Genomic DNA, 71,661 nt, shown 5'->3' with positions numbered 1-71,661 from the left:
ACTATTCACATCAGGATAAGTCTTATTCTATATCTCTAAACTCTGAGTGAATTCAGTTTAATGTTTAAGAATTGTTCATCAAAAATCTTAGTTTTGTCATCATCAAAAAGGGGGAGATTGTAAGATCAAGTTTTGATCAAGTAGTACAACTCTATGTTTTGATGATTACAAGTTAACCTTTTGATATGAACAATTGTGGTACTCTAACGTGTTTTTCTGAGTGTGCTATTTACAGGCTCTGACCTCAACTCAATCTCACACAAATCAGAAGCACTGTGTATAAAGAGCGACCCAAAGCAACGCTTTCGCATTCACCATGTTCTGTATGAACAGTGGAAAAGCTTCAGAAGTTCTGAAGTTATACAAACTCTGATGTGGACTCAGTCACTAGAAGTTCTGAAGATCCAGAAAGTCTGATAACCAAGAAACACTGAAGGCTCAGATATTCTGATGGTGTAGAAGACTCTGAAGATCCAGAAGCTAATTAGTGAAATTCTGATGTCCAGAAGCAAGATACTCTGAAGACCATGTACTTCCCTCTGAGTTCAGAATCAGAAGAAACAATGGTCAGAGGATCTGGGCTTTCCCTCTGACTCTGATCAACCGGCTTCACAAGTTCCAATATGAAGCATTCCCCTGATCAGAAGTCTCCTAGGTTTAAAGGTCAAGTCACTATCCAAGTACAAAAGCAACTGTACCTTCCTGACGACCTACCTAACAGTCTCAGACACAGCAGAAGCTGGATTTTCCATAACTGCCCTCCAACGGTAGCATTTCCTATGCAACGCTCAACCCTAATCCTTGGAGTATATAAAGAGGCTGAAGACTGAAAGAAGCGGCTAGAAGCATTCACATACGCGCAAGACAAATTCAAATTCTTCTAAGCTTTCTTTCATCTGAAATTCATTGAGTTTACTATTAGCTTTTTAGAAGCAAATCTCTTGTAAACAATTCTTTGATAAACAGTTTGTTTAGTTCCTTTAGGAGATCAAGGTTGATCGGATCCTAGAGAAGACTAAGAGAGTGAATCTTAGTATGAGCTAAGTCAGTGTAATTGTTAGTCACTTGTAGGTTTCAAGTGCAGTTGTAACTCTTACCTGATTAGTGGATTGCCTTCATTCTAAGAAGGAAGAAATCACCTTAACAGGTGGACTGGAGTAGCTTGAGTGATTTATCAAGTGAACCAGGATAAAATCCTTGTGTGCTTTTCTATCTCTTATCTTTAGCACTTAAGTTCTCGAAAGATTTGTCAAAATCTTTAAGGTGGAAGCTTTATCTTGAAAACGTTATTCAAACCCCCCCTTTCTACCGTTTTTCATACCTTCAACGTATAGTGGAAAGACCGATCCGAAGGATCATCTGCTTTATTTCAACACGAAGATGGTCATAAGCTAAGCTTCCGACGCGGTGAAGTGCAGGATGTTCCCGTCAATGTTTAAGGGCACAACAATGGCTTGGTTCACGACTCTGCCTCGGGGATCCATCAAAAAAATTTGCGACTTCTCGTCGAAGTTCCTTGTTCAATTCTCTGCGAGCAAGATCAAGCAGGTAACGATCTGTACAACATTCGCTAATCAGAGGGTGAAAGTTTGAAACAATACGTGAGGCGGTTCAGTGCAGCGTCTGTTAAGATTGAAGAGGCGGAACTGCATGCCTGTGAGCTTTCAAGAACGAACTACAGCCGGGGAAGTTGAACAATAACCTGAATTGTAAGCTCGCTCGGTCGATGGCAGAAATGCATGCTCGGGCGAACACCTACATCTTGGATGAGGAGGATGACGCTTTCAAAAAGAAGCGCGCAAAAATGGAGAGGGATGACGATCAGAGGGATGTCTCGCCGACGCGCAAACAAAGTCGGGAAAAAGGGGAAAGCAGTAAGCGGAAGGATAAGAAGGCAAAGTTAGTGGAAAAGTTTGCAAAGGAGCAACTCTACCCAACGAAGGAAAGTTTCGAGCGTCGACGCCCGTCGCATCAAGCCGATTCTCGCCGGCGAGAGGAATCGGGCAAAAGTCTGAGCGCACATCTGACCGAATTGCTCCGAGTAGTCAAGGTGACGCATGCAGTCGAAGAGGGCGAGAGGGAAGCTAACCCGCCTCGGGCGACAGTGGATAAAACCAAGTGGTGCGAATACCATCGCTCGACGGGTCATGATACCGGAAATTGCTTCACGCTAAAAAACGAGATTGAAAGATTAATCAAGGCGGGACGCTCACAGTTGAATGATCGAGGTGATCGCTGGAAAAGGCGATCGACAGCAGGGAAATCGATATAAGGGGAGCCGTCAGCAGGATGATCACAGGCGGGACGGTCGTAATCAAACGCCAACGGCTGACAAGAAGGAGATGTTGGCGACAAGAAAGAAGGGAGCTGAAGAAACCTTCAACAAAGATCTTGAACCACCGGTTGGGACGATAAATACAATCGCAGGAGGTTTCGGTGGAGGCGGTGACACACCTTCGGCGAGACGGCGGCATGTTAGGGCGGTAACATCAGTGCAAGAGTATAAGACCCCATTCGGTTTTCATCACCCAGACATAGTAATATCATCAGCAGACTTCGAGGGGATCAAGACACACAAGGACGATCCTGTGGTGGTGATGGTAAGGATCAATAACTTCAATGTGAGAAGAGTACTTTTGGACCCTGGAAGTTATGCGGATATTATTTACGGTGATGCGTTCGAGCAGTTGGGATTAACAGATAAGGACCTGATGCTGTATACTAGGACTCTGGTAGGCTTCTCGGGAGAACAAGTCTGGGTGCGTGGCTACTTGGATTTAGACACGGTTTTTGGAATTGATGAGAACCCCAAGCTTTTGCGTGTAAGTTTTTTGGTATTGCAGGTTGTGGCATCGTACAATGTCATCATCGGGCGGAACACGCTAAATCGTCTATGTGCAGTAATTTCAACGGCTCACCTAGCGGTGAAGTACCCACTAATCTGTGATAAGGTGGGGAAAATCGTGGTCGATCAACGGAGGGCGAGATAATGCTATATTAATTGCCTTAGTTTGTATGGGAAGAAGGGAGCCAGTGATGGACACAGATGTCAAGAGATCGAGATCTTGGAAAGAGGTCAAGGCCAGCAGGGTTTTCAGAGCCGGGGGCGAAGCAGCGCAAGGAGATTGGAGCAGATGGTTGCTCGAAAGAATGAGAAACTAAGGAGCGGCCAAGGTCAGGGAAGGTTAGATGGTAGGACGGGAAGAGATGGTAAGTTCACTGACGCCCAGGCGGAGGAACCCTGGGCGAACATAGTCGAGGACTTGGAAATGTACAAATTTAGCAGGAGAGTGCTGGCAATTGAGCCCAGACTCACGGCTGGCCAAGAGCGGCGCCTAGAGTAACTGGTGGAGGACAATTTTGACCTCTTTAATTGGAGTCAGAAAGATGCGGCGCTCTGAGAATTGCCCAGATTTAGGAAGCCGACTCTTTTAAGCACGAGCCAAGAGAAGAACAGAGAAAAGGGGGTGGTGACGCAAGATGTGGTTCGAATGAATCTAAAACAGGGTGGCGTTGAGCGAAGCGGATGGAGAACGTTTGAGCAACCCCGGGGCAAACCGGAGAAGGTGGGAAAACGGGGTCGAGCGAACCGCCGCGAGAACAAGGAAAAGGGAAAGGCGGGATATTGGAGGCCAGTAGGATCGGCGATTTTAAAACCTTCAGGGCCAGCTAAGCGCAACAAGCAAAGGGGCGAGTTAAATGAAGATCCTCTTTACCGGCGAGGCGGTCTGGCGAGGTAACTGGCCTCGCAAGGGCCAAGAGGGGGAAGCGACCACATCAGGTCTAAAGGATGGGGTGTTTGGCGTGGTGCTCTGATCAAGGGTCAATGGCGGGAGCAAGGGCGCGGTGAGGAAAAGCAGGGATTAGGACAAAAATAAAGATGCACTCTTTTTCTCCACCACAGAAGTTTTTTAATGAGGCATCCCTCAAAATGTAAAAAATTTTTTACAAATCAAATACAAAAGGATATTCTCAGCAATACTCCTAACTCACAAACTAAATTATCACGGTCGCCCGGTGGGAAAAATTCCCTGAATGTGGCGATCCCAACACGACCTTAATGTCTGGGGATCGCTCCGGAAAGTCCAGCGCGAACCGCTGATCACTCGTTGGCGACGTGTGCGGGTAAGCTTCTTATCCCAAAAGCCTCCCCGAAATATGGGCGAGCATTCAAAACTAGTCTAAGTCTCGGGCAACCCACATGGCCATTGGGACCCCAGCCACTGTAAGTCCTCGCCAGGACAAAACTGGCAAGGCCATACCTGATCTTACGGGAAATATGGTGTGAACCAAACCTCAGTTCAGAGCTGAGTGAAAGTTCTAGTTTTCTTTGGCACACATTTAAAATCGCTACATGAAACTCAAACTTAAATCGTAAAACAGATGCCAAAGAATGAAACGCGGCAGGGCGATGAATAGAAGAAGGCAGAATAAAACTGCAACAAACTTTCATTAATAGCTAGCCCGAAGGGAAATATTATTTACAAAAGTGGTAAGGGGAAGATAATTACAAGTAGTCAGACTCCATTAATATTTTCTTCTCTCCTTGCGTTTTCAGCAGCCAAAAAGTACTTCGCATTGAAGCCGGGAGGATCATCAGGGCCGACCAAAACCTCGGGAGTAACCCTCTTGAAGGCCCCCATCCCACTGAGGTCCAGCCCTTCATAAAGGTACAGGACCTGGGCTTTAGCAAGGAAGAAACCGCGACCACGCTCTTCCACGGCCTCAGCAGCAGCTTCAATCTCCAACTTCATTCTAAGGGTCGTGGCCTCAGAAGACGCCCGGGTTTCCGCCTCCGCGATAGCTCTCTCTTTTACTTCTAGCTGGGTTCTCACCATGGCGAGGGCCTCGTTCGATGCCGCCAAGTCACTACGCAAGGACGCAAGTTCGTCATCTTTGGCGTCACAAGCTGCCTTGCTTGCAGCAATCGTCTTGACTCTCGCCTCTAATTCCTTCTGCATATCGTCCATCTCATCCTCTAGTTCATCCACCTTCCCTTCGTAGGCGAGTAAATCATCCTTGCGACCACTCATCTCGATACCCAGGTTGTTCAGTTTGATTACCTGGGTTAGAAGCCTGTCACGCTCGCCGTACGCCTCGAGCGTGGCAAGACGATAACTCTCCGCTTTCTGACAGAGCTCCTCAACTTCAGCAGCAGAGGCCGAATCTTGGGATAACTTGGCAAAAAGGCATCCCACACGGAGGAGGCTCAAAATGGCTTCTTGTGCCCCCATGCCATCGAGATCGGGATTTCCAGCTTCCTTCAAACTACTGAAGAAAGGATCGGACAACATGAAGTTGACAGGAGTGGGTTGTTGGTTCAAGGGGGAGCTTTTTTTTTCCTCGGTGGTCAGGCGGCTAGGAGCAGGGGCAGAGTGGTGGGGAGATGGCAAGAAGACAAGAGCTTGATCCTCATCATCACGACTCATTTGATGAACGGGTGAAGCCCGGCGTGAGCCCATTTCGGCTTGTAGAGTGGAATGGTCTTGTTGAAGGGTGACGGAAGCAGAATCTTCGGGCGCATCATGGCTGTCAAAAGTCTCCTTAGGAGAGAGCGGAGTCCCTGCCCCGCCTTCAGGATTTGCCTCGCCCTCGCCAACCGGTCCCCGGCGAGGAATGGCTGTCTCGCCGATTTTATTTCTCTTGATCTTCTTCTTCTTCTTCTCCTTTTTTAACTAAGAAGTCGCGGCTCCACCCCCTCCGTCCTCGCCGGTCTCAGTTTCTTTGGATTTAGGGGATTTCTTTGTTGGGGGGGAGGAGCAGCATCATCGATGACACCCAACGCTGCCCTACCAGACTCAGGACGACGAAGGATGAAAACCTCAGGGTATGTGGGATGCACGACTATGCGGAAGTACCGGCGCCCGGGCCCCATCTTGACGTTGCTCTTGTAATGGTGAAGGCGTTGTCGGCCCGTGCGGGATTTCAGGGAAACCCACCCTTGGGTTTTCAAGGACTTCGGCTCCACGACGTAGAAGTAGAAGAAGTGTGTGACCTTTGGCTCAAGACCGACGACGCTACACAGGATCTCAAAACATCGGGCGAAGGCCTGTGCGTTTTGGTGAAGTTGGCATAGAGCCACATTGATCTCCCCCATAACTTGTCGAAGAAAAGGAGAAAAGGGTAACTTGATTCCCAGAACGAGGAACAAGTATTCGTAGACATAAAAGAAATGGGGTCTCTTCACCCCGTGATCGACTGTACGGTGCTGCCAGGGCCGGCGATCGCCTGGGCATTTCCCGGTGTTCTATCCAAGAACATAGAGAAGAGGTACGATACCCATAGTGAGAGGATCGTGATGTGAGAATCTAGAGAGAATAAGCGCGTAACCGCTTAGAGAGAGAAAATAACTGAATTTCAAGTCTTTTATTTCTCAAATGAGCTAAGAGTCCCTTACAATTTGTAACCGCTCCCTATTTATAGATTCGGGAGTTGGGTTTGGCGCCCCTAACTTCTCCTAATGGGCCAGTTGGGCCTCTCGGGAGAAGGCCCAACTCCCTGGCTTGGATATCGCCCCAGGCTGGCGTGCCTGGGCGAGGGACCCCAGGGTCTCGCCCAGTCCACAAGTCCACAAGACACCGAGCTCGAAGCATGAGAGCTGAGTGTGTCTTTTAAGGAAAAACACAAGGCGACAATCATGAATAAACTACCTAAAGCCAGAGTCTAATGACTTAAACAATTGCCAACATGGCTTTATAACTAGAGCCTAAGACTAATTCTTTGATTTTCCCAGCGGATTCCCTCGCTCCCATGAGTCCACAAGTTGGCTTGTGGCGACAACGCTTGGATCCCTCGCCCCGTTCCAGCAATGATCGTCGTGGACCACGACGAATTGACGCGTGTAAGCCACATGTAATGCATTAGGATAGCACAAAGTCCAACGAATCCACAAAATCTTAACCGCTATCTCCGAAATGTCCCTTCAAATAACAATAAAGCTTGTCAATTTGAATTTAAACCAATGAACTTCAACGGTTGCAACTTTTCACTTATTGTGCCGTTCCCATTCCCCCAAAAACCGCGTCACGTTCTCCCCATGTAATCATTTCTACTTACCACGATGAGACACGATTCCCCAACCGCAACTCATTTTAACTTTTAAATCCCCCTTGTTCCATCATTCACCACTTCTGTAATCCTCACATCTTGCCAAAAACTTTTACCCTAGCACCCTATCCCGTCTTCACTCCACGCGTGTAAGCCACATGTAATGCATTAGGATAGCACAAAGTCCAACGAATCCACAAAATCTTAACCGCTATCTCCGAAATGTCCCTTCAAATAACAATAAAGCTTGTCAATTTGAATTTAAACCAATGAACTTCAACGGTTGCAACTTTTCACTTATTGTGCCGTTCCCATTCCCCCAAAAACCGCGTCACGTTCTCCCCGTGTAATCATTTCTACTTACCACGATGAGACACGATTCCCCAACCGCAACTCATTTTAACTTTTAAATCCCCTTGTTCCATCATTCACCACTTCTGTAATCCTCACATCTTGCCAAAAACTTTTACCCTAGCACCCTATCCCGTCTTCACTCCACTCTTCTCCTTCAGCAAGAATGACTTCCCCACACCGTACTAAAAAATCTTCTCGATCCCGAAGCATGGCTCCTGTGCCTCCGCCTCCAGTTGACCTTCCTCCCTCCGGAGGACTTACCCTGGACGAGGGGGAGATCACCGCCTTCTGGCGCCGGGTGTTTGCTACCCTTCCAGAGTCCGCGGATAAAACCCCTGTTCAAAAGGCCATTTGCCAAACCTCTGAATTGTCCTCTAATGAGTCTGTTACTAAGATGGCCCGCCAGGCTGGTGGGTTTTGCTACGAGAAATCTCTCGAAGACATTCTTATCACCGGGAGATGCCTATCGATTCTCCGGCCCTGGGAGCACCGTGCGGTTGACCATGGTGTGGAGAGACCCCACTTCTTTTATGTTTACGAATATCTATTCCTAGACCTGAGAATCAAACTGCCCTTCTCCCCTTTCCTTCGCCAAGTTATGAGGGAGATCAATGTGGCCCCCTGCCAACTTCATCAGAACGCCTGGGCCTTCGTTCGTTGTTTTGAGATTCTTTGCGATGTCGTTGGCCTCGAACCAAAAACCGCCCACTTCTTTTACTTCTACGTCGTGGAGCCGAAGTCTTTGAAAACAAAACCCCCGGGTGGGTTTCCCTGAAATCACGCACAGGCGCCGGTACTTCCGTATAACCGTGCATCCTACTTATCCTGAAGCATTTACCCTTCGGGACGGAACTGCCTTGTTCCCCTTCTACTGGACCAAGAGCCCCGCGATGTTCCGCCGCCATCAGATGCGTCGCTGAGTGATGGAGATAAAATCGTCCTTAACTTTCTCGCTGGGCTTCCGGTCCTTGAGTGTACCCAATTGCTTGAGGCCACTCGCAAGAACACCCTTGGTTCATTCCTGAGAGGAATGAATTTTATTAAAACCGAACTGGAGCGTGCAGTGGCCGCCAAAACTTTCGAATTTCCTCCCGTCTTCAATACCAGCGGAAGTAAGAGGAAAAGCTCTGCTGTGGATGCCAACATCGAGACAACCGCCCCCTCCCCAAAGAAACGGGTACGCAGGTCCGCATCGGTTGAGCCCGCGCCAGGATCCACAGTCAACATTGCCTCTCCTGAGGCCGGCGGGGCAACGCCACACATTGCAGCTCCCGAGCTTAGCGAGCCAACGCCTGATGCCGTCGTTTCTCCTGAGACTGACGAGCCGGCGCCGGGCTCAACTGACAACACCACTCTTCCCTCCTTCGCGGAAGACTCCCACAAATCCAAAGAAGCTGATCTTGGCACAGACGGAGGAACTATAGCCGCTATCCCTCTGCCAAAGAAGAAAAAGAAGAAAGCCAAGGGGGTCAAAACCGACAAGTCATCTATTCCTCGCCAGGGCGTGGCGGGCGAGGACAAACCGAATCCCAAGGGCGGCGAGGTGGAAACCTCGCCCCTCCTTCAGGAGACTCCTATTGGTCAAGGCGTCTCCGAGAACACTGCTTCTGATCCTCCTCAAACAACATCCCCTTCTGACCATGCATCCCAACAAGCTGAGGTAAGCTCTCCCAGGGCTTCCTCAACCCATGAAACGGTTCGTAAGGATCAAGCTCCTGCTGTCTCGCCTTCTCCTCGCCCCTGTTCTCCTGCTGTCAGTCATATGAACGTTGTCGAGGATGAGAACCCTCCTCCACACCAGCAACCTACTCCTGTCGACTTTATGTTATCTGACCCCTTCTTTGACAACATGAGAGGAGCCGAGAATTCTGACCTTGATGGCATGGCAGAAGAAGCCAGCTCGAGTCTCCTGCGCGCGGGGTGCCTCTTCGCCCAGCTATCCCAGGATTCGGCCTCTGCAGTTGAAGTTGAAGAGCTCCGCCGGAAGGCTGAGAGTTATCGCCTTGCTACACTCGAGGTGTACGGAGAGCGTGACAGGTTGTTCACTCAGGTGACGGCCCAAATAACTAAGTTGACCAACCTGGGAATCGAGATGAGCGGTCGCGAGGCCGACTTATCCGCTTGTGTAGAGAGAATGGAGGATTTAAGGGACGAGCGGGACGACTTGCAGAAGGAGTTGGAGGCGAAGACCGAGGCAATCGCCTTGAGCAGGGCTGCATGTATTGCCAAAGATGAGGAGATAGCGGCCCTGCGCAGCGAGTTGGCGTCGTCGAATGAGACTCTTGCCGAAGTGAGGAATCAACTTGTGGCGAAAACTACAGCTATTGCGGAGATGGAAGCCCGGGCGGTCTCTGAAGCCAAAACCCTTCGAGCGAGGTTGGAGGTTGAAGCTGCTGCTGAGGCTGTGGACGGGCGCGGCCACAGTTTCTTCCTTGCCAAAGCCCAGGTCCAGTACCTATATAAGGGAATAGATCTCAGTGGAATGAGAGCCTTCAAGAAGATTACCCCCGAGGGTTTGGTCGTCCCTGATGATCCTCCAGGCTTCGACGTTGCATACTTTGCGGCTGCTGAAAACGCAGGGAAAGCAGAGAACGTCAATAAAATTTAAAGATTGTATATTGATTTTCCCTTACCCCTTTGTAACTAATATAGCTTTGTGTTAATGAACAAAATTTCGCTAGAGTTTCGCTTGTCTTATTTTATTAATCGCCCAGCTATATTTCCTCCATTTGTTCGTTTTACGCCTTTGGGTTTAGTTGTCGTGTAGCGATTTTGAGTGTGTGCTAAAGAAAGCTAGGACTTTTGCTCAGTTTTGAACCGAGGCTTTATTCACACCGTATTTCCCGTAAGATCAGGTGTGGCCTTGCCAGTTTTGTCCTGGCAAGGACTTATGACTGCTTGAGACCCAATGGCCATATGGGTTGCCCAAGACTTAGCCTAGCTTTGGGTTCTCGCCCATATTTCGGGGAGGTTTTGCTCGCCTATATTTCGGGGAGGCTTTTGGGATAAGTAACTTATCTGCACACATCGCCAACGAGTAATTCGCGGCTCGCACTGGACTTTCCGGAGCGATCCCCAGACATCAAGGTCGTGTTGGGATCACCACCTTCAGGGAATTTTTCCCACCAGTCGATAGTGACATTTTGGTTTAGTTGCTAATCGTGTAGCAGCGGTTCGCGCCGGACTTTCCGGAGCGATCCCCAGACATCAAGGTCGTGTTGGGATCGCCACCTTCAGGGAATTTTTCCCACTGGGCGACCGTGATAATTTAGTCAAGCTAGGAGTATTGCTGGGAATATCCTTTTTGTATTTGATTTGTAAAAAGTTTTTACATTCGAGGGATGCCTCGTTAATAAACTCACGTGGTGGAGATAAAGAGTGCATCTTTATTTTTTATCCCAGTTCTTCAATCCTCTTGCCGCGTCCTTGCCCCTGTCTTTGGCCTTCCCCCAGGTCAGAGGACCAATCCGAGCACCTCTTCCTTCGTCCCTGATGTGCTTGCCTCCCATTCGTTATCCCTCCATTCGTTGTCCGTTTATTTTGGTTTTCCCTCCACTTGTTAGTTTTCTTGTCTGTTTCTTAGTCTCACATGCTCCGTTTATTTTGGTTTTCCCTCCACTTGTTAGTTTTCTTGTCTTTAGCTAGGTAACTTAATCTTTGTGGGCTCCTACATGGTGCTTTGTCTTGTTTCTAGCTTCGGCTTCCTTTCTGGGCTTGGCCCTTATCAATATAATCAGTAACCATTGACCAAAAAAAAAAGGTGTTGGGGCAAAAAGGTCCTTTCAACCAAGGAGGGGCAAGTTGGTGGTTTCAACGAAGTTGCATGGGTAAATTTGTCTTTTCAAAAAAACCTAACTACTCTAGCCGGCCCTCACCTTAACAGAGAATTTTTCTCTTCTCCTAAAAAACCCAATCACCACCTTCCCTTCCTCTCTCCCATGGCAATTCCACCACCACATCCTTCACCTTCATAGACCCACGCCTCTCTCACCGGCCCACCACCACGTTCCTTGGCTTCGGGCTCCACGAGTTAAGCGCACCACCCCCAACTCATTTCTCCTCCCCGTCGTGCACCACCACCTTCCAGTATTCCTTCAATTTTAGTTCCTGAGAATGAAAAATAGTAAAATCAGTTTAAACCCTTTACTAAATAATAAGGCAGAACATGTTTTATGCGTTTAACAGTTTTTCCCATTGTGCAGTCAGATGCATGTCCAAGTTACAAAACATGACATGAAAAGGCACTCTAATTTATCAACTAAGCAATTTTCTCCAATTCAATGAGCTTTAAAAATTGAAAACCAGCGTTGTTATTTAAAGGTTAAGAAGTCCAATTACTGTAATTGAAATCAAATGCTATTTGGAAAGGGCAAAAATTGAAGGGGGAATTTACATTTTAACGCAATCAAAAGAATATAGTTATAAAAAAAACCAAAAAATAAAAAAATCGATGCAACATGCTCTCCAGCTAAAAGCCATAGGAGAAAAGGCATGGGTTCACTAGGCCTACTAGCCAACTAGTTCTGAACAAAAGGAAATAAAACTTTATAAGTAACTACTAATTTGAAGCATGGGATGAATGGATGATAATAAATAAAATCAAATGCAAATGCACTAAGTTATTTATCTCTGAAACCACGACCATTGTGTTTCTGCTCCTCTAAATAGTAATTCTGGAAGCTTTTGTGAAATTCTGGGTCGATTTGGACAGTTTATGGGCTAAATCTTCAACCTGTTCATCGTGTTCATGACAACCACCGCGAGCTTCAGTTTTCCGGCGAGAATCACGGCTTTAAAACGTGTTTTTCTCCCTCGTTTGACCTTCGATTGCGATGATTCCACCACCTTTGTTCCTCTAGAAGAAATTCGCATCACCCTACATGCTTCGTTCATCTCCGGCGAGAAACTCCGCCGCGGCCGCCGCCCCACCTTCATCTTTTCCGACGAGCCAAATCTGGAAATTTTCCAGATTTTTCTAGAATTTATTTTTCGGGCTCAATTTCCTTCTGATTTCGTTTATGAGCTTCTTTCAAGGATTTTTCAATACGAGAAACATACTTTTGGGACTTTAATTCACAGTTTTCGAAATTAATCAAAATCACACTTTGAAAATTAATCTGAGTTAAGATGAATGGTTAACTAATTGTTGGTTGTTATTATAAATTCTCTTAATCATGTGGATAATCATAATAAGGAGCTGAGATGAAAAAATGAACTAAAGAAGGTGGAGGGGAATCCTATCCTTCTCAGCCACTTTCTAGGCATTAACTTCATGATGATTAAACTCTTTGATTTGGACCTCGAGAGTAACACACACTTTGAATCAGGGTGAACCTGATGGATGATCAAGATGAACCTGATGGATGATCATGATTATCATGATGGATGATTAGGATCATAATGATGGGTGGTTAATATAAACTTGAAGGATGATTATGATGAACTCGATGGTGATCAAGATGAACATGATGGGTAATCGTGATTATCATGATGGTTGATTAGGATCATAATGATGAATAGTCGATATAATCCTGATGGATGATTATGATGTACATGATGGGTGATCATGATTATCAAGATGGATGATTAGGATCATAATGATGGATGATCATGATGGCTGGTCAATATGATCTTGATAGATGATTAGGATGAACTTGATGGATGACCAAGATTCTTGGAGGATCAAAATTGTCATGATTAATGGTCAAAACGAAATTGTTGTTAGACTTTATTTATATAAAAAGGTCAAGAGTGTCTTGTTAGAAATTCGACCATGTTGAACCAACACATCGTTAGCTAATCTCGATCTTAAGTGCCTAATAGTCGCTAGTTCAAGCAAGATTGATATGTCAAAACAACATTGAAGGTATGAAAAACGGTAGAAAGGGGGGGTTTGAATAACGTTTTCAGTATAAAACTTCCACCTTAAAGATTTTGACAAATCTTTCGAGAACTTAAGTGCTAAAGATAAGAGATAGAAAAGCACACAAGGATTTTATCCTGGTTCACTTGATAAATCACTCAAGCTACTCCAGTCCACCCGTTAAGGTGATTTCTTCCTTCTTAGAATGAAGGCAATCCACTAATCAGGTAAGAGTTACAGCTGCACTTGAAACCTACAAGTGACTAACAATTACACTGACTTAGCTCACACTAAGATTCACTCTCTTAGTCTTCTCTAGGATCCGATCAACCTTGATCTCCTAAAGGAACTAAACAAACTGTTTATCAAAGAATTGTTTACAAGAGATTTGCTTCTAAAAAGCTAATAGTAAACTCAATGAATTTCAGATGAAAGAAAACTTAGAAGATTTTGAATATGTCTTGCGCGTATGTGAATGCTTCTAGCCGTTTCTTTCAGTCTTCAGCCTCTTTATATACTCCAAGGATTAGGGTTGAGCGATGCATGGGAAATGCTACCGTTGGAGGGCAGTTCTGGAAAATCCAGCTTCTGCTGTGGCTGAGAACGTTAGGTAGGTCGTCAGGAAGGTACAGTTGCTTTTGTACTTGGATAGCGACGCGACCTTTAAACCTAGGAGACTTCTGATCAGGGGAATGCTTCATATTGGAACTTGTGAAGCCGGTTGATCAGAGTCAGAGGGAAAACACAGATCCTCTGACCATTGTATCTTCTGATTCTGAACTCAGAGGGTAGAACATGGCCTTCAGAGTTTCTTGCTTCTGGACTTCAGAGTTTCCACTATTCAGCTTCTGTATCTTCAGAGCCTTCTACACCATCAGAACATCTGAGCCTTCAGTGTTTCTTGGTTATCAGACTTTCTGGATCTTCAGAGCTTCTAGTGACTGAGTCCACCTCAGAGTTTGTATAACTTCAGAACTTCTGAAGCTTTTCCACTGTTCATACTGAACATGGTGAATGCGAAAGCGTTGCTTGGGTCACTCTTTATACACAGTGCTTCTGATTTGTGTGAGATTGAGTTGAGGTCAGAGCCTGTAAATAGCACACTCAGAAAAACACGTTAGAGTACCACAATTGTTCATATCAAAAGGTTAACTTGTAATCATCAAAACATAGAGTTGTACTACTAGATCAAAACTTGATCTTACAATCTCCCCCTTTTTGATGATGACAAAACTAAGATTTTTGATGAACAATTCTTAAACATTAAACTGAATTCACTCAGAGTTTAGAGATATAGAATAAGACTTATCCTGATGTGAATAGTTTATCTTGCTCATTCTGAATTCAAGTCACTGCTTGATTCTGAGCTTAGCTCCCCCTGAATCTAATACTTGATGAAAACGTTAGTAAAGTCTAGATTCTGAGCTAAATGATATAAGAGTTCATAGTGAAAAACTTATGACATAGATGAAAATCGAGTAGTCAGAGCGCATAAGTAATCAGAGTCACGGACAAGGTATCAGAGTCTTGGGTATCAGAGTCAACTTAGAATCACTTCAGAAGAAGTGAAATGTATTCCTTGTATTTGCCCAGTGACACATCTATGGTCATGAAGGTGGAACTCTTAAATTCTCCAAAAGAAAAATAAATCACACTAACACATCTTACACATCAAAAACTGGGTTTACTCCCCCTTTTTGTCATAAGCAAAAAGCTTGGGGTGTGAAAAACTTAGCTTGAAGTACAAGGTACTCCCCCTTAGAGAAGGTCTAAGTTTAAAGAAAATGAAAACGATGCAAGAATCAGAGTTAGGCGAAATAAATAGAAGAGTTAATGCAAGAGAAGAACGTTTACCACCGGTCAAGTGAGTAAAGAGAAGGGTCAGTTACCAAGAACTTAACCTCGAGAAACTGTAGGAGCATTAACTTTCAGAGAGAAAGTGAAGCCTATATAAAGCGTTGGAGAGAAAGGTAAGCTTCACACCTCGAACAATTTTCAGTAAAGAAAAAAATGGCATCATACATCGTAGCACTAGAAGAGCTGAGGAAGAAGGCCTGCGAGGAGGACTTGTTCCTTAACATCAGGCATCCAGAGGGTACAACGACCATCGCGGAGCTAACACGGACACTGCTGGAGGAGGACCTGCGTCCAGAGTTGGAGAGAGACCTGAGGGAATTTCTTGCCTTCGTTGAGGAGGTGCAAGAACTCAGCCGGCTTGAACTCAAGCTGCTGGAAGAAAAAGAGAGTTTGGAAGAGAAGCTCAAGACTTCAGAAGAAATTCTGGAGAGGGATGAGCTAAAGAACAGGCTCAACAACATCCAGCATGTACTAGAGCGTCTGGAGAAGGATAGGTCAGAGCAGCGCCAAGAGTGCAGAAGAATGAGGAGGGATCCACCATTCTAGACTTTAGGGAAAGAAAGTATGATGTAAACATAAAAATATGATGAATAAAAAGATTTTGGCAAACATATGTGACACAAATATATATAGATATGCATATATAATCACAAACGAACAAAGTAGAATAAATAAATAAAAAGAAACAGAGTTTAACAAAAATAAAACAAAGTTAAAGAAAAGGAAAAACGAAGAGATCCTAAAAACTAAGGTTTATCAGTGCGTCGCAGAAGTTCCATCATCATGTGCTTCATCTCAATCAGCATGGATTCATGAATGTCAAGACGCTGTTCCATGATGTCGAGTCTGGATGAGCTTGACTGAGTAGAACCGGAAGGAACATTCTGAGCAGCTTGAGGATCTGGAATGGAAGCAGAAGCATCAGGAGTAAACACTACTGGTGCAAGTGCTTGGCATCTAAGAGCTTCAGCCTCAGCTTCAAGTCGTTCTGCCTCTAGTCTGGCTTGTTCAGCTTGAACTGCTGCTAGACGTGCAGCTTCTTCTGCTTGAGCTTTCTGTCTCTTGGCTTCTTCAATAGCTTCAAGAAGCTTATTTCTCTGTTCTTGTTCATGAAGAGCCACCCTTCGAGCAAACCTTTGCTTGGCAGCCTCAATCCTCTGACTTCCCTCTGCATGCAGGAGCTGCATCATAATTGGAACTTGAGCCACTAGCCAAGTGCCCAGATTGTTCCACTCATCAGCCACACGTTCAGCATTCACACTGAGGTCAGTCTGACCGTGCACATTGCGGAGCCTCAAAGAGGCTTCATGATAGAAAATATTGATGCACTCAGAGAGAGATGTGGGTTGGAGGTGAGTATAGGGAATTATGGAGAGGTTGGTTTCAGGAGAGGCTGGGTGATTGCTGCTGTGGGCTTCAGAGGCACCTTGTGGAGAACCAATGTTAATCATTTGAGCATTGGGTTCAGAGGTTCCAAGGTGAGGGTCTGAAGTTTCAATCAGAGGATGGTGTGATCTAACCGAGGATTGGTTAGACACTGATTGTTCGGGTTCAGGTTCTGGTTGAATAGGCTCTTGTTGGTCAGGGACAGGGTGAGCTTGTTGAGCCAAAGGGTCTGCCTCTTGTAAAGGATTGGCCAAGATAGGTTCATCTGGGTCTACTAGACGTTCAGGTCTAGGGCCAGGATATCTCCTAGGGCTTGGACAAGTGAGATAATACTCTTCTAGGGTAGACACCTTTTCTTTTCTGACCTCCATGAATTTTCGAATGGATTCAGAGTTATTGGAGGGAGAAGAATCAGCAACATTGGTTGGGAAGGATACAGGTGTATAGGCTGTGGAAGAGTCTGTATCAGTAGTTCTGGGAGCCAGACGTTCTGATGCTCTTGGGACAGAGTGATCAGAGGTTCTGGGTCCAGGTTGTGTGTGGGTAGGCTCTGGTTGTTCAAGTGGGTTGTATGGAATGGTGATGGGAGAGGTAGGTTCTTCTGATCTAGAGGGTTGGTTCTGAAGCAAATTCCAGAGAGGTGCTTCAGTAGGAGAAGGTTGAAAAAATGAAGACCTTGGGGAATGTGGTGGAGAGGTGGGTTGTGCAGCTGGTTGGGATTCAGGAATAGGAGTGAGGGGATTTGAGGAGTCTTTGAGCAAGGCAGAAATGGGGAGTGCATCAAATAAATTCAAATCATCATCAGAAGCAAGTGCAGACTTACTTGAAAGTGCTGATGATCTTGTCACTCTGGCAGGAGGTTCAGTCCTTCTGACCACTTCAGCAGCTGGTTCCACCCGAGTAGGCTTCACCACGATTCTGACTTGCTTCTTCTTCTTCTTAGGAGGACCATCCTCATTATCACTATCATCACCATCATCAGGCTTTCTCTTCTTCTTTTTGACCAGAGGGACATCTGATTCCTCAAAGGATTCTTCCAGGACCATCTTCCTCTGAACTTTCTTCTTGGGAGGAGAAGGAAACTCTAGAGCTGGCGGCAGTCTGCTGAAGAAGTCGTCAAGATCAATTTCGAATCCTTGAGCCCTTAGGTCTTCAACATAGCACCTAATGGCGTCAGGATTGTCTGCCTGAGTCCACAGAGGGTAGTCATTCAGAGGCATCCTTCTGCTTCTGATCTCAGAAGATGTGTCTTCATGAGCAGGAGCAATCTTCTTCTTGATTAGGCCCATCTTCTTTAGAGAGTTTGCCGTGAAAACATCACTGACAATGGTGGTCAGATCCTCTGTGCATCCAGCATTTATCAGATCTTGAACGAGGCCACTCTCAATGAAGAGATCAGACAAAAGTCTCCCGAAGGGAATATACTTGATCGCTGACTTGATGGAGGCAGTGGTACGAGACTTCCGGATGCATTCCTTCAAGTAGGAGAACAGGAAGTAGGGAAGGCAGATCTTCTTCTGGTCTTGGATGAAGAACAACATCACCTTCTGGTTGAAGTTGATGTAGTCTGGAGAACTGCCCTTTGGTCTCTGGTTTATGCAGTGGAGCAGGATTTTGTGCCAGATCCTGAGCTTGGGATGAAAGTCCATCACCTTGCAATTCGTCTTGCCCGGTTTGTAATTTGTGTACAGGGCCTGGTTGATTGTATCCTTGGTGCTGGGTTTCAGCTTCGATTCCGTGAGTTGGAAACGATACCCAAAAGCAGTATCTGCACCTAGCAAGTTCACGAATGACTTCTCTGTGATGATGATCTTCCTTCCGAGAATGTGAGATACCACCTGAGTATCATCGCAGTCGGCGTGCTTCCAGAATTCCTTTACCAGTTTCTCATACACCGGTCCTCGAAGTCTGTTGAAGTAATTTCCCCAACCTTGAACTTGGACTTCAGGACGAAGATCATACCCATTTGTAGCCAGGTTGTCGAGGTCGAATCTCCATTCTGCCAGGACTTGAAGTTCCTCAGGAGCAAATACGCAGTGAACGGCACAGCCCCGTTCTGCAATTGGAAGAATCTGCTCTTGAGCTTGACCTTGATCTGGTGTCGGATTCTCAGGGCCCCTTTGACCCGTTGCTAGACCAACTACCATGTGAGGGAACTGGGGTGCATCTGCAGTAGATCTTCTGGTTTGACTCACCATTGTTGAAGCGGTTGAAGGTTTAAGGTAGAAGATGAAGGTTGAAAGATGAAGAGAGATCGAGAGAGAAATCGAGAATAAGCGGTTTTGAAAAGCAGAGAGAGCGAGAGTAAAAACCGGAAGTGAACGAGATCGTGTGTGTATAGTGGGTTTTAACAAATAACCGTTGTTGATTCGAAAAGCACTTTAAGATCAACGGTTGAAAATTAAAGATAGATAGTAACAGTAAATACACAAATTACACACAGGAGAGAAGCACATCTACACGCAATCATAACAGACTGTCACACGGGCACAAGGAACTATGCATCAGAAATACTGACACACGTGTTGCTGTCTCAGCTTCAGAGTCAGTACCAGTGGGTACACACACTCTGATTGAGTTACCTTCTGGACTAGACATCTTCTGATCAAGAAGTATCATAGTCAGAGGTTCTGATCCATCTTCACTCTGGACAAAAGTCCATGTCCAGATTTTTCAGAATAAAATTAAATCTATCCTCTGCTAAGGGCTTTGTAAAGATATCTGTCCATTGATGGTCAGTATCAACAAACTTCAGAAGAAGTACGCCCTTCTGTACATAATCTCTAATAAAGTGATACTTTACCTCAATGTGCTTTGCCCTTGAATGCAGGATAGGATTCTTACTCAATGAGATTGCAGCAGTGTTATCACAATAGATTGGGATATTGCTCTCAAGGATCTGATAATCCTCCAGCTGATGTTTCATCCAGAGCATCTGAGTGCTGCATATTGCTGCTGAGATATATTCTGCCTCTGCAGTTGATAGTGCAATGGTTGATTGCCTCTTGCTTGCCCATGAGACTAGATTGCTTCCCAGAAATTGACAATTTCCAGAAGTACTTTTTCTCTCTGTTCTATCTCCAGCATAATCAGCATCACAGTAACCTGAAAGCTTATACTCTGATGTTTTCTTATACATCAAGCCAAGGTTAGTGGTGCCTTTCAGATACCTTAGGATCCTCTTAACAGCAGTTAAGTGGGTTTCCCTTGGATCTGATTGGAATCGAGCACATAAATGAACACTAAATAATATGTCTGGCCTAGATGCAGTTAAGTATAGAAGTGAACCTATCATGCCACGATAGAGCTTCTGACATACTTTACCACTTTTATCTTCTTTCTCCAGAATGCATGTAGGATGCATTGGAGTCTTGGCCACTGTAGATTCCAGCATATTGAACTTCTTCAGAAGTTCTTTAGTGTACTTGCTCTGATGGATATATGTTCCTTCTGGTGTTTGATCAACTTGTATTCCCAAAAAGTACTTTAATTCTCCCATCATACTCATCTCAAATTCAGCCTGCATCATCTCAGAAAATTCCCTTACAAACTCATTCTCCAGAAGGAATGAGCTAAGTCTCTCATACCATGCTCTGGGAGCTTGCTTCAGACCGTAGAGTGATTTCTTCAATTTGAACACATGGTCTGGCTTCTTCTCATCTTCAAAACCTGGGGGTTGATGAACATAGACTTCCTCTGAAATATAACCATTTAGGAAGGCACTCTTCACGTCCATCTGATGTAGAACTATGTTGTGATTCACTGAGAAAGAGATCAACAGTCTGATTGCCTCCAGTCTTGCTACTGGAGCAAATGTTTCAGTGTAGTCTATTCCTTCCTGCTGGCTGTAGCCTTGAGCAACTAGCCTTGCCTTGTTTCTGACTACATCTCCTTTCTCATTCAGCTTGTTTCTGAATACCCATTTCGTTCCAATAACATGGACACTCTCAGGCTTCTTCACTAAGCTCCAAACATCGTTCTTGGAGAATTGATTCAATACTTCTTCCATGGCCAGAATCCAATCCTTGTCCTGAAGAGCTTCATCTATGGACTTGGGTTCAATTAAGGACACCAATCCTTTCAGACTGAGCAAGGTCTCTTCAGAGGGTCTGAAGGCAGATCTGGTTCTGACTGGTTCGTCTTTGTTGCCCAGAATCAATTCCTTAGGGTGAGTTGCAGTGATTCTGCTCTTCTTCAGAGTTTGTGAGTTAGAGGGACCAGCTTCTTCCTCTGGTTCATCTTCCTCTAGCTCATCTTCCTCTGGAGCTTTGCCTTTGTCAGAAACATTAATGCTTAAATCTGCAAACTTTTCAACTAGCTTTGACTGGTCAGAGTCAAGCTTATCATCAAATCTAACATGAATAGATTCTTCAATAGTCTTAGCATCAGTATTATAAAATCTAAAACCTTTAGATCTCTCAGAGTAACCGAGTAATAGACATTTAGAAGACTTAGCATCAAATTTATGCAATCTATCCTTAGTATTGAGAACATAACAAACACAGCCAAAAGGATGAAAATAAGAAATGTTGGGTTTTATGTTCTTCCACAATTCATAAGGAGTCTTATTCAGAATTGGTCTCACAGAGATTCTGTTCTGAATGTAACATGCTGTATTTACTGCCTCTGCCCAAAAGTGCTTAGCCATGCCAGTTTCTTGGAGCATGGTTCTAGCCATCTCCTGAAGAGTTCTGTTCTTCCTCTCAACAACACCATTTTGTTGAGGAGTTCTCGGACAAGAGAAATCATGTGCAATTCCATAGGAATCAAACAGACTCTCAAACTTGTCATTCTCAAACTCTCCACCATGGTCACTTCTGACACGCACAATCCTACAAGCCTTCTCGTTTTGCACTTGAGCAATGAAGGTAGAGAACACAGCATGAGACTCATCCTTGCGGGTTAGAAACTTTACCCATGTCCAGCGGCTATAGTCATCAACGATAACCATCCCATATCTCTTGCCACCTATAGACTCAGTTTTCACTGGTCCAAAAAGGTCGATATGCAGAAGTTCCAACGGCCTTGAGGTTGAGACAACATTCTTTGCCTTGAAAGGGACTTTTGTGAATTTGCCTTTCTGACATGCTTCACAAAGAGCGTCTGAAGCGAACTTCAGATTGGGTAAGCCCCTGACAAGGTTTAGCTTGCTCAGCTGAGAAATCTTTCTCATACTGGCATGCCCTAACCGTCTATGCCATACCCACTGCTCTTCATTAACAGACAGAAGGCACTTCACATTCTGAGCCTCCAACTCAGATAATCTGATCTTATAAATGTTGTTCTTCCTCTTGCTGTTAAACAGAACAGAGCCATCGATCTGACTTACAGCCCGGCAGGACTTTTGATTGAATATAACATCATAACCCTTGTCAGCTAATTGACTTATAGACAATAAGTTATGTGTTAAGCCGTCTACCAATAACACATTATCAATGCATGGACTACTATCTACACAAATAGTACCAGTACCAACAATTTTACCCTTTTCATTTCCTCCAAAGCCAACTTCGCCTCCAGGCTTAAGTTTCAGCTCTCGGAACATACGCCTTTCTCCCGTCATGTGACGCGAGCATCCACTGTCCAGATACCATGATTGGTGTTTCAGTGGAGCTATCAAGGATATCTGCAACATAGATAATCTTGTCCTTAGGTACCCACTTTCTGGGTCCTCTCTTGTTAGTTACTCCAGAGGTTCTGATCACCTTGGGTGTCTCAACATGATATTTTAAAGGAATATTTGCATGATATTTAGTCATAGAGAAGGATCCCTTTTTAAGAGGGTTTTTAGCAACTTTAGCAGGTACAGGATCAGACAATATGGTACCAGAGGGAACAAAGCATTCATACAAGGATTTAGCTTTAGACACAGAGGGCTCATTTCTAATTGGTTTAGAATAGCCAATGCCATGCATTCCATTTCTGCTTACGCCATAGATCATTGAAGCCATTAAGCTTCTATCCACGCTTTTAGCTAGGAATCTTTGAAAAGACTTTTCATACTTAGATTCATTTCTACAATCAGAGGCATCACAGGCAACAATTTCTTCTAACTTAGCAATCTGGTTCTTAAGCACAGAGTTAGAATTGATCAAAGCATGATTATCATTTTTCAAATCAGAAATAATTTTCTCATGTTCAGAAGGAGTCTTGGAAACAGCGGATAAGTTCTTTTTCAGCTTCTTATGCTTAGACAATAAGGAGTTATACTTATCCATAATATCAGACAATGCATGTTTCAGTTCAGAGGTAGAGAAAGAAGCGAATACCTCATTTTCATCGTCTGAGTTAGGATCTCCTTCTGATTCTGAGTCAGAGTCAACAACTCCCTTTGACTCTGCTTCCTTGTCTTTGACAATAGCCATGAGTCCTTGGACTTCACCATCAGAGTCAACATCCTCTGACTCTGATTCATCAAATGTCACCATCAGACTCTTCTTCGTCTTGAAGTGCTTCTTTGGCTTCTTGTCCTTCTTCAATCTTGGACAGTCACTTTTGTAGTGCCCTGATTCTTTGCACTCAAAGCATGTGACTTCCTTAAGTGAGGACTTCTTCTGACCTGAGGATTCAGACTTTCCTCTTGCCTTTCCAGAGCCTTTGTATTTGCTCTGCCTGTGCTTCCAGATGCGATTGAGTCTCTTGGAGATCAGAGTCAGCTCATCTTCATCAGAATCTTCTGACGCTTCTTCAGATTCCTCTTCTTCAGCTTGAAGAGCTTTTGACTTCTCAACCTTAGCCTTTTCAGATTTGGATTTCAAGGCTATGGACTTTTTCCTCAGATCTTGCATCTCTGAGCGCTTCAGCTCATGGCATTTCAAAATGCTGATGAGTTCTTCTAAACTCATATTCTCAACGTCTCTCGTGAGCTCTATTGAAGTCACCAAAGGCATCCAACTTTCAGGAAGACACCTGATGACCCTTATGACATGATCTTTTGTTGTGTAGCTCTTGTTGAGAGGTCGTATGCCAGCTACAAGCAACTGAAATCTGGAGAACATTTCTTCAATGGACTCATTTGGCTCCATGATGAAGGATTCATATTTTTGGATCAAAGACAATGCCTTTGATTCTTTGACTTTCTTGTTTCCTTCATGAGACATCTTCAGAGATTCGAAAATGCCTTTCGCAAACTCACGATCTGTAATCTTCTGGTACTCTTCATAGGAAATAGCACTTAGAAGAATTGCTCTTGCTTTGTGATGTTGTGAGTACAGCTTCTTTTGATCTGCAGTCATCTCTGACCTTGGGATCTTCTTGCCATCTGCATCAACTGGACGCTCGTAGCCATCCACAATAATATCCCAGAGATCTGCATCGAAACCCAGAAAGAAACTTTCCAGTCTATCTTTCCAATATTCGAACCTTTGACCGTCGAACATAGGAGGCTTTGCATTGTAACCATCTCTTTGAGTTTCACTGGTGGTGGCAGCCATTGTTTTTCACACCGGCCCGGATCACTGAACACTGTTAGGTGTGGTAATCAGAACTTGCGCTCTGATACCAATTGAAGGTATGAAAAACGGTAGAAAGGGGGGGTTTGAATAACGTTTTCAGTATAAAACTTCCACCTTAAAGATTTTGACAAATCTTTCGAGAACTTAAGTGCTAAAGATAAGAGATAGAAAAGCACACAAGGATTTTATCCTGGTTCACTTGATAAATCACTCAAGCTACTCCAGTCCACCCGTTAAGGTGATTTCTTCCTTCTTAGAATGAAGGCAATCCACTAATCAGGTAAGAGTTACAGCTGCACTTGAAACCTACAAGTGACTAACAATTACACTGACTTAGCTCACACTAAGATTCACTCTCTTAGTCTTCTCTAGGATCCGATCAACCTTGATCTCCTAAAGGAACTAAACAAACTGTTTATCAAAGAATTGTTTACAAGAGATTTGCTTCTAAAAAGCTAATAGTAAACTCAATGAATTTCAGATGAAAGAAAACTTAGAAGATTTTGAATATGTCTTGCGCGTATGTGAATGCTTCTAGCCGTTTCTTTCAGTCTTCAGCCTCTTTATATACTCCAAGGATTAGGGTTGAGCGATGCATGGGAAATGCTACCGTTGGAGGGCAGTTCTGGAAAATCCAGCTTCTGCTGTGGCTGAGAACGTTAGGTAGGTCGTCAGGAAGGTACAATTGCTTTTGTACTTGGATAGCGACGCGACCTTTAAACCTAGGAGACTTCTGATCAGGGGAATGCTTCATATTGGAACTTGTGAAGCCGGTTGATCAGAGTCAGAGGGAAAGCACAGATCCTCTGACCATTGTATCTTCTGATTCTGAACTCAGAGGGAAGAACATGGCCTTAAGAGTTTCTTGCTTCTGGACTTCAGAGTTTCCACTATTCAGCTTCTGTATCTTCAGAGCCTTCTACACCATCAGAACATCTGAGCCTTCAGTGTTTCTTGGTTATCAGACTTTCTGGATCTTCAGAGCTTCTAGTGACTGAGTCCACCTCAGAGTTTGTATAACTTCAGAACTTCTGAAGCTTTTCCACTGTTCATACTGAACATGGTGAATGCGAAAGCGTTGCTTGGGTCACTCTTTATACACAGTGCTTCTGATTTGTGTGAGATTGAGTTGAGGTCAGAGCCTGTAAATAGCACACTCAGAAAAACACGTTAGAGTACCACAATTGTTCATATCAAAAGGTTAACTTGTAATCATCAAAACATAGAGTTGTACTACTAGATCAAAACTTGATCTTACAAACATAACTAGGCATATCAGGCTTTTAACTTCTTAAGATTAGATATTTCGGTTAAGATCAACTTGTTAAAACAACCTAATAAAGCTTTCAAGGTTGATAAGTTACAAAGATAGCTAACTCGACGTGTTCATACAATCTAAAGTTTAATTGAATGTATGTGTAATGTGTAAACAAAGTTTACACATACACACCGTCAGTGCATATATGTTTAATCATTCAACTAAATAAATAATTTTATTCCACTAATAATTAAATAGAGATTAATTTAGATGCACTAACAGTGTAAATAAGTTTTACACAATGATTTAATCATATCTCATTTTGCTAGCTCAAAATTAATTTTAAATTTAATAGTATTTAAAATTGAAAATAGAAGATTGTGATTAAATGATTGTGTAAAACTTTTTACACTGTCAGTACATAGAAATTAATATCAATGAAATAACCTGATTTTAATTTTAGGGGCTCAAATTTTTAATTTCCCGCTCATTTTTTGATTTTTTTGAGATTGAGACACTGATTTTAGTCAAAATGATTACGTGCCAGGTCCTCTTTTTTTTGGCTTATTTCAATCTTTCTCTGTCTTTAGAGTTCCCGCTCTTTCTTCTTTTAGTTTCCCTCTTTAATTTTTTTGACTTATTCATCTACCAGGACTCAATTGGAGAGAGAAACATTAAAAAATTATAGAAATCTTATCTCTATTGTACTTCAGATTTCATGTCTGGCTAATCCGTCCTCTTCATCTTACTCTCTCACTAACCTCCTTATCACTCTACACTCATTCAATTAGTTAGTTCGGTTAGTTCAATCTCCTTCCTTCAACTGTTGCGCTCAAGTTTAAGTTTTTACTACCCTCATCTCTTTCTCATTTGGCTTACCCTCCTCCAACAACGACGGAGACCTCGTTCCTATCTACGCCAACAAAGTTGGTCCATTTCTCAACCCCAGATTCGTCCCTTTCTTCGATCTCCTCTTCATTCGATCTCATCCACCCCAATGGCTTTGCCTTGCACAGATCCACATGCATTCATTTCATTTGGAGGGTTAAATTCTTGAGCTGCATTTTCTTCTCATTTCACAATTTTTTGATTTTACCTTTGAATTTTGCTATCTGCAGGCTGGTGATTCAGTTTGAGGGGTGTTTTAGCTTTTCTTTCCCTTCTTCACGTTAAAATTGGATTTTTTTCTCATTGGTGTTGAAGGGAAAGAGAGCGAAATTTCAAGCCAAACTTTGGTTAAACTCCGTCAAGTTCAGCCTGCTTGTGGCAGTCTTTGTTTCTTCTGCCCTACCATGAGAGCCAGGTCCAGACAACCTGTCAAGAGGTACAAGAAGCTCATTGCTGAGATTTTCCCTCGTAATCAGGTTTGCTTTTTTTCTTCTTCTTATTTTGTTCCATGAAACTCTAATCATGTCACATCTCATTGCAAAAGCAGTTGTCTGTTGAGTCCTTATAGCGAGAAGCTTCTGTGAGTAGCTTCTCAGTGTCAGAATTGGTTCTGAGAAAAGAGAAATTTACTCGAAGATGTTATTACCTACTTTGGTGTTAATGTGATGTTTCACTGTGGTATTTAAGTAGGTTATTGAAGTTGGAGGAAGGCAACATTCCTATTTAAGTTATTCAAATGTTTGTTCCACTGTTACATGATAGTGGCCTTCAGCTTTATGTAACATAAAATTAAAACATGATATTCATATGTCTCTTCAATTGGCTTACTTGTTCTTTTTACTTGTATTTGTCTCACAAAATGCCTTCTGTACTGATTTCGTCTTTATTGTATTTTTGAGTTTTCAGGAGGAAGGGGCGAATGATAGGAAAATAGGAAAACTATGTGATTATGCTGCCAAAAATCTTTTACCCATCCCAAAGGTATGGGGTCCTTTAACAGTAGCACACAGAATGTACGATATCATTTTTCAGTGACTATATTATAAAATTGTTTTCATTGTTTTATTAAGAAAAGCTTAAGTTTCTAAATGCTTAAAAGTTGTTGCTATGCTGACTAAAGTTATATAATTGGTGACCAGATTGTGAATGCCCTTGAGCAAAGGTGTTACAAGGAGCTACGAAATGAGAATTTACATTCAACAAAAATAGTCATGTGTATTTACAAGAAATTTCTGTTTTCTTGTAAAGAACAAATGTAAGTTTCATATCCATCTTATTTTTATGCTTCTATGACATGGCCTTTTACGTTTATGTTAGAATATCTTTTATATTTATGGTAGTGTATCATGTATATATGATAGGATCTATGAGGAGCAATCTTAGGAACTAACTTAGGGGTATATATCTGTATTATTAGTCTTGAATCATTCTAATTAATAGTCCCTCGAAGTGCTTGCGGTGTCTCTGCATTCCTTTTCCGTTGAGTGTTCTTCTTTGTTCTTTTACAAACTCCCCATATTTTTTGGTCTTGACCAAGGACCACAGCCTACAGCCATGAGACTAATCCCTTGCCCCACGGTTAGCGCACTAAGCGGTAGGGGGCTGCCAAGGAGTTTTTCTATTCGCAAGAGTTGGGATTCGAACCCCCAACCACTTGCTTAAAGGATGAAGTGCTGAACCTCTACACCAATTCACTTGGTTTACAAACTCCCCATATGTATTGATATTTTTTATTTTATTTTTTGAAATTATGTATTGATATTTTGTTGATATCAGCAGAGTAGAACGATTTTAGCTGCTTTCCTTTAATAAAAATGTGCTCTGTTTTTCGGGTTCCTATCTGTTTGTTTACAACCAAATACTGCAGAACAGGACATTCATGATTCAATCTCCTTAAAATTATATTATTATCTTCATCAGTTTGTAGTATTATCAAGATATTATAAGATTTTGTTTTTTAATCAAACTTATAATATGTATATATGTCATTTTGAATTAATTGAACTGCTTTGCTCTGTAGGTTCAGTTTATGGGCGAACACTCTCTCATATATCAGTTGAGTTTGATAATGTAAGTTATCTTATGCTTTTTGTCTTCAACTAAGTTATGCACATCATTGTCATAAAACTTTCATCTTGAAAAGGAGTTGGTTCCATGCTACAATTGCTTAGTAATTTCCATCTACTATACTGTTTTCATCCTTTTATTTGCTCTACATGACTATTACAGATTACTATTTTGATTTGAACTGTGTATCTGAATTGTATTTGCCTTTTTGTAGCTTACATTTTTTGAAAGGGTTTGAAATATGATATATTTACTAAAAACTGAATGCTTATTCAAACTGTTTTCTTGGTTTGACACATGATTCTGAAATGGAATGGAGGGTTTAATTTAAAGCTATAGTGCAGCATGGTTTATAAGCCTGCATGCTTTAGTGGTTTAATGGTTTTCCAAATGCTTTGTACACGTTACTTTAGGCCTGGTTATTGTGTTAACTGACATCTCAACCGACATCTCATGCTTGCGTTAACATTATTTCAGTCCTTTTATTTTGTGTTCTCTTTTATTTACTTTACTTTCTTTACACTTGCAGGAAGCAGCCCCATTGATCCTGGGACTTGTCATTGTGATTTTCACATCTAGCTAAAGCTTCTGTTCCTAATAGTGTATAGACCTGTCACAAAGTGTGATTACTCAGAAATTGTAAATGAGTAATTGATGAGAATGAGTGATATTTCGTATAAAGCGTGACATAAAACCTCCTCATCTCATCTCACCTTTTGTTTTTCCCAAAAGTGGTAGAACTATTCATAAGAATGACAAATGACATGATAGATAGTTGTCGCATCAACTAGACTACTCACATCAAGTTTCCCATCCTGCCTCGACTTTGTGTCAATAAACACTTAAACTTTAAGTTACTGTTCACTTCAGCTTTATATTGACGTACTTAACAATGCACCACAATTTGATGTCAAAGTGTTCTTGAACTTTATATCTACGCGCTTGATGATGCACTTTAAGTCAACTCGCTTCATGATGCATATTATCTTACGGGTTATGGTTCTACCAGACTACGGTTTCCGCGGGTTTATACTTTTCACAACAATGATATTTTCACATCTTATTTTTAATACACTTCACTTTCACCTATTTTTATTTCTATCTCTCTCTTATCATTTATCACATCTCATACTTTTTCTCATACTTTTTCTTTTCTTTTTATCTCTCTCCTGCTTCCACCTCTCTCCACCTCCTTCACCTCAAAGGGACGTGTGAAGAGAACATTATTCCAATTATCTTCACGCTTCAGCTTTGTTCTACACGCATCTTGTTTTGCAATTGTCATTAATCAGTGTGTGGATATGAAGTGATTGTGCATAATGACATAAAGTTGATGGCGTCGTGTAGCGTGTTGATTTAAAGTTAAAGTACATCGTGAAACGCGTGAACATAAAGTTGAAATGCATTGTAAAGCGCGTGAATATAATCAGAACCTATATCTTCATTGGACGGTGGTGGATCTGCTTGGATGATGACAACTTCAACCATTCAAAACCGATATTTTTAGCTCGAACCCATTTGTACCTGACCGATGGACAACCCTAGTAAAATCTGTAATTTTAATGCCAAAAAGTAAAATAGTTTTCATTTTTTTTCCATTACTCAAATAATCAATGCAACAACGGCAAATCACGCAGTAAAATAAACTGTATCAAACAAGATGGAGGATGAAGACTAGAAATTAGAGGGAGCAGAGAAGAGAATTGAAGCAAGAAGATGAAGAAAAGAAAGCATTGTTCTCAAGTAATAAAATGAATTATTGTACTGGATCCACAAGAATTAGTGTGTGTTTGGATCAGCATTAGCAGAATTGGATTTAGCCAGAATTGGATCTGGTCAGAATTGGATCTGATAAACGTGAGTTTGAGTGACGTGATTTATGTTTGGATTCATTTATCAAGAATTGATTCTCATAACAGAATTTCGTTTGGATAACTTTGGTTAGAATTGATTTTGATTATGTAATGACCAAAATGGGTATGAATATTTTAATCATTATACAAGACTTGCGTCATTTTTTAACTTTATATTAATATGAATTAATTTATTATTTAATTTCACTAAATTAATTAATTATATATATTAATGGTATTTAAATTGATTTCATTATTCACAAAAAATGATGTTATTAAGTTAATAATAATATATCAATGTATGCTATTAAAAAGTTTATTAATTTAGTTTCATTGAATTAATTACAATATATGAATGATATTTAAATAAACATAATACAACAATTATACAACAATTAAACATATATTAATTTATTTTTTAATCTTATACTAATTAACTACATGGTGAATAGAAAACAGAATATAAAATACATAACATGAGTTATAAGTAAACTCTCAAGTTCTAATTTCTATTTTCCAATTGGTTTAATATCCTATGCAACCACCGTACAAATTGAGTGGTAAAAAAAGAGTACACGAGATGCTCAAAGTATCACCATAGTCATTAAGTGCGGGACCCACCATCTCACCATAGCCCCCCACCGCCATAACCATGGAAAGAAAGAAAAAAGTTGCAGAAAAATTTGTGCAGAGAATGGGCAATGAGGGAAAACTTTATTTATGTTTATAATTGAGTCTTTGAATCGATTAGAGGAGACGCAGAAGCAACAAGGCCGAGCATCAAGGGGACGTGAGTCTATAAGGTTAAACGTGAGTTTGATATTTTCACCCAAACATGAAAAAATATCACAGATCCACGTTTTGCTAACAGGACGTGATTCTAGCTCTCCCAGACGCAAAACCAAACAGGCTCTTAATGATGGGCAGAAACTGAGGAATGAGAAAAATAATTTAGAATTAAATAAAATTTACGTAATTGGCCCTAACTTAAACCATTTTTTATAAGAGCTAAACGACTGTTCCAGTTATACAAAAGCTGCTGAAATTTCAAAAAGGAAACATCAACGTGAAGCTGTTGATGCTATTCTTCACTCATCTTTGATATCTAGTGCTGATATCTACTCCCTAGGCTATAGTGCTGCACTTGTCCTTATAATTCAAAAAGTAATAAAGGTCAAGTCCAATTTATATTTTAACAATAAATTCACATAAAAAAGTGTTCAATGAAACTGACAGAAGTGAAGGAACCGTGCCGCCTGAGCATGTAGATTTGGGTCTGGTTAAAATTGTTTAACCACTGGTTTTTCGTTTTTTCCTGGCTTGCACCGTTGTTGACTGGTTTATGACAAGGACCGAACCGGCAAGTGGGGGAGAGTGTGGAGGCCACTCTCGGGGGTGAGCCTCCACTCTTCTTCCTCCAGGCTCCAGCACGAGTAAAACATGCTGATAGCCCACAGACCCACACCACTCTGTACGAACAGCAAACAAGCAAAACTGCACCTATATCAGACTTTGGACTTGACCTCCCACACATAACAGACAAGCAATCCACTTTGCCAAAGCTTCCTGCACCAGACATTTGAGATTAAAGACCTCTGATATAAGCTAATGCAGGCCATCTGGAAAAAATATCAGAAGCTTGTACAAAAACAAGCTCTATTTGAAAGCAATAAACATGCTCTATATGGGACTCGATGTTGGAGAACATATAGAGATCGAAGGCCGCCGAACGAATCTCCATTGAATGCAATTGTTTTGTCCTGCATCCTACAATTCACATTAGCATTAGACAGCTCACAAGCTCTCAAAATTGATATTCGTACAGTTCTGAATTCCTTTTTAAAATAAACCAAAAAGAAAACTTGAGAGAATGAAGATGAAAAGATTATTTCATAGACCTTTTCCCTGAGCAATTTCACCCCGATATTTCCTGGTCATTGATTTCCGAATGATTGCTTCAATTTTCAGGCCCTGAGCCAACAAATAACAGCGAATTGCATAAATAAATAATACCAAAAGCTCAAATGAACAATTTTTCAGCCAATCAACAGAAAAGTGAAGCACAAACTCCTAATGGAGTTAACTAGTTCAGAATTCTCCACCATCAGATGAATTAGGAGAAATTAGGAGAAAATCAATGAAGAGAAGAGATAGATGAGCTACATAACTAAAACCCAGAGCCAGAAGGAGATCTAGAAGAAACACCAAGTGAATGACATACTTATAAAGTCTGGCAAATAACAACCATTTGAATTTGTAAACAATACCAAACAACTCAATGGTTCAAGTACAACCTGGTGGTAGTGGTACCCTTCAAATGCTACATGTTCATATTACATATTAGATTCACATATCCTTTAGGCAATGCATCAATCAAAACTTTAGGCAATATCTATAATGTAGAATGAAAAGTGAGCTTTTAGTACCAATCACAAAGTTGATGTGATAGAAACTCAAATATTCAAGGGAACTTGGGCCTTGGTAAGCCCACAATATGGAAAGTCTACATGAGAAAGAAAGGGAAAGCTGCTGAGCTGTCCAGAGGCCAGGAGAGAAGAATGAGTTAGTTAGGGAGTGAGTATAAGGAATGATGAGGTGTGGTTGATAGGGGCATTCAGAATTGCATTTCTGTTATAGAGAGAGAGAGGAATCTCTTTAGAGAGAGAAAGCCATTCGAGCTTCTCTTTGGGTTGTTAGAGTTTTCTAGCAATACACTACTATCCTAATCTGTATTTTCTTTTTCTTCATCAATACAAACTTCGTTCAGTCTTCTTATTCATCTATAGTTCCTGTTAGTCTTTAATTACCTCATCAATTGGTCCGACTTGCCGGATCATCAACACCATCTCTGGAACCAGTGTTGGTAGATGCCACCCAAAATGACTGATCGAATGGAAGCTCTGGAAACTCAGATGGGAACAGTGACTGCGACGCTGCAGGAACTAGCACTCCAGATGCAGCAGCAGAGTCAAGTGCTTACTGAGCTCAGTAAGCAAGTGGGGAAAAAGGTGGTCTACGAAGGGGAAGTCTCGACAGGGGACTCCAATCTGGGTGAGTCGCGCCTCGCCGGGAAGAAGGTGAAGCTACCCATGTTCGAAGGAGATGACCCAGTGGCCTGGATTACGCGAGCGGAGATCTATTTCGATGTGCAGGGCACACCAGATGAGTTACGAGTGAAGCTGGCACGTTTGAGCATGGAAGGATCGACGATCCATTGGTTCAATTTGTTGATGGAAACAGAAGATGAGTTATCTTGGGAAAAGCTCAAACGAGCATTGATCGCTCGTTACGGAGGACGTCGGTTGGAAAACCCATTTGAGGAGCTGTCGACGCTTCGACAACGCGGAAGCGTGGAGGAGTTCGTGGAGGCATTCGAGCTTCTCTCATCTCAGGTGGGAAGGTTACCGGAGGACCAATACCTGGGTTACTTCATGAGCGGGTTGAAACCGACGATTCGTCGACGCGTGCGAACTCTAAATCCAAGCACTCGCATGGAGATGATGCGCATCGCAAAGGACGTAGAGGATGAACTCAAGGAAGAAGATGAGGATGAAGGTAAACGGGTTGTAAAACGACTTGGGTACGAGCGTTCGGGTCAGGGAAATTGGGCCGGGTCGTTTGCTAACAAGAGTGGGCTGGGAAGTAAAGATGCGGCCCGCTTCTCTAAACCCGGTGGGTCAAACCAGACCCGATCTTTCAGTTCTGCTGGGTCCAACGCGAGTGCTTACTCGCCGCCGGGCTCGTCGGAGCGATGGAAGGGGGTCAGAAGTTTCCAGGTGGACGAAATCGCCGAGAGGCGGGCCAAGGGGTTGTGCTTCAAGTGTGGAGGGAAATATCACCCCACCTTGCATAAGTGCCCAGAACGATCCCTGCGAGTCTTGATTCTTGGTGAGGGGGAAACCATTGATGAAGAGGGTGAAATCGTAATGCTCGAGGGTGAACCTGAAGAGTGCGAAGAGGAGGAAACTGTGGAGTGTAAACTCATGGGAGTATTGGGGTGTTTGGGTGAGCATCAAACCATGAAAATATTGGGTCAAGTCGGTAGTGTGGAATTGCTGATCTTAGTGGATAGTGGAGCAAGCCACAATTTCATTTCACCCAAGGTCGTCGCTGCACTGGGTTTGATAATCACTCCTTTGTCAAAGAGCATCAAGCTCGGAGATGGGCATAGGGTGATGTCAATAGGGATCTGCAAGGGAATCAAAGCACGACTGGGAAAGATTGAGATTGTTATTGATGCACTGGTTTTGGAGCTGGGAGGACTGGACATGGTGCTAGGTGTGGCTTGGCTTAGCACTTTGGGAGAGGTGGTAATGGATTGGAAGTTCTTGTCTATGCAGTTTGTGTATGGGAATGAAGTGGTGAAATTGCAGGGTATGAGGATTAAGGATAGCAAGCAAAGCAACCTTCACGCATTTCTCAGTGACACTCAAGGCAGAATACAATTAGAGTATTGGGGACCTCAACTGCAAACCTCAGAGATGGCCAAAGCAGTACCCGAAGTACCTTTGATGATCAAGAATGTGCTGGAGGAATTCCAAGCAGTTTTCTCCAAGAAAATTCAATTGCCTCCTGTCAGAACCAAGGTGCACCAAATCAATTTGATTCCAGATCATGGAACTATCAATGTTAGGCCCTATAGATACCCACACCATCAAAAGGAGGAAATTGAGAGACAAGTGACAGAGCTGATGGAAGCAGGAATCATTAGGCCAAGTATGAGTGCTTATTCAAGTCCTGTAATCCTAGTGAGGAAGAAAGACAAAAGCTGGAGAATGTGTGTGGATTATCGAGCTTTGAACAAGGCTACAATCCCAGATAAGTATCCTATTCCCATTGTAGATGAGCTTTTAGATGAACTAAATGGTGCTGCTATTTTTTCCAAAATTGACTTAAAGTCTGGTTACCATCAAATTAGAGTCCATGAAGAAGACATTCCTAAAACTGCTTTTAGGACTCATAATGGTCATTATGAATACTTGGTAATGCCATTTGGGTTGATGAATGCACCAGCAACTTTTCAAGCTATAATGAATGACATTTTTAGGCCCTACTTGAGAAAATTTGTCTTGGTCTTCTTCGATGATATTCTAATCTATAGTAAGACTATGTTAGAGCATCAAGATCACCTTAAAACTGTTTTGACAGTGTTACTGGATAATTGTTTTGTAGCAAACCAGACTAAGTGTAAATTTGGATGTGCACAAATAGACTACTTGGGCCACATCATTTCAGGAGCTGGAGTTGCAGTGGATCCAGAGAAGGTCCAGTGTATTGTGGATTGGCCAACACCCAAAAATGTCAAAGGAGTGAGAGGGTTCTTGGGCTTAACTGGCTACTATAGGAAGTTTATCAAAGACTATGGCAAAATGGCAAGACCACTCACTGAGCTGACCAAGAAAGACAATTTCTCTTGGGGACTTGAGGCACAGAAGGCTTTCCAACAATTGAAAGTGGTCATGACAAGCTCTCCTGTGCTAGCTTTGCCCAACATTGATGAGCCTTTTGAGGTGGAATGTGATGCAGCAGGGAGGGGCATTGGAGCTGTGTTAATGCAAAAGAGACAGCCCATAGCTTTTTTCAGTAAGGCCCTGTCTATGGGGAATTTGGCAAAATCTGTGTATGAAAAGGAGCTTATGGCACTGGTTTTGTGCATCCAACACTGGAGACACTACTTGTTGGGGAAGGCTTTTGTGGTGTATACTGATCACAGGAGTTTGAAACACTTCTTGCAGCAGAAGATAACTTCCCCAGATCAGCAGTGTTGGTTGGCAAAGCTTCTTGGTTACCAGTTTGAGGTAAAATACAAGCCAGGGCAAGAAAACAAGGCAGCTGATGCTCTTTCAAGGTGCTTTGATGAGGGGGAGCTCAAAACTCTGTTGTCTTTTCCTGTGTGGGATGATAGGAAGAAACTTTTGGAGGAGATAGCCAATGATCCTTACATTCAGAAGTTCCTTTAGGAAGTTCAGAGTAACCCTCAGTCCAAACCTGGGTTTGTTGTTCAGCAAGGGGTTCTCTTGTATCATGGTAGATTGGTACTCTCCCCCACATCTCCCTCAATTCCTTGGCTGTTGCAAGAATACCATAGTTCTCCTTCTGGGGGACATTCAGGGTTTTTTAGAACCTATAGAAGATTGGCAGATTCACTCTATTGGGTAGGCATGCAGAAGACAGTTAGAGACTTTGTGAGATCTTGTGATGTCTGCCAAAGGCAGAAATACAGTTCCACATCTCCTGGGGGTCTACTACAACCTCTTCCGATCCCTAATGCAGTATGGGAGGATCTCTCACTAGACTTCATTACAAGGCTACCTAAATCAAAGGGTTATGAAGCAATTCTGGTAGTGGTGGATAGATTATCCAAATACAGTCACTTCATCTTACTCAAGCACCCTTACACTGCCAAATCTATTGCTGAGGTGTTTACCAGAGAGATTGTAAGGCTACATGGGGTGCCAAGCACTGTCATCAGTGATAGAGATCCCATTTTTGTCAGTCACTTCTGGGCAGAGCTATTCAAACTGCAAGGGACCAAATTGAAAATGAGCTCAGCCTATCATCCTGAGACTGATGGTCAGACTGAGGTCATCAATAGATGTTTGGAGAGTTACCTCAGGTGCTTTGCTTCAGATCATCCTAAATCATGGTCCTATTGGGTCCCTTGGGCTGAATTTTGGTACAATTCTACCTTCCATAGCTCTACTGGTTTGACTCCTTTTGAAGTGGTCTATGGAAGGAAAGCTCCCCCCTTGGTAAGGTTTCTCTCCAATGAAACTAAAGTGGCAGCTGTTGCTTTAGAACTAAGTGAGAGAGATGAAGCTCTAAGGCAACTCAGGGCACACTTGAAGAAAGCTCAGGAACAAATGGCCAGTTATGCTAACAAGAAGAGAAGGGACTTAAGTTTTAGAGTAGGGGAATGGGTGTTTCTTAAGCTCAGACCCCACAGGCAACATTCAGTAGTTAAGAGAATTAACCAGAAGCTGGCTGCCAGGTTCTATGGCCCATTTCAGATTGAAGCTCAAATAGGGGCCGTGGCTTACAAACTCAAATTGCCAGAAGAATCCAGAATCCACCCTGTTTTCCATGTGTCCCTCCTGAAAAGAGCAGTGGGAAACTATCAGGTGCAAGGAGAATTGCCTAGAGACTTAGGCATTGATGAAGCTGCTGATGTGTATCCTGAGTCAATATTGGGCTCCAGGACTATCAGGCAAGGAGACAGAGAGGTCCATCAAAGTTTAATCAAGTGGAAGCACAAGTCCTTAGATGATGTAACCTGGGAAGATGATGAGGTTCTTGCAGGACAGTTTCCTGAATTCTGCCTTGAGGACAAGGCTGTTCCTAAGGAGGCAGGAGTTGATAGAAACTCAAATATTCAAGGGAACTTGGGCCTTGGTAAGCCCACAATATGGAAAGTCTACATGAGAAAGAAAGGGAAAGCTGCTGAGCTGTCCAGAGGCCAGGAGAGAAGAATGAGTTAGTTAGGGAGTGAGTATAAGGAATGATGAGGTGTGGTTGATAGGGGCATTCAGAATTGCATTTCTGTTATAGAGAGAGAGAGGAATCTCTTTAGAGAGAGAAAGCCATTCGAGCTTCTCTTTGGGTTGTTAGAGTTTTCTAGCAATACACTACTATCCTAATCTGTATTTTCTTTTTCTTCATCAATACAAACTTCGTTCAGTCTTCTTATTCATCTATAGTTCTTGTTAGTCTTTAATTACCTCATCATGATGTCTATGCTAAACAAACATATTTAACAGCACATCACTGCCGGGCATACTTAAGAGCCCTAGACAGAACAAAAATAAAACTTCAAGATAAACTGAGTCATCCAGACAACATAGTAAAATGCTTGAGCCAACAATGACTCTATTGGTGGCAATATTTGATAATTGGTACCCAAGCTGGATGATAAGGTTTACAAAAAAAATGAATACTTACTGGCTTTTGCTATTATTCTTGCTGAATAAGATTTCCTCTATCATCCTGTTCATCTAACCATTCCTTATCCACATCAATATTAAGAATTCTGCCTTTGCATTACTTTTCCTCATCAAGACTTCTTTACTTTCCTTCATCTTCCTGTTTTGTTCTACTAGAATGATCACAACTTAATTGATCCTTCTCCCAAATCTTGATCTTCTTGATTGATTCCTGTAAAGATTATTATACAAAAGAAAAAGGCCATTAGCTGCAAAACTCTAGTTATTTGCGTTAATGTAGCAAGGGAAAAGCAAAGGTCTATAGTGTAGTAACCGAGTCAGAATCAGAACTCTAGTCAGTTCTCTAGTCTTTTAGATTTCTTATTTTATTTTACATAATCAGAATGATGCGCATCTGTTTTGGACATATCATGTGAACTTGGTAAAGCAAAGCTTATTGGAATTTCAGTCAACTAACCAAATATATTGCACCTCATGCAATGTGGAATTTCAGTCAACTAACCAAATATGTTGCACCTCATGCAATGAGAAACAACAAAGTGAAAGCACACCTGCCAGATCCGTTTTTCTATTATCTTTATGAGTAACACACAAAATTGTAGTTATATTTCTTTATGGCCAGCAAAGCAATTATTTGTAGTAACAGTGTAACACACAATTGTACTTCCAAAACTAAACACACAACAAGTTTAGGGATTAAATCACAAAATATACTTATACAGTTATACTGTTTCTAGTCTAAAAAATCAAAAAATAAAGGTGGCCATAAGCAAATAATCGCCATCTTCACCTGTTGATCAAATTTTGTGAAGTTGTAAATAGCAAGAACAACACCAGAAATTAAGAACCACACACTGAGCGCTCCAGGATATTAGACACCAAAAACAAACCAGGGATTTTCGGTTTTTGTTCTATTTAGTTTTGCATTTAAGGAGTCCTGCAAGAAAAATGCAATAACCAATCAAATAAAATAAACAGCAATCTAATAAATACCACAGGATTATTCAGTCATCATTTAAATAAAACCTGAAGCAATGAAATCAGTTTCAGCATTCATTTACAAGCTTATACATTATATAATTTGATTTTAAGCAACTTATACATGAAGACTAATGTTATGCATGGTGTATGGTTCTTTAGTCATATAAAAGTGAAACAGAAGACTAGCTATAACTTTTTCAACTAGTTTTTTAAGTTGCTACTTTACTGACTTCACTTCTGCTAAGTTCTTGTCAAAAAGGAAGGTGAAAGAATTTAACTAGCCTGATAATTCTGACAAAAAACATCCAAATCAAAGAGTGCCTGCTTGGATGAAAGATATCTTAGATTTTTTGTGGCCAGAGATTTAAATGGAGAACTCAAACATAATAGCGATGCTTAACAGAAACCACAGCTGCTCCAAACTTCTTTGCCAGAACCTATATATGTTACAAACACTTGGGTTTTTTATTCATATATTTGCTTCATAAAAGCCACAATGTATTAAAAAAAAAATCAGTCTTGCAGATCACTATGATATATAGGACTCGAGCCAAGCTACTACTTATGATCTTACCTCATTAACCAACAAAAGCTACTAGTATGTGATTCACCACAAATTACCAAAAAAATGGGTCCATCAGGAATCCGGAAATAGTCAAGGAACTCATAGTAACGTTGCTGGAACTTGTAGTGATCCTGCAGCGCATAATTGAAAGAAAAAAAAGGTCAAAACCTTCCCTTCTCAAATTGCTGCATAACGTGCTATTTCATAAGAACATTGAACCAAATTGCAATGTAAATTGAAACACTGAACCAACCAGGCAGGCACTTAGTAAATTGCAATATATATTAAAACATTGAAGCAACTTAACTATAACCTAGTTCTTGTTAATTGAAAAAACGCTTAGTTCCAGAAATTAAGTGCCGGAGAATTGAGGTTTGTAATGAACCAAAATTTGGGATGCAAGCCCGGAGAATTGATTAACTTAATGTGAATGGTGATTGAGAAGAGATGGAATCGAAGTGACAAGTACATAGGGAGAGTAGTGGTCAAGGGTCTGTGAGAACCACAGTTCCTGCTTGGTTAGATATCTGTGAGAAGCACAAGCATAATAGGTATATAAGCTGCAAGCAACCACAATAATCTACAACTGCATATGTTATGTGCAACAGCACTCTTTTTCCATGGAGCAGAAGGAGAAAGAAGTAGAATTTCACTAAAATAAAACACAAAAGAAAGGAGTGTGAAATTTATCATTCTAATCGAGGCCATGGTTGGTAATGTCGAAGGAAGAAATTGATACACTACCGTTTTAAAACATTGACAAACAAAAGGTTCTTAATTCTTTCAGGGAGCAAAACATAACCCAAAATTTTGCCACTATTAAGTTAGCTTACTTAAATTCTAAATATATAATTTCAAAAGTGGTACAATGATTTGCAGAACATAAATAATCTGTTAAAAAATCAATCCTCTTTAGAAATTAACATGCATAGGGGTTGTGACTTCGCTGCTCACGGCTCACCGCTGCCGCATCATGTTTGGTGCTGCTTACCACAGCTTTTGCACTTTTCAAAGCGTAGAAAACAAAGAGAAGAAGCAACCTGTAGCAGCTGCACTATCTTCTTACCCTCAGACCGTCTCCCATTGGTTTCTCATGTTGTCAAGCCCTGAAAGAAAGAAATCAGAAGAATGAGAACGCTAAGGTTGCAAAGAGCATCAAACAACGCTGCTGTTTCAGTTTGAGCAGCATGAGGGAGAAGTAGAGAAGCAGCTAGCTTTGCAAATATCATTGTCTTTTTTCATTCCTTTTGTATTTTAAACCTCATGTACATGGAACTTCTTCAGTTAAAAGGATTGGTTGCAATAAGCAACTAAAATATACTGATTTTAAGAAAAGGATCACATTAATTAATAAAGGGAGTTGGGTTTGGGGCCCCCCTATGGGGCTCCGCGCCCCACTTAAAGTGGGGAAATTACGGAAAAACCCCCTTTACAAGAATACGGAATATTAAATTTCGTATTCAATACGGAATATAAAGTTCCGTATTATATTACTATGTAATCGACAGGGTTTTTTCAAAACCCATTTCAGCGCTCCAAACCATTCCCAACCCTTGCTCTGCAATCTTCGAGACCGACGCTCTCCTTGCTTCAATCATCATCTGGACAGGGTACCATCGTCTCCATCATCAACCCCATTCTCCCCATTCATTGCATTGAACCTAGAGGTAAGTAAGTTTGGATTTCAACTTGAAATCACCATTTAACTTGAAATTATGGAATCTTTCAACCCTAGGATAGTCGATTTATGCTTAAGTAGATGTTAGGTTGGCTGAAATTGTATAAATTGGTCTTTGGGGCGAGTTCCAATCATGCAATGTCGTTAATGGAGTTCTGGTTCGATACGGAACATAATATTCCGTATTCAATATGAAACTTAATGTTCCGTATTGGATATGAAACTTAATGTTCCGTATTGGATATGAAACTTAATGTTCCGTATTTGGTGTCTGTTTAGAGTTATAAACTTAATTTATAAAATGTTTTTATAAAACTTAATATAATTAGCTTAGTTTATTTATAAAACCTAATCTAATTAGCTTAGTTAATTTATAAAATGTTTTTAATTTAGTTATAAACATCGTGAATTATTTAGTGATTTTATTTAGAGATTTAATTGAGAAATTTAGTAATTGAGCGAGTATAATTTATTCAGTGAATTTATTTAGAAAATGTTTGCTCTGAATATATAGTGAGAATGAAGAACAGAAAGAGGTCTCGAGCTAGTGAGGATGCGGGGCCTACAGAGGATAGACACGGGCGATTACATGCTTCTAGCCGGCGCGGCGATCATGCTGCGACCTCTCACGCTGTTGAGGCTTCAGCTCCAGCTCCAGTTGATTCTATGCAGTCGCCCATGGTAGAGGCTTCAGCTCCAGCTCCAGTTGAGCCTACTGATCGAGTTCCTACTCCGCCGTCTCCCATGGTTGAGGTACCTCGCCCTGAGTCACCAGGCGAGGAGTCATCAGGCGAGTCGTCATCCGGCGATGAGTCATCCGGCGATGAGTCATCCGACGAGGAGTCATCCGGCGAGGAGGGGTCATATGACGAGGATAGTATTCCTCCTCCTGATGTTGATGCTGATGTCGTGCCAGAGGCACAGGGTGGCGAGGAGGACCTGATCCAGAGGTTGCCGCCGTTTCCGGGGGGGCCTGTTGATCTGTCGCTTCTCACGCATTATGCTGATCACAAGGCTCCCTGGACGTGGCATGCACTCCTACGCACAGACGAGCGGTATGTGGACCGTCGACACTTGAGGGTGGCCACAGCTGGGGGGAAGGTTTGGAACCTTGCTTGTGATGGTGATTCAGACAGTCACAGGAGGGTTCGAGAGTTGATTGAGCAGACGGGTCTTCATCAGCTACCCTGGTGCAGCTACTCGGAGACAGATGCAGGCCTCATTTTGGCCCTTGTGGAGCGATGGCATGAGGAGACTAGTAGCTTCCACATGCCGTTTGGGGAGATGACCATCACCCTGGACGACGTGTCGGCTCTTCTCCATCTCCCAATGGGGTCGAGGTTCTATACGCCTGGGAGGGGGGAGAGGGACGAGTGTGCAGCGCTATGTGCTGAGTTGATGGGAGGATCTGTTGCTCGTTATCATGCTGAGTTTGATAAGAACAGGAGCCAGACTATTCGCTTTGGGGTCTTGCAGACCCTGTATGATGCTGCGTTGGAGGGTATGTCTTAATTATTACTTGATTAAATAGTATCTATTATTATTGTATTGTTATTAACTGTTAACTGAATTCATTTCATTGTAGAGCACCGATATGAGGACGCTGCACGGATTTGGCTGGTGAACCAGCTAGGCGCGACGCTCTTTGCTAGCAAGAGCGGTGGATACCACACGACCGTCTACTGGATAGGTATGTTGCAGGATCTCGGTCGAGTGTCCGAGTACGCGTGGGGCGCAATTGCGCTCGCTACGTTGTACGACCAGCTTGATCGAGCGTCCAGGAGGGGGACGGCCCAGATGGGAGGTTTCAGCTCACTCTTGCTAGGATGGGCCTACGAGTACCTTTCTGATCGCGTCATTATCCGGAGGGCGGATCCGGAGTACTCACAGGACCAGCCTAGGGCGCGGCGGTGGGTTATGTCCCGGGTCGGGCATGCAGGCCTCGATGAGAGGCGAGTCATGCTCGATGAGCTGACGGTGGATGACATTATATGGACCCCATTTGAGGACCATCGGGCTCATCGACCACGGGATCAGATGGCCATGTATTCTGGCTACATCCGGACGCCATTTGGCCGTGTTGTTCGACGACATCTACCAGAGAGGGTTCTGCGCCAGTTTGGCTACATCCAGGATGTCCCTCGACACCCCTCCGAGATCCAGACGACTGGGTCCCTTGCTGAGACCGCAGATGCTGCCTATGCTGATTTTGTGCCGCACCTGCGCCCTCAGGGGATCCCTGTTACTCATTCGGGAGAGGCTGTGGAGGAGTACATGAGGTGGTATGGCGGTGTGTCCCATCGGTTCATCATCCCTGATGATAGGAGGGAGGAGTTCAGTGCTGTGGTAAGTTTGAATTTTATTTTTCATGCAATTGTGATTTTTTGTTCATGATATTTTATTTGTACACTCACATTTATGTACATTATTTTTGCAGACGGTTGTGCGTCGGGTCGTGGACTTGTTGGAGCAGTCACTGGAGGTGCCAGATGCTCTTGCAGTTGGCACGCATGCCCGATCCCTCACTGAGAGGGCGCTGGATCTTATTAGATCCAGCGCATTCATCGGTACCCAGGGAGTAGCCTTTGCTGCTGTCCGAGGAGCTGGAGCTGCAGGAGGCAGAGGTCGTGGAGGTAGAGCGCGTGGAGGCAGAGCCCGTGGAGGCAGAGCCCGTGGAGAGGGTGCACCTGCAGAGGGCGCTCGTGGAGGCAGAGCTCGTGGACCTAGAGGTCGGAGGGGTGGCGGTAGGGGTGGCGGTAGGGGTCGGGGCGAGTGACTGTATATTTGTATATATTTTTTTGTGTACTTTTATATTATGACATGTGACGACATTGTATGGACTCTTTTTATATTAACCACGCTTTCTATTTCCACCTATTATGTTTAGACTCTTATAATGAAAAATAACCTGTATAACTACACCGTGAATAATGATGCATACCCAACACACAAACAAGGCATAAACAAGGGTGATCAAGACATAATAAGAATTGATATATTACACTTTCAAAACAATGCAAAAATCTGTTCAAAGAATACCTGATCAGTTGTAAATAAATGCGAGACATCTATACTTATACACGGGGGTACAAATGCTGGTGGTGGCACCTCTTCAGGTTGAGCATTGTTCAATCCAACTTCAATCAATTGGGATTCATGAAATAAAAATGATTCTGTCATCCCTGGAAGAGAATACGGAACTTTATTATCCATATTGCATACGGAACTTTATAATTCGTATTTAATACGGAAATTTATAATTCGTATTGAATACGGTATATTAATTTTCGTATAGACTCCGAAACTTTATATTCCGTATTTTAACACATCTCAGAATTCAGAAAATCATCATTCTAACTACTTAATCTACTTAATCTAACTACTTAATCTAACAACTTCAACTACTTAAACTAACAACATACAACAAACAACTAACAACACTTACCTCAAATGCTATCTTTTTGCATCCAATGGTGGAGAGCTTGCCAATGAAGGAGTTGGTGGTGGTGGTAGGAAGAATGGAAGTGAGGATGAAAGTGAGGTAGGAGAGGGTGAGAGAGAGGGTGGTCTGGAGGCATTGAGGGGGTTAAGGGGGCTGGTGAGGGGTTGGTGACGGAGGAGTAATGGTGGAGGGGTTGGTGGAGGGAGGAGTAATGGTGGAAAAGGTGATGACTGTCAGAGTTATAATACGGAATTTTAACTTCCGTATTCTATTTTATAGAATACGGAAGTTTAAGTTCCGTAGGGCATTTATGGGTTAAAAAAAAAGAGGTGGGGCGCGGAGCCCCATAGGGGGGCCCCAAACCCAACTCTCATTAATAAAACAAACCACTGGTACCTCAACTAAATTATACTGATTTTCAGAAAAGGTTCTAAGTAATAAAAGAAACCACTGATACCTGATACCTTATGATATAAATATAAAATCTAGAAGAAATTAGTAATGAAATTATACCTCAATCTCACACTATGCAGAACCGTGACAACTCCTCGAGGAGGAGGCTGTGATAGAAGGAGTCAGCCTTGGCGGCGGTGTCACCGGAACGGCGATGCCCTCTTCAGATCTGGTCCTCTCATAAAAGAACTTGGATCCTCTTCACCAATTTCCTTCAAAACAAGTTGTTTTTTTTTGTTACAGCATAGAACTGGTGTTTGATTCAACCCAGGTACTGTGTTTGTCCCTGGTCGGAAAAGACGGTGGCTTGGAGGAGCGGAGAGGGACGGTGGCTAGGAGCGGAGATGCAGAACAGGGAGAAGCATATACCACGAAGATGCTTTTTTGTTTTGATTCAATGGATTTAGCAATTTTTTCCAAATTCCTCATAAAATCAGAGTTCCGTCTCCTCAGATCTACAACACAGACTCAGGATGGAGAAGACTTGTGGTGGTGGCGGTGCGATTTGGACAAAGAGAGGGCTGTGGTTTCGGTGAGGCAGAAGGGATTCGATGGAGGAGGAAGATCCTGATGATCCGGTTTTTCGGGGTTTTTAGGTGAGTGAAGAAGATGATATCGATTCAGAGATTTTGAGAGTGAGAGGTGCGGTGAGTGACCGGTTTCTGGGAAACAATAGTAGTGGTGGCGGCACTGCAAGCTCAGAGGAAGAGGAGGTTACGACGGTGCACTGTTTCAGGTTGATGTGGCGAAAGAGAGTAGAGAAAATGAGGAGATGGGTTGATGCGTTTGGGGTGTGGAGAAAAGAAAAATAAGTTCAGAATTGGTGAAGGTGAAGGGAGATGATAATGAGAATACAGATATTAACTACAACGTTTAGATCTGAAAACATATGTGAGATTCAAACACGGTTTGGATGTGAATGGAGGGAAGGACGAGATATTAAAAGGCTAGGACGGATTAAGGAAGTTAAGAAGGGACAAGAGTTATGGATCCTCCAGATCTACAATCTGTTGAAGAAGAAGAAACTCAAAGAAGAGAACTGGGCAAGTATGGTTGCTCGTAGGAGGAGGAGATACTCGGAGGATTGGATTTTCATGCAGCTATGGTTGCTTATTGTGTACATATAGTTGGGACTAATTTTAAGATAATAAAACTAAGAGGGTCTATACCGGATCAGAGAAACTTCGGTCTCCTTACGTGAATATAGAAATGTAATAGGACCAGAGATATATTTTGAATAGTAGATAGGACCAAGCCATAATTATTTTCCTCAACTGATCCGGACCATTCAATTAAAATATTATAAATCAATGGCTAGGAAGGGGGAGGCACCCATGCCTCTTCAGAAAAATGGCATATGGAAGCCTGTCCCAAATATATATGAATATATGAATATTAATTAAGGGATTTGCATGATACTATCTTTAGAACTTTAGAAGGAGTGTAGTAGCACATAAAGCCATTTTATTTAGGAAAATACTGCCACCCAGTTTTTCTTTTCGGGCGTCTTATAATTTTACTTACCCAACTTTTTCTTAATTTTTTTTAAAGGAAAACATATATATTTATATATATAATGAATAAGTAAAACAATGAGAACAACCCTCTAATAAATATGACAAATAACCTAAACTCCACCCAGCAAACCACCCCAAAGACCATATCCAGGGAACGTGTCTCATTAAAACCTTCTTATGAAAAACCCAGTGGGAAAAACCCTACTGAAGGAAAAAGAGTACAACATTCCTGAGAAACGCCTTTGAGGCAAACCATGCAAAATAAGAAACCTATACAATAAAACATAACAACCCAAACTTAACCAAACAATAAGACAAATAAAAAGACCCCCCGAAGCAAAAACCAAAGCCACCCAAATGCTAAGAAAAAACCAAACCACAACGAACTAAAAACCTCAAGATGATCCATACTTATTTGGGTGCGTACACTTGAGATGGTGCACACATCCCTCGATGGCCTCCTCACCAGAACCGTCGCAAACAAGACCAACCGACCACATCTTTCGTGCTCGTTCATAAACACAATCCTGGGACTGAGAAGACACCAAATCCACATGATCCACTCTACCAGACGCAATGTCAGACACCTCCGATCCAACTACGACATTAGAACCAACAACCTGAAGCCCTTGTTTTTTCCTTCCTCGCTTAGTGACTTTCATGTGCCGACCTCTTTTTCTTCCAACATAAACACATGGGCCCTTAACGGGCTCCTTCTCCACATAAAGACAACGGGAAAGAGGCTTAAACCAAGAGAAAATCACATCGAGGGGAATCAACGAGGGAACGCCCTGGTCCGACACTAGACGTTGATAAAGTGCAATCCCCGGATCATCCTAAATTGTTGTCTCAGAAGCTACATAATCATGGACCAACGCACGATCTGAACCATCAACTAAGCCGCCTGTGAGACCCAAGTTTTTAAGCTTAGAATAAATTAATGAAATTCCTATTCACGATTAGGTTTGATGTATCGTGAAGGAAAACCTGAACAAGTGTTTATCGAATGGAATGAATTTATGAAGGAAAAAGTTCAGGAAAAGGCTAAGGATGGTATTAAAGTCGATAAAAGTTATAGCGCGAGTCTTATTCGCTTACGCATAGGGCAAGAGCGCTAGTAAACGACTAATTTACTCTTAAAGCACTATAGGAACTAATTCCAAAAATCTTCAGAGAAATATAAGAATTTCTCTTATTCATTTCCATGACAAGTGTTTCGACACGAAACCCTGGAATGTACGAACGACCGATTCCAATTCTCGGAAGTTTGCCGAAACTGAATCTCTGATAGCTCAAGAACCTTAAAATAAACTGTCGATGAAGACTTTTTATATTCGGAGCTTCAAACGAAGATTTCACACGTGCGTACCAATTTCTTTCGATGTTTCTAATCTTTCTTCAGAAGGAAGTTTTCTCATCCGACATCAACTGCAAAAAGTAACTTTTCGGGTTAAATCGATTAACACCGTTAGTGAATCGTTTGCTTAAGTTCCAAGAACCCTGTTTCGAGTTCTGAAATTCTGTCGCCAGATTCTCTCTTATAATTCACAGAGGAATGTGCAGGAAAAATAGGAATCGCGAAATTTTCATTTTCCCGCATTTTCCCTCACCTATAAATAGGTGAGAAGTCAAAAATCCAAACCCATAACCCCATTGAACCCGCGAGCTTGGAGGAGAAGGAGGGTGTAACACCCCGATTTCCAGGTGTCACTTTAGTAACCAAAAATAATCTTTACGCGGAAAACAGGTAATTTTTTTTCGTTTTCTTTCCTTTAAATCAAAACGATAAGGAAGTAAAGACAAAACCCAACTACTAAACTAACCGATATACATCAAATATAAACATGTACAGCCTCAGCTGCACTTCCACGTCACACACACTCGCAGTGACTCCAAAGTAGTGTGCCCGTAGGCAAATATTTACAGATCCAGAAGTGTGAGTGAGAAAAAGTATAATTACAAACCACTAGGAGAAAGTCGGCCTCAAAATGGCCTAAGCAAAGACCCCTATGGTCCGACTGACTCACTGTGATCCCTCCGTAAGAGAACCACACAAAAAGCCATGCATCGGGAACCTACCCTGTCCGCCCAAAGCCAAGGCGCTAGGGTCAACTTACAGAATACAATAGATATACAATCAACTTGTGATAAAGGGGATATATACATATGTTGTATATATATACATATAAGTTATGTATTGCCTACTCTAAGGTATATACATAGCATGTTCTCGAATCTCCTACACAGTTCAATCATTAATACCTAACGATGTTCATCAACATCAAATCATCATAATCTCAACATATGAAGTTAGGTGATAAGGTTAGTCAAACAATGTATCGTCCTCCCAACACACACGTATCCAACTAAACCAATGTTCCCTGTCGTTGCCCTAGGGTAAACGACGATGAAATCTCACGCTTCCATGAAGTCTCACGCTTCAATGGGGTCTTACGCTTTCACGAAGTCTCACGCTTCAGTGAAATCTCACACATTCACGAAGTCTCACGCTTCAGTGAATTTTCACGCATTCACGAAGTCTCACGCTTCAGTGAAATCTCACACATTCACGAAGTCTCACGCTTCAGTGAAGTTTCGCGCCTTCACGAAGTCTCACGCTTCAGTGAAGTTGCACGCCTCCGCAAAGTCTCCCGCTTCAGCAAAGGTGTACGCCTCCGCAAAGTCTCCCGTTTCAGCGAAGGTTCCCGTCTCCACGAGGTCTCCCGCCTTAGTGAAGTTTCTGCTTTCACGAAGTCTCACGCCTCAGTGAAGCTTACTCACTTTCACGAAGTCTCACGCTTCAGTGAAGTTCCATGCTTTCACGAAGTCTCACGCCTCAGTGAAGCTTCCCGTTCTTCACTATGGATGGACCATTCCCGTTATCCATCCTGGATGAACCATTCCCGTTATTCATCCTTGGTGAACCATTCCCGTTATTCACCATATGATATGCAGAACCATTCCCGTTATTCACCCGATTGATGCAATATGGTTAGCCAAACAACGAATCGCCCTTACCACGGAAGTGTTTAGCTCACAACCCAATCCCAACAAAACCATGAGTTAGTGTCGGTCAATACAACACAACTCCCACCACAAAACCCACAAACAAAGCCCAGAGTCTGTGCCGGTCAATACAGCACGACTCGAACAACACTCCCAAGAGTACTAGAGTACTCGGTGACTTTCAATCATCACCATAGCTCACCTTAGTGGCTTTCCCCAATTCCAAAACTCTCCAAACCCACAACAAAAGCCGACTTTTCCCCGTCTTTCGTAAATATTTTCCCCTTTAGTTCTCCTATGATTATTCGTTTAGTAAAAACGTTTCGAATTGAATTAGTCAAGTTATGAGTTTACTTCTCAAAGTCTAAGTCTCCCAGAGTCTCTAGTTTTCGAAATTCTAATCATTCTAAGTTTTCCAAAAACCCTCCAAAAGAAGTTTCCCGGGGAAAGTCTAAGTACTCAAACGAATCCCAACAAATGGCTAAGCCTCAAACCCCTCGTTTGGACTTGCCTAGGGTTGTTCATCCAACCCGAAATGTCAAAGATCACCAGATCAATGAATCTCCACTCCGAAGTCGCGTCAAAACGCTCAATCCAACACAACATCAACATCATAAGTTATGAAAACATTCATAACAATAAACCATCATCATAATCAATATCATAGCAAAGCATAAGTCGAATTTATCGACGCCTATTATGAAATCATAGCTAATATATATGTAAGTTGCCCTAACCTCGAGCTGTTCCAGCTTCGCAAACAAAGTTCTCCTCAAACAATTGCTCTGAGTCTTCCAAAGTTCCCTCAACTGAACCTCGGAGAAAAACAAAGCAGAATCCAAACAAAATCGATTAGTTCGATCGCAAAACAATACATAAACGATAGACAAAGCATTAAAGCTTCAGAATAGGACAATCAGGTACGAAAAGACAAGTTTTCGAAACCGAAAAACTCCCCCCTAAACGAAATAGTCCACGACCTCAAAGGAAAAAGGGCTTCGGCTCTTTTTCTTTGATCAAATCAATTCACAAGGTAGTTTTAGGGTAAAACTAAGGCAAAGAAACTGTCAGAACAATTTTCGGACAATCGGGCCGAAATACGACTACGCAGGGGCATTTTGGTCCAAAATAAAGGCTCAAAACTTCAAAGTTATCCGTTCTGAAAACAGATTTGACAGCAACGATCCTCATGACATCCGTGACAACAAATCCTAAAGGCACGAAGTCAGATTATAGCTTTACGACAATAAAGTTTCGAAATGTGAGACAAAAAGGGTTTTGAAACAGTTTTTCAGATCCTGGACAACTGGATCACAATCAGCGTTTACTGACAGAGGTTTTAGACTCAGGGGAACGTAAGGAACATAACCCAAGCAAGAAATCGAAGAAAACGGACAATTTTAGAAAAAGCTCAAAACTGTGAGCACAGAAACGACTTCAGAAACGCAACAGAAACAACAATCAGAGGTAGGAATCGTGTTAGTTACCTCGATACCTAGAAGTAGGGACGAACTGCACGAAGATTGGTCAAGTTTTCGCGAAAATCTCCTCCCCCCTTGCTCTCCACGAATTTGGGCCACTAATGGAGGAAAATGAAAGATATTTTGCTTTTTCGCCTATTTATAGGCGGGCGAAATCCCGGGAAAATGAAAATTTCGCGATTCCGATTTTTGCAGCACGTTCACCAAGGAATTCTAAGAGAGATTCTGGCGTCAGAAATCCAGAACTCAAAACAAATATCTATGATATGGGAAAAACGATATCGAAAATCTCAAAAGCGGTGTAAGTTAAATCTGTCCCGAAAAACTACTTTTTGCTGTGATCGCCGGACGACAAAACTTCCTTCTGAAGAAAGATTGGAAACGTCGAAACAAATCTGGCATTGCGGACGGAATCTTAGTTAGAAGTCCCGAATAGAAAAAGTCTTCATCCATTGCTCGAAAATAGGGTTTCGAAGCAAAGAAATTAGCGTCGGCGGACATCCGAAAAGTGAAACCTATCGTGCGTACAGTCCAGAGTTCCGAAATGAAACGCTGGTCGATGGAAAAATAAAGAGAAACTTTAAATTTTCCGAGAGTTCGAAATCTCACTCAAAACGTTGCTTTAAGAGCGAAATAGCCTATTCTGGACACGCTCGCCATAAGGCAGGTGTGCAGACGACTCGCACTAGCTCCGAAAGAAACAACGCCACATTCCTCGAGCAATTCCTGAACTTTCTTTTTCATTAATCTTTCTCAAATATCAAACTCCTGTCACGCTTACACTGATTCTACGCGTGAGTCGGAAACTAGCTTGTTCTGAAAATCCAGGTCTTACAATACTCCCCTCCAAAAAGAAAGTTTCGTCCTCGAAACTCAGAGTTCTGAGAAAATTCCGGAATACAGTTCCTTGATCTGGTCTTCCAATTCCCATGTAGCATTGCCCGTGTCATTGTTCCTCATAACCTTTACTTAAGCAAGCTGTTTTTCCCTTAACTGTTTCACTCTTCTATCCCCACTGCTAACTGTCGGTGTCTCAAAAGACAAACCATCATTCAACTTCATGTCGTCTGGCTCGATCACTTTGCGTCGGATCTCTGCTTGAAATGATACCGGTTGGCACTCCGTGCAGTCGCACAACCTTAGCCACTTACTTCTTTACTTTCGGTCGTCCGAAATTCTTCTTAAACTCGGTGCCTCTCTGTCATCTCAAGGTAAATACTCAACTCGTCCTCGTGATCTTCATCTACAGTCCAAAACTCCACTTGTCCGTTCGATAACTCCTAGACGAAATATTGCGTTGGAATCTAATAGTCCATTAACGTCACATCCAACTTCGTAACTATCATCACTCGCACAATGAAATCAATCTCCTACTTAGTCACCATTCGAATTAAAAATCGACTTATGTCCTTATTTCTTGTCCTTCACTAATCTTATCCCCTTCAACATCAAGTTATCAACAACTTATAAGATAATCCTCTTCTTAATATCTAACAATCCATTATTATCGTCTTCTTCCTTAGAACTTCCCTCACTCAAACCTATTTACACTTACTGAAATCCCTAACACTTCGCACCAATCGAGACTTATCCTCTAGAAGATTAAATCATAACTATACCTCAAGGGACTTAACTAGCCATCTTATCATCCGATCCTTCAACATTCTGAGATTTAACTCTTACCGTAACCGCTAACACCACCAAATCTCTTATGTGTACAGGAATCTCAGCTCTCTAGGACAACCTTAGCCCTAGGATTCTTATTCAACTTTAGCAAAATTCACTTGTTACCCGTAATGTGCACCATCAAAATCCATAACAAAGTTTCATTCCCTCTTAGACTCTGAGGAACTTGTCCAAACATAACAACTTCAAGTATTCATCTTAATACTAACACTTTCCTTTTTGTCACTCCATCACCATCTCGTCACTCAACTTCTTAATCTCTCAATCAAATTCTGACAAACTTCGAGTCCTACACACCTTAGACAGACATTCATAGATTTAAAACCTAAACCTTCACCAAGTTTGGTCCTCTAATGACCTTTAATCCTTCAATACTTCTTAAATGAATATCAGTTTCTTAAAAACTATAACTCCTTCACTTACCCAAACGACCTGACCAGTGTCGTCATGCTTTCACATCCACAACTTATTATGCTAACATCATTCAAATCTTATCACATGGTCATTATGTCCGCAACCTCATAATCAACATCAATCGATCACCAACCTTAACACTCCACACAACCCAGAATTCCCTTACTTCAAGATCTCTCTTATACTACACCTCAATGGTCTTAACCCGAAACTCACCTTCAGGTCTTCAATCTTCTAAGATTCAACTCCTATTGTCACACCTACAACCATAAGATCTCCTACTCGTACGTGATTCTCGGCTCTCAAGATTCAATCTTAACCCTAAGATTTCAATCCAACTTAGTATATCTCACTTAGTAATCTCAGCATATTTCTTTGGAATCCATATCAACAACCTCAAGTATTCAACTTATGCTAAAACTTTCTTTCTCCAACTTAATCATTAATTCAACACTTTTCAAGCGAAAATTCATCTCTTAAGACTATAATGTCCCCACATATTAATCAAACGCTTAGCAAAACTTATTCCTCGAACTCGACTATAACAATCTAGTTCAGAGCTAATTCTTCTCAATCTCGCTACCATCAAGGTATCATCTAAAACATGATTAAATCCAACTTATTTAGTCTCTAACAACTCCCCTCAGCAATCACATAACCTATGACTTCATAACTTCCGAGAAACTACTTAATTCTTTTCCAGCACTTAATCTCTTGACTTGGTCTACCTCTACTTGGAGTAATCACACGAACTAACCAGTCAATGTCTATACGACACTCATCGACTTCCACAGATTCAAATCTTAATCTTTTACAATCAAATGCTTAACACGAACTTTCCTCCCAAATCCGACTAATCCTCAATCAATTCAAATTCATCTTACCCGTCCTTCTATCAAAGTCCATAACCAGCTGTGATTCCGAATATCACCCCCTCAATATTAGGTTGATCAGGCCTAATACATCGAAGGTGGAAATTTAGAAAAACCCACTGGAACAGTCAATGAGTTCCTATCCTCCAGTAGTCACAAATATCCTGATACTAAATCCTTTAATGATCCCGCTACGGAACTACACACCCTCAACATGACACGTATACTACCCATACGGAATCTCCCTAAGATTCGTTCTTCAGTTACTAGCTTCCTCATAATCGCATCGGTGGAAGGCTACTTTCTAGACTTAGTGTGCTATTCCCAACCTCGTGTAACTCCTATAGTTAAAACACGAGCAACTTCGAATAAGGTCCTACTAGGGATAATAATCATAAGATCATAGTCTAGGTCGTAAATACAAGTTAGGCGCGTCACACTCGCTTCGAAGAGAAAAGAGTAAGTTATTCTAGAATAAAAGAACAGTTAAAATATTACCATCGTTCCCACGTTCTTCCTCGTTCAACTCCTCAGCTCTTGCCCCTTCCTTGGTATGAATCCTTTCCTCTGTAGCAAATTGTTTTCCTTTCCCAACATTCCCTGATGATTCGCCCTTGAGTGCCTTACAATCTCTGGAGAAATGTCCCGGTTGGTTGCAATTAAAGCATAGTTTTCCCTTGATCTTGCACTTACTAGCATAGTGCCCTACTTCCCTGCACCTGTAACACGTCACTGCTCTTCCCGAAGTCTTGTTTCATGTCCCTTCGGTAGCATCATTCCCTTTCATCTTACTATCAGACGTTTCCTCCTGGGGTGTCTTGCAGTTCACAGCTAGATGCCCCTCTCGGTTACACTTGAAGCATCTCCATCCAGTCACTGAGCACTTGTTAGCAAAATGCCCAAACTTTCCACAACGAGTACATGTCACACCTTTGTCACCAACTGGCTCCCCTCCAGTATCAGCAGTCGTTGGTTTGTAGACTCTTGAGATAAGATTTCTTCCCTCGGAACGCTGATATGGTCCCCACTTATGGTAGCTCTTCCTTCCGTTGTAGCCTTGGGAACCTAACCTCATTGGTCCCCCAGCTCCAGTTCGGTTCATTCCTCTTTGTTGATACATTGCTGTCGCCATCAGTCGTTGATGATGCTCACGTGTAGCCTCCGCCATCCGGTTAAGATCCACCATCCTATATCCCATCGAACGTCCGATTAGTACTAACCATACGGTAGCACTAGACAAACCACTCAATCCGATTGAGTAGTAACGCAAGCAATTAGAGCGAAAATCGCTCTGCAGACAATCAATTTTCACTCTTTGCAGAGTCACACAACCTAGCACAGAAGACCTATTCCCCAAAGACTCCCAAAAGACTCGACTAAGCTCTGATACCACAATGTAACACCCCGATTTCCAGGTGTCACTTTAGTAACCAAAAATAATCTTTACGCGGAAAACAGGTAATTTTTTTTCGTTTTCTTTCCTTTAAATCAAAACGATAAGGAAGTAAAGACAAAACCCAACTACTAAACTAACCGATATACATCAAATATAAACATGTACAGCCTCAGCTGCACTTCCACGTCACACACACTCGCAGTGACTCCAAAGTAGTGTGCCCGTAGGCAAATATTTACAGATCCAGAAGTGTGAGTGAGAAAAAGTATAATTACAAACCACTAGGAGAAAGTCGGCCTCAAAATGGCCTAAGCAAAGACCCCTATGGTCCGACTGACTCACTGTGATCCCTCCGTAAGAGAACCACACAAAAAGCCATGCATCGGGAACCTACCCTGTCCCAAAAGCAAAACGAATCAGAGCTATTACAGTAACAACCAACTCCAAAAGACTCTAACCACCCATACCCCACACTACTATCATCGACCCTCCCTCGATCAGGCATGAAGTCCGGGTCCTCGTCGAAAGCTTCAGTAATAGTCGTTCCGCTCCGGGTCTTTCCCGCACAACGAATCATCACGAACCGGCTGACAGACGCCTGGCAGCAGGCCGACCGCCCAAACACAAACATACAAACAAAGCCAAGGCGCTAGGGTCAACTTACAGAATACAATAGATATACAATCAACTTGTGATAAAGGGGATATATACATATGTTGTATATATATACATATAAGTTATGTATTGCCTACTCTAAGGTATATACATAGCATGTTCTCGAATCTCCTACACAGTTCAATCATTAATACCTAACGATGTTCATCAACATCAAATCATCATAATCTCAACATATGAAGTTAGGTGATAAGGTTAGTCAAACAATGTATCGTCCTCCCAACACACACGTATCCAACTAAACCAATGTTCCCTGTCGTTGCCCTAGGGTAAACGACGATGAAATCTCATGCTTCCATGAAGTCTCACGCTTCAATGGGGTCTTACGCTTTCACGAAGTCTCACGCTTCAGTGAAATCTCACACATTCACGAAGTCTCACGCTTCAGTGAATTTTCACGCATTCACGAAGTCTCACGCTTTAGTGAAATCTCACACATTCACGAAGTCTCACGCTTCAGTGAAGTTTCGCGCCTTCACGAAGTCTCACGCTTCAGTGAAGTTGCACGCCTCCGCAAAGTCTCCCGCTTCAGCAAAGGTGTACGCCTCCGCAAAGTCTCCCGTTTCAGCGAAGGTTCCCGTCTCCACGAGGTCTCCCGCCTCAGTGAAGTTTCTGCTTTCACGAAGTCTCACGCCTCAGTGAAGCTTACTCACTTTCACGAAGTCTCACGCTTCAGTGAAGTTCCATGCTTTCACGAAGTCTCACGCCTCAGTGAAGCTTCCCGTTCTTCACTATGGATGGACCATTCCCGTTATCCATCCTGGATGAACCATTCCCGTTATTCATCCTTGGTGAACCATTCCCTTTATTCACCATATGATATGCACAGGTGAACCATTCCCGTTATTCACCCGATTGATGCAATATGGTTAGCCAAACAACGAATCGCCCTTACCACGGAAGTGTTTAGCTCACAACCCAATCCCAACAAAACCATGAGTTAGTGTCGGTCAATACAACACAACTCCCACCACAAAACCCACAAACAAAGCCCAGAGTCTGTGCCGGTCAATACAGCACGACTCGAACAACACTCCCAAGAGTACTAGAGTACTCGGTGACTTTCAATCATCACCATAGCTCACCTTAGTGGCTTTCCCCAATTCCAAAACTCTCCAAACCCACAACAAAAGCCGACTTTTCCCCGTCTTTCGTAAATATTTTCCCCTTTAGTTCTCCTATGATTATTCGTTTAGTAAAAACGTTTCGAATTGAATTAGTCAAGTTATGAGTTTACTTCTCAAAGTCTAAGTCTCCCAGAGTCTCTAGTTTTCGAAATTCTAATCATTCTAAGTTTTCCAAAAACCCTCCAAAAGAAGTTTCCCGGGGAAAGTCTAAGTACTCAAACGAATCCCAACAAATGGCTAAGCCTCAAACCCCTCGTTTGGACTTGCCTAGGGTTGTTCATCCAACCCGAAATGTCAAAGATCACCAGATCAATGAATCTCCACTCCGAAGTCGCGTCAAAACGCTCAATCCAACACAACATCAACATCATAAGTTATGAAAACATTCATAACAATAAACCATCATCATAATCAATATCATAGCAAAGCATAAGTCGAATTTATCGACGCCTATTATGAAATCATAGCTAATATATATGTAAGTTGCCCTAACCTCGAGCTGTTCCAGCTTCGCAAACAAAGTTCTCCTCAAACAATTGCTCTGAGTCTTCCAAAGTTCCCTCAACTGAACCTCGGAGAAAAACAAAGCAGAATCCAAACAAAATCGATTAGTTCGATCGCAAAACAATACATAAACGATAGACAAAGCATTAAGGCTTCAGAATAGGACAATCAGGTACGAAAAGACAAGTTTTCGAAACCGAAAAACTCCCCCCTAAAGGAAATAGTCCACGGCCTCAAAGGAAAAAGGGCTTCGGCTCTTTTTCTTTGATCAAATCAATTCACAAGGTAGTTTTAGGGTAAAACTAAGGCAAAGAAACTGTCAGAACAATTTTCGGACAATCGGGCCGAAATACGACTACGCAGGGGCATTTTGGTCCAAAATAAAGGCTCAAAACTTCAAAGTTATCCGTTCTGAAAACAGATTTGACACAACGATCCTCATGACATCCGTGACAACAAATCCTAAAGGCACGAAGTCAGATTATAGCTTTACGACAATAAAGTTTCGAAATGTGAGACAAAAAGGGTTTTGAAACAGTTTTTCAGATCCTGGACAACTGGATCACAATCAGCGTTTACTGACAGAGGTTTTAGACTCAGGGGAACGTAAGGAACATAACCCAAGCAAGAAATCGAAGAAAACAGACAATTTTAGAAAAAGCTCAAAACTGTGAGCACAGAAACGACTTCAGAAACGCAACAGAAACAACAATCAGAGGTAGGAATCGTGTTAGTTACCTCGATACCTAGAAGTAGGGACGAACTGCACGAAGATTGGTCAAGTTTTCGCGAAAATCTCCTCCCCCCTTGCTCTCCACGAATTTGGGCCACTAATGGAGGAAAATGAAAGATATTTTGCTTTTTCGCCTATTTATAGGCGGGCGAAATCCCGGGAAAATGAAAATTTCGCGATTCCGATTTTTGCAGCACGTTCACCAAGGAATTCTAAGAGAGATTCTGGCGTCAGAAATCCAGAACTCAAAACAAATATCTATGATATGGGAAAAACGATATCGAAAATCTCAAAAGCGGTGTAAGTTAAATCTGTCCCGAAAAACTACTTTTTGCTGTGATCGCCGGACGACAAAACTTCCTTCTGAAGAAAGATTGGAAACGTCGAAACAAATCTGGCATTGCGGACGGAATCTTCGTTAGAAGTCCCGAATAGAAAAAGTCTTCATCCATTGCTCGAAAATAGGGTTTCGAAGCAAAGAAATTAGCGTCGGCGGACATCCGAAAAGTGAAACCTATCGTGCGTACAGTCCAGAGTTCCGAAATGAAACGCTGGTCGATGGAAAAATAAAGAGAAACTTTAAATTTTCCGAGAGTTCGAAATCTCACTCAAAACGTTGCTTTAAGAGCGAAATAGCCTATTCTGGACACGCTCGCCATAAGGCAGGTGTGCAGACGACTCGCACTAGCTCCGAAAGAAACAACGCCACATTCCTCGAGCAATTCCTGAACTTTCTTTTTCATTAATCTTTCTCAAATATCAAACTCCTGTCACGCTTACACTGATTCTACGCGTGAGTCGGAAACTAGCTTGTTCTGAAAATCCAGGTCTTACAGAGGGAGAAGAAGATTTTCGCCGTTTCTTGCCTGATCGTCACACTGTCAGTTGCTATACGTAGGCCTCGAGGTACTTATGCTATTCCTTACCTCTGATCGTCAATTCTGTCGCTTTTCTCTATGTCTTTCTGTGCTCAAAGTTTTGAGCTTTTTGTAAAAGTGTTCAAATAACTTGATTTTAGTGTCTAAACTTATGGCCTACATGCCCAAGAGCATGAATATCCGGTTGTTTTCTGCTGAATCTCGCCGAATCGTCGCAGAGATCCAATTTTTTGGAAAAACCCATTTTTGGGTAAAAGCTTCGCTTTTTGAATCAAAAACTACTGACTGAGCTTAGCGTCAGTAGGATTAGTTGTTATAAATGTCATTAGGAACACGCTCATCAAATTTATTTTTCAAAATTCCGACTTTGAGTTTTCGGGCTAAAAACACTGACCAAAATACCCCTGTGTTAGTTTTCGACCCGATAATTTTTCTGAGAGTTTCCCTGGCCTAGATATCGCCTAAGAACTAGGAATTAAATTAGATTGAAGAAAAAGTTCGGGAAACCCTATTTTGATAGTGGCCGAAACTTATTTGGTGTGGTACCGTGTCCAAAAATAATTTTTGGGTCTGTATGATCTGAGTTATAGCGTAGCTCTCTCCGTTGTCGAAATTTTGGCTTTGGTTTCGTGTCATTCCGAGTTCTGTAGCTCGAGTTATGCACGTTTTAGCGAATAGAGTGTTTTTGTACAAATCTTGAATCGAGTCAAAACTCATCCATTCGGGTAAAGCCCTTTCATTCGTGCCTAAATGTTGTACTCTGAAGCTCCTTGAGCTTCGTCTAACGTTAGTTCGTATTGTTTCGATTGTACCGACTTATTTTGATTGATTTTTGCTTTGTTTGCTCTAAGGTTCGTTTGTGGAAACCTTGGACTTGACTGAGCAAGCTTGTGAGTGTGACTTACACTGTGATTCTGGAGGAACTAGAGGTGAGGGCAACTTACCTTGCTAGCTAATGTTTTAGGCGTCGACCAATTCGACTTGATTTATTGTTTATGCACTTGATTGTGATTGACTGGGAAATGTTTTTCTGGAGGCTTCGGCCGAGTGAACTAATTGAGACGTGTGTCTCCGTTTCTGAGGCTTCGGCCGACATTGGTGATTGGGATTTATTTATCGCTTTGATTTGCCATTGATTGATTCATATGCTGTACTTGCTAAATGAATAATCATAGGCTATGTGAATACTTGTGCACATGATTTGCTGGATTATATTGATTATACTGTGTAATTATACGAATATTTGTGGAACTTCAGAGTGTGGGGAAACGGGTAGTTATGCCATACTCAAGATGAGAATTTGGGAAAAAGTTTGATGGGACGAACCGAGGTTCGGACCCTTATTATTTTAGTGGATCGAGACCTTCTCTGGAGTTACTTGGGATGATGGGATCTTTTAAACTTATAAGATTAGAGATAAACCTAAACGGAAACTATTTTACAAGGAAAATTCATAATACACTAAACAACCTCTGAACCCTTTAAATAATGATAACAATGTCAGATGAAAGCTTAGGGCTTGGATGTTAGTTTTGGAAAATGGGAAGTGTCGCAATATCCAAGTTTTGGGGAAACTAATAAGTTTCTGAGTACGTTGATACTTCTTTGCTCGATGAGCAGTTTTATTGTTTGGCTATCTAAAAGATAAGCCGGGAATCTAATAAGTTTATGAGTATGTTGGTCCTCTTCGCTCGAAGAGCAGTTTGTGGTTTGGCTATCTAGAGGATAAGTCGGGGAACTATAAGTTTCCAAGTACATTGGTACTCCTTCGCTCTTTGAGCAGTTTATTTAGCCATCCAAAGGATGAGCTAGGAAGCTTCACTGAGGCGTGAGACTTCGTGAAAGCATGAAACTTCACTGAAGCGTGAGACTTCGTGAAAGTGTGCAAATTCACTGAAGCGTGAGACTTCGTGAAAGCAGAAACTTTACTGAGGCGGGAGACCTCGTGGAGACAGGAACCTTCGCTGAAGCGGGAGACTTTGCGGAGGCGTGAAACTTCACTGAAGCGTGAGACTTCGTGAAGGTGTAAAAATTCATTGAAGCGGGAGACTTCATGAAGGCGCGAAACTTCACTGAAGCGTGAGACTTCGTGAATGTGTGAGATTTCACTGAAGCGTGAGACTTCGTGAAAGCGTAAGACTCCATTGAAGCATGAGACTTCATGGAAGCATGAGATTTCATCGTCGTTTACCCTAGGGCAAACAACAGGGAACATTTGTTTAGTTAGACACTTGTGCGTTGGGAGGACGATACATTGCTTGACTAACCTTATCACCTAACTTCAGATGTTGAGATTTTGATGATTTGATATTGGTGAACATCGTTATGTTATTTGTTGAATTGTTGAGATATTGAATATTGTGTTGTTACTAGAGATTCGATAACATGCCATGTATATACCTTAGGGTAGGCAATGCAGAACTTATATGTATATATACAACATATATATGTATACCCCCTTATTCTTCACATGTTGCTTGTATTATTTATCATATTCTGTGAGTTGACCCTCGCGCCTTGGCTTTGTGTTCATGTTTGTGTTTGGGCGGTCGGCCTGCTGCCAGACGTTCAACAACTGATTCGTGATGGTTCAACGTTCGGGGAGGACCTGGAGCGAAATGACTACTACTAAGTCTTCGACGTGGACCCGAACTTCATGCAGGATCAGATGAGGGTCGATGTTAGGGGTGTAGTATATGGGGTGCCATTGTCACAATTCTGATTGTCATTTCTCATTTTGGGGCAGGGTAGGTCCCCGACTATTAGCTTTTTGTGTGGTTCTCTTCCATGAGGATCACAAATAGTTTGTCGGACATAGGAGGTCTTTTGGAGGCCGTTCTGGGCTGACTTACTTTCTTGGAGGACTATATTTATAAAGCTTATCACTCTGACTATGGGTCGCACTTATTTGCCTGCGGGCACCACTTTCAGTTACTTTCCGTCACTTGAGGACACTCGTGACGATGTTTTTAGTTGCAGCGAGAGTTGTACTTATATTGTATGTTAGTCGCTGTTAATTGCGATTGGGTTGAGTCTTTATTTCGACAAGTCTTTTTATTTAAACAAAACGAAAAAAAAATATACCTGCTTTTCCGCTTTATTTGATTTTTGGTTACTAACGTGACGCCACCGAAATCGGGGTGTTACATTGTGGTATCAGAGCTTGTCGAGTCTTTCGGGAGTCTTTGGGGAAAAGGTCTTCTGTGCTAGGTTGCGTGACTCTGCAAAGAGTAAAAATTGATTGTATGCCAAGCGATTTTTCGCTTAGAATTGATTGAAGTTATTGCTGAATCATATTGTATAGTTATGGTAAATGTTATCTTATGATTAGTACTAACTGTTTGTTTAACTAAACAGAACATGGTGAACTCTAACCAACTTGCTGAGATGGTGGGCACTTTGGTCCAAGCAATGACTGTACAAACGAATGACAATGCACATAGGCGTGCTGCTGAGGATGCACGCGAGCTACACCGGCATCAGAGAGATGCAGCCCTGGAACAGAACAGGGGACTGAATGATTTTAGAAGGCAGGATCCACCCAAGTTCACGGGTGGGACTGACCCGGACAATGCGGATCTATGGATCCAAGAGATTGAGAAGATTTTCGAAGTACTACAGACAGCTGAAGGGGCCAAGGTGGGCCTGGCAACTTATCTGCTGCTGGGCGATGCTGAGTACTGGTGGAGGGGTACCAGAGGAATTATGGAAGCTAACAACGAAGAGGTGAATTGGAACTCTTTCCGTGCTGCATTTTTAGAGAAGTACTTTCCAACTAGCGCTCGAGACGAGCGGGAGGCACAATTTCTGACCCTTTGTCAAGGGAGCCTGACCATACCTGAGTATGCTTCCAAACTGGAATCATTGGCTAAGCAGTTCTTGTTTTTCAACAACCATAATGATGAACGCTACATGTGTATGCGGTTTCTGAATGGGCTGAGAGCAGACGTCGAAGATTCAGTGAGGCCGTTGGGAATTATGCGGTTTCAAGCTTTGGTTGAGAAGGCCACCGAGGTGGAGCTGATGAAGAACAAGAGGATGAATCGAGCTAGAACTGGGGGACCAATGAGGTCGGGTTCCCAGAGCTATCAAGGAAGAGGAAAATTTCAGATGGAGAAGTGTTGGTCAATCTGCAAGTGTACAGGATCTACCCGGTTTTAAATTATCGAACCACAGGGAATTAGATTGCAAATTCAGTTTAAGAATCAAGTTCAAGGTTGAAAAGCAAATAAAATTTAGTTTTAAAGGTTGATTGTTTCTTAGGTCATGTAAAAGACAAGTGAAGAAGTGATAAAGTGTGTGAGAATCAGTGATGAGATTGCCTTGGGTTCTTGCTCAACTAATTCAGTTTTAGCAAACCTTCCTATTCAATAAATCCGGAGTCTCTCCTTGATGTTCTAGCCTAGTTAGTTATCTATCGATGCCTCGTAAAGAAAGCCCTTCCTAATCAAAAGATAGGTTCAATTCCTTGATAACCTAAACATTTGCTAGAAGCACTAAGCATACAATTCAGGCCAACAAACCCCAACCCTTGAAAGATAAAGCATAGGAGTGAGATTCAAGGGTTTACTCAGAACAACATGAATAGGAAAGGAATGAAAGCTAAAACATTCAAAGTCTTACAAAGAACCCAAAGCAAAAGGGGGTTTTAGCCAAGCATGGCCATAAAATCCATACAAGAAAATAAAGATGAAACCTGGAACATAAGGCTTAGAGAAAGCTCCTAAAGCTCCAGAACTCAAACCCTCTCTTCTAACTTATGAAAATATGATAAAATGACAAAAGGTTCCTAGAGAAATGTCGAAAAACCAATTTATAGGCAAAACAGTCGAGTCTGGGCGCTCAGGCGCCAATTCAGAGCGTCTGAGCGCCAATTCCAGCTGAAAACATGCTCTCTGGAAGGTAATTGGCTCCTAGGCGCCAATTCCCAGCGCCTAGGCGCCAATTCCAAAAGCCTGACAAAACATAACTAGCGCCTAGGCGCCAATTCCCAACGCCTAGGCGCTCAAGCTCGCTGGAAAAGACTTTTTGGCTTCTTGTAACTCCTCTTTCAAGCCTCTTTAAGTCCTCCTTCAATTCCATGCTCCTTGGCCTTCTTTTGCCTTCAGTTTCTGCTCTCAAAACCTAACCAACAAGTCAAGGAAAAATCCAGAAGCTCAAAGAGCTCATGAGCACAAGAGGTCCTTCGTTTAACACAAAAAAATCATGCAAGTCCTAAACTTTACTTAAAATGCAAGAAAAGTCCCTATAAAACTACAAAATTACCAAAACCAACTCAAGAAAAGATAAAAATGCATGATAATGCATGAAACACTACATGAGACTCAACAAAAAGACGCAAAACTAACAAAGGAATGACCCTTAAAACACCACTAAACTAGGATCATCACACCACTATACTCAACAACAGCTCGCCCTCGAGCGTCACTAAGATTAGCTTGCCCTCAAGCTCCAAGAATTACTCCCAACACACACGCCAAGAGAGGGACACACTATCAGAAAACCGAGAGATCAAGTGAATGCAGTTAGTTCCAAGAGGAAGATACAACAATCAACTTCATGCTACTCTTAGATGAAGAAGAATTAGAGTCCACTATGAGACGCATTTAGAACTAACATCCTAGCATGAGAAAATGATTTAGTGCACTGAGCACACAAGCAAATTCATAGGTTCTGGGAATCATTCACTCAAGAGCAACTAAAGTTGACAAAGCATTATCAATGAGACTTCAAAAGGGTTGCAATGTTGGCTCGGTGAATCACAAGGCAGGTGGTCCCTAAGGAAAACTAAGGCTGCACAAGTTTGAGTGTGGTCTTATTAGACACCCTGGAGCTTTCAACAACAAACTTTTCTAACACAAGTCTCTTAACCCCACTTTTCAACTTTCTTTTTTTTCTTTTTGCAACTCCAACTTGATTAGGAGCTTTTTTCCTTTTTCTTCTTCTGTTTTTTACTCTTGGGGCAAGAGACATTTCAAACTTTATTTAGCTCCAAAACAATTTAAAGACCACAACTCCCCATTCTCCAGCCAAATAGCCAGCCCACACAACAAGGATAACCAAGAATTCTCCAAAAGGGTTGACTAGGGATAAAGATGTACAGTACAAGCTCTGAAGTCCAAGAAAACCTACAAGTCTCAAGAATGCAAGTCTCCTAAAGCATGCAAAGAATGAATTCAACACAGAACCAAGAAGTGCAAGTGAGTCAGGATCCTCCAGAAAGATTTATAGTGAAGGGTCAAATATGAACCCTTGTGGACTCACATCAACTCAATCATCAAGACACATTTAGAAGACCGAAGTCTCATCCTCTCTTTCCCAGCATACAAACACTCCCCCAAAAACAACACAAAGTATCCTCTTAAAAGCATTTTCAAAACAAGCATCATGTGAGAGAGAAAAACTCTGAAGCATGTCATCTAAGTATAGGGAAATAACAACCCAGACACAAAAGACTCTATTTACAAGAATGCATGATTGAGAAGATAAAGAAACGCTACAAAGGAAAAATATGCTAAAAATGCATGAATTTTGCTAAGAGAGTAGGGATAACCTCTTTTACCAAACACAACGGAGGTCTCGGATCCACCTCTTATTTCTAAACCTCAGGCTCCCAATCCCTGCAAAATGCAACAACCAAACATGCAAAATAAAACAAGACTTGGGTTGTCTCCCAAGCAGCCCATTGTTAGGTAGTCTATCCTCCTTGTCAAGTTGGAGGGCTGAAAAACATGGTTTCCAACTTCAATACCTCACCACCTAGGTACACTTTCAACCTCTGCCCATTCACAGTAAAAGTATTCTTGGTCTTTGGGTTTTCAACCTCAACAGCACCATGAGGGTACACCCTCTTGACCACAAAGGGTCCAGACCATCTAGACTTAAGTTTCCCAGGGAATAGTCTCAATCTAGAATTGAAGAGTAGCACTAATTGCCCTGAGACAAATCCCCTATTCAGAATCTTTCTATCATGCCACTTCTTTGTCTTTTCCTTGTAGATGCTAGCACTCTCATAAGCTCGGAGTCGAAACTCATCAAGCTCATTCAATTGCAAGAGTCTCTTCTCGCTAGCAACTTTCCAATCAAAATTCAATTTCCTTATGGCCCAATAGGCCTTGTGTTCTAATTCCACAGGTAAGTGACACGCTTTCCCAAAAACTAGGTGGAAAGGAGAAGTACCAATCGGAGTTTTAAAAGCGGTTCGGTAGGCCCATAAAGCATCGTCAAGTTTCCTTGAGCAATCCCTTCTGGAAGAGTCTACCACCTTTTCAAGAATACGTTTTAACTCCTGATTAGAAATCTCAACCTGCCCACTAGTTTGAGGGTGATAGGGGGTAGACACTTTGTGCTTAACACCGTACTTTTCCAAAAGAGCCTCGAAAGCTTTGTTACAAAAGTGAGTACCCCCATCACTTATAATAGCCATAGGGACACCAAACCTAGAGAAAATGTTCTTTTTCAGAAAAGCAACCACCACCTTAGAGTCATTTGCTGAGAGTGCAGCGGCTTCAACCCACTTAGAAACATAATCAACAGCCATTAAAATATACTGGCAACCAAAAGAAGGTGGGAAAGGTCCCATGAAATCGATGCCCCAAACATCAAACAACTCAATTTCCAAAATATTTTTTAGGGGCATCTCATTTCTCCTTGAAATGTTCCCAGTCCGCTGACATCTATCACAACTCTCAACAAAAGATCTACTATCCTTATGTAGAGTAGGCCAATAGAAACCACTTTGGAGAACCTTAGCAGCGGTCCTCTCACCACTGAAATGTCCACCATAACTTGATCCATGGCAATGCCAAAGAATTTTCTCAAAATCAACATCTGGGATGCACCTTCTTATGACTCCATCAGAACAAATTTTGAAAAGAAAAGGATCATCCCAGAGGTATGATTTTGCATCATGCAGAAATTTCTTCTTCTGCTGTCAGGTCAAGTCATGGGGAATAAGTCCAGCAACACGAAAATTAGCAAAATGTACATACCAGGGTAGGGGTTCCTCGGTGGAAACAGCTAGGAGTTTATCATCCGGGAACTCCTCTTGAATAGGTATTGGGCTGCACGTCCCACCTTCTAATCTCGACAAATGGTCTGCCACTCCATTGTCCTTGCCTCTCCAGTCAATGATCTCAAGGTCGAACTCTTGGAGGAGTAAGACCCATCGAATCAGCCTTGGCTTAGAGTCCAGTTTAGCAAACAAATGTCTCAAAGCAGCATGGTCAGTATGAACAATAACTTTAAAACCCAAGATGTAAGGCCTAAACTTCTCGCAAGCAAAGACTACACCCAACAACTCTTTTTCAGTTGTAGTGTAGTTCCTTTGGGCCTCATTCAACACTCTACTTGCATAGTATATCACATACAACACTCTTTCTTTCTTTTGACACAAGACAGCCCCTAAAGCTAGATCACTAGCGTCACACATGATCTCAAATGGTAGAGACCAATCCGGAGCAACAATAACAGGGGCTGTCACCAAACTCTCTTTAATAGACTCAAAAGCTTTCAAACAATTTTCATCAAAAGTAAAAGGTGCTTCCTTTTCAAGCAAGTTGGTCATAGGCTTAGCTAATTTGGAAAAGTCTTTAATGAACCGCCTATAGAAACCAGCATGCCCGAGAAAACTCCTAATACCCTTGATGTTAGTTGGGGGAGGGAGCTTTTCAATAACTTCAATCTTAGCTCTATCAACCTCAAACCCCTTTTCGGACACCTTGTGTCCAAGCACTATGCCATCCCTAACCATGAAATGGCACTTCTCCCAATTTAAGACCAAGTTGGTCTCTTGACATCTCTTCAAAACCAAAGCTAGATTCCCTAGACAAGCATCAAAATTTGGACCAAAAACAGAGAAGTCGTCCATAAAAATCTCTATGCAAGTCTCTATCAAGTCAGAGAAAATAGCAAACATACACCTTTGGAAAGTGGCTGGGGCATTGCAAAGCCCAAATGACATTCTCTTATAAGCAAACACGCCGTAAGGGCAAGTGAATGCCGTCTTCTCTTGGTCTTCCGGTGCAACACAAATTTGGTTGTACCCGGAATAACCATCAAGAAAACAGTAGTATTGATGCCCAGCCAACTTATCAAGCATTTGATCTATGAAAGGCAAAGGAAAGTGATCCTTTCTAGTTACCGAATTCAGCCTTCGGTAATCAATACAAACCCTCCACTTCGTCACTTGACGAGTGGGAATCAATTCATTGTTCTCATTAGCAACAACAGTGATGCCTCCTTTCTTGGGAACCACTTGAACAGGACTTACCCATTCACTATCCGAGATTGGATAAATAACACCTGCATCAAGCAATTTAATTATCTCTTTCCTCACCACATCCTTCATGGAAGGGTTAAGCCTCCTTTGAGGTTGGACTATAGGTTTGTAATTTTCTTCCAGCAAAATTTTATGCATGCATATCGCAGGGCTAATACCTTTGATATCATCAATAGTCCAACCCAAAGCTGACTTATGATCCCTCAAAACTCTGAGGAGTTTCTCCTCTTCCAAGGGAGTGAGAGCACTACTCAAAATAACAGGTTTATTCTCGCCTTCCTCAAGAAAAGCATACTTGATTGAGGAAGGGAGTGGCTTGAGCTCACTCTTCTCCTCAATCGGAATCTCCTCACCCCTAATTAATTGTTCTTTCCAAATTCTTTTGGTGGAAAGGGATGAGACAGATTCTAATTGAGATAGAGTAGCATTCACCTCATGGTACAAAGATTCAAGTTCTCTCTCAAGATTTTGGTCCTCTATCTCTAGCCCCTCCATGATTGTTGTTTCCAAGGGGTCCTTAATAGATATCCTAACAAACTCTTCACACACGAGCTCATCCACTACTTCACATCGGAAAACTTCCTCATCCGCTCGGTGTTTCAAAGAGTCAAAAATATTGAAGAGGACCTCATCTTCACCTACTTTCAAAGTTAGAGTTCCTTTAGCCACTTTAATCTCAACCTCACCAGTGGCTAAGAATGGTCTCCCCAGTATGAGAGGGACTTTTGAGTCCTCTTCCATGTCTAGAATGACAAAATCCACTGGGAAGACAAACTTATCCACCTTAACCACAACATCTTCAATGATCCCGTAAGGGGTTTTTAAAGACCTATCCGCCATTTGCAAAGAAATCATAGTTGGGGTAACCTCACCTAAGTTCAACCTTTCAAACATACTAAGCGGCATCAAGTTGATACACGCTCCTAAATCACACAAGGCCTCTACCACAATTAACCCCTCAATCTCCACCGGAATAGTAAAACTTCCGGGATCTCTTCTCTTCTTAGGCATCTTTCTTTGCAAAATGGCACTACACTCTTCGGTCATCAAGATAGTTTCATCAACCTCACTCAACTTTCTTCTCTTGCTGATGATATCTTTCATGAACTTAGCATAGATTGGCATTTGCTCCAAGGCTTCGGAGAAAGGAATATTAATATGGAGTTTCTTAAAACTTCCAAGAACTTAGAAAATTGTTTATCTAAATTTTTCTTCACTAAAGCCTTGGGAAATGGAATATTGCGGAGCTCAGGAATATGGGTATTTACAACTCTAGTTTTAATGGGCTCTCTCGCTCTTTTTTCCATGACATCCTCATCTCTCTCTTCCTCAACTTCCTCATTTTTCTCTCCCTCAACTCTTTTCTCTGCCTCATGCAACACTCTTCCACTCCTAGTAGAAACAACATCAGTATTTTCTTGCTCAGTCAAAGTTAAAGTTCCGGAAGAGAACTTACCTTGGTGATTATCGGACATTTGCTTTGCTAGCTGTCCCAATTGGTTCTCCAAGATCTTTATAGCCATCTTATGGCTCTTGAAATTGCTTGCTGTATGATCAATGAATCTCTCGATCAGCTCCTCTAGACTCCTCTTGCCAACCGTCCTTTCAACAATTTGCGGCTGGACAAGAGGCCCTTGTTATGCGGTTGGAGCTCCTCTTCCATGAGTTAATGCTCTGGTCTCGCTATCATCATCATTGACAGTACACTGGTTACTAGCATGAGATTCACCACAAAATTTGCACTCCAAACAAATCATTCTTGCTCCAATTGACTTGGTCTCCTTTATATGCTTTCGGATCTCCGCTACTTCCTCGGAGAGTTGCTTGTTGGAGGCTATGAGCTTGTCATAAGTTTCCACTTCAAAAGAACTTCTTCGGATTTGGCATTCATTCTCGGAGTTCATGGCTCTCACCGCCATTTTTTCTATCAAGTCATACCCCGCTTGTGGGGGAAGAGCATCGAACTCCCCATTTGAAGCCGCATCTAAGCCAAACCTTGATGAATATAATAGCCCATCATAGAACTTTGCAACACATTCAGCTTTGGTGAGATTGTGTTGAGGACATTTCCTCAAAAGCTTCTTGAAATGCTTCCAAGCCTCATAATGATTTTCATCTGTGGATTGTGCGAAAGTCATGATGTCATTCTTCAATTTCCTCAAAAGGGACCTTGGGAAGAACCTCGTTGTGAACTTTTCTGCAAGGTCATCCCAAGTAGTGAGACTCCCTTGAGGTTGTGAATTTAGCCAATCCTCTACTGCGTCCTTCAAAGAGAATGGAAATAGGCTCAACCGAATTGCTTCTGAAGGAACATTCATCACCCGAAGTGTTGCAATTACGGATGAACCTCTCCATATGAGCATGAGGATCTTCCGAGGAACCTCCACCATATTGGCTTTGGCTCACCATGTTGATGAATGCCGGTCTCAACTCAAAGTTCCCCACTCCTTCGGGGATAACAATACTTCCGGGATAGTCAAAGCTCATTGACCCCGAAGTAAGTTCCCGAAGAGTTCGGTTGGCATTCTCAACTTCTTGCTCTCGCAATCGGAGGGTGATACCCTCTTGGATTCTTGCCTCAATATGGGCTTGCATTTCCTCCTCCGTCGTACGGCCACCTATGACGGTGTCTCTCTTGAGAGCAACCTGTAAGTATGACACTTAAAACAGAGAAAGATTAGTAGCACCAATTCTAGACAAGTTCAAAACTTAAAACAAAACCACAAACTTAAAGCTTAAACCAAAAATCACAAAACAATTCCCCGGCAACGGCGCCAAAAACTTGTTGGTCAATCTGCAAGTGTACAGAATATACCCGGTTTTAAATTATCGAACCACAGGGAATTAGATTGCAGATTCAGTTTAAGAATCAAGTTCAAGGTTGAAAAGCAAGTAAAATTCAGTTTTAAAGGTTGATTGTTTCTTAGGTCATGTAAAAGACAAGTGAACAAGTGATAAAGTGTGTGAAAATCAGTGATGAGATTGCCTTGGGTTCTTGCTCAACTA

At 42.2% G+C, this 71,661-nt stretch overlaps 2 protein-coding genes, 2 long non-coding RNA genes and 1 other non-coding gene across 11 annotated transcripts; 3 read left to right on the top strand and 2 right to left on the bottom strand.

Annotated features, from left to right (window-relative positions):
- Positions 1 to 25,893: 25,893 nt before the first annotated feature.
- Positions 25,894 to 29,049, top strand: LOC130715735 (protein SEMI-ROLLED LEAF 2-like). 3 transcript variants are annotated; one of them, XM_057565852.1, is made up of 6 exons: positions 25,894 to 26,018; positions 26,338 to 26,583; positions 27,014 to 27,088; positions 27,247 to 27,362; positions 28,128 to 28,177; positions 28,704 to 29,049. In XM_057565852.1, exons 2-5 carry the CDS (start codon positions 26,512 to 26,514, stop codon positions 28,165 to 28,167), a joined length of 303 nt encoding a protein of 100 aa, XP_057421835.1. In that variant the 5' UTR covers positions 25,894 to 26,018; positions 26,338 to 26,511; the 3' UTR covers positions 28,168 to 28,177; positions 28,704 to 29,049. The 3 variants fall into 3 exon arrangements, with proteins under 3 accessions (XP_057421835.1, XP_057421834.1, XP_057421833.1); XM_057565851.1 differs by having other exon boundaries at positions 25,939 to 26,145; XM_057565850.1 differs by having other exon boundaries at positions 25,939 to 26,583.
- Positions 29,050 to 30,965: 1,916 nt separating this feature from the next.
- Positions 30,966 to 38,903, bottom strand: LOC130714966 (uncharacterized). The gene is made up of 3 exons (XR_009011529.1): positions 38,758 to 38,903; positions 37,966 to 38,178; positions 30,966 to 31,998 (listed from the first exon to the last, which is right to left on the bottom strand). It is a non-coding gene; the product is annotated as an uncharacterized LOC130714966 (long non-coding RNA).
- A 328-nt stretch (positions 38,904 to 39,231) lies between these two features.
- LOC130714967 (uncharacterized) lies at positions 39,232 to 46,187 on the bottom strand. 5 transcript variants are annotated; one of them, XR_009011532.1, is made up of 5 exons: positions 45,147 to 46,187; positions 44,231 to 44,373; positions 40,554 to 40,619; positions 39,523 to 39,644; positions 39,232 to 39,385 (listed from the first exon to the last, which is right to left on the bottom strand). It is a non-coding gene; the product is annotated as an uncharacterized LOC130714967 (long non-coding RNA). The 5 variants fall into 5 exon arrangements; XR_009011531.1 differs by having other exon boundaries at positions 40,580 to 40,619; XR_009011530.1 differs by having other exon boundaries at positions 39,523 to 40,619.
- On the top strand, positions 41,837 to 44,066 carry LOC130714965 (protein MAINTENANCE OF MERISTEMS-like). The gene is made up of 3 exons (XM_057564953.1): positions 41,837 to 42,692; positions 42,777 to 43,537; positions 43,629 to 44,066. The coding sequence occupies exons 1-3, from the start codon at positions 41,858 to 41,860 to the stop codon at positions 43,965 to 43,967; spliced, it is 1,935 nt and encodes a 644-aa protein (XP_057420936.1). The 5' UTR covers positions 41,837 to 41,857; the 3' UTR covers positions 43,968 to 44,066.
- Positions 46,188 to 70,704: 24,517 nt separating the features above from the next.
- LOC130716336 (small nucleolar RNA R71) lies at positions 70,705 to 70,811 on the top strand. The gene has a single exon (XR_009011954.1). It is a non-coding gene; the product is annotated as a small nucleolar RNA R71 (small nucleolar RNA).
- The last annotated feature ends 850 nt before the right edge of the window (positions 70,812 to 71,661 follow it).

Source organism: Lotus japonicus, chromosome 4 (genome assembly GCF_012489685.1).
Source record: "Lotus japonicus ecotype B-129 chromosome 4, LjGifu_v1.2".
NCBI lineage: Eukaryota > Viridiplantae > Streptophyta > Magnoliopsida > Fabales > Fabaceae > Lotus > Lotus japonicus.
Note: the sequence above shows the minus strand (reverse complement) of the source record. Positions and strands in the feature narration are given on the sequence as shown.

Bases quoted from the DNA above. Each gene is read 5' to 3' on its own strand.
- LOC130715735 (XM_057565852.1), top strand. From the start codon at position 26,512: ATGAGAGCCAGGTCCAGACAACCTGTCAAGAGGTACAAGAAGCTCATT. The intron at 26,584-27,013 runs GTTTGCTTTTTT...TTGAGTTTTCAG, and splicing joins AGATTTTCCCTCGTAATCAG to GAGGAAGGGGCGAATGATAG. The intron at 27,363-28,127 runs GTAAGTTTCATA...TTTGCTCTGTAG, and splicing joins TTTTCTTGTAAAGAACAAAT to GTTCAGTTTATGGGCGAACA.
- LOC130714965 (XM_057564953.1), top strand. From the start codon at position 41,858: ATGCAGTCGCCCATGGTAGAGGCTTCAGCTCCAGCTCCAGTTGAGCCT. The intron at 42,693-42,776 runs GTATGTCTTAAT...ATTTCATTGTAG, and splicing joins GTATGATGCTGCGTTGGAGG to AGCACCGATATGAGGACGCT. The intron at 43,538-43,628 runs GTAAGTTTGAAT...TTATTTTTGCAG, and splicing joins GGGAGGAGTTCAGTGCTGTG to ACGGTTGTGCGTCGGGTCGT.